This window comes from Microchirus variegatus (assembly GCF_963457635.1).
Source record: "Microchirus variegatus genome assembly, chromosome: 3".
Lineage (NCBI taxonomy): Eukaryota > Metazoa > Chordata > Actinopteri > Pleuronectiformes > Soleidae > Microchirus > Microchirus variegatus.
The window spans coordinates 4,450,981-4,523,069 of NC_139804.1; positions in this window are offsets into that span (position 1 = coordinate 4,450,981).

Sequence of the window (72,089 nt, forward strand, 5' to 3'; positions counted from 1 at the left end):
AACAGATTTCCTGAGATGACTTAACCCTACAAAATCCTACAATTGTAAACTTTTAAAGTGGGCACAATGTACGATTGCAATAACCTTTTTGATGGTACATCGATTTACAATAGTGTGACTGGCAGCTCTGTCAAAGCATGGGCTGGTCTGAGTCGCCTGCATTGGCGCACGTAAATTACCACAAATACCACAAAAAGAACTTGCAAAACTCTATTTTAAAGTGTCTTTTTTTGCCTGCATGGCATTTTAAACTGTTCGAGCTGTTGTCAGGTGGTGATTTTCTGCCTGTAGCAAACATTGATTACTTTAGAAAAGTGTCACAAAGGGAGCAAATGCAAAACCTGATATTTACTGATGTTTCAGTTACTTAAAGGTCACATAGAGTGGTCCTGTTGCACATATATGTTAGTTATGGAGGTCTACTTACATACATTAACTTGTTTTTATGGTAAAAAAAAATCTGTGTTTTCTGACGCTCTCCTAAGCTGCGATATTTCAGACTCAACTCTCACACCCCAGAAGACAGAGTGTGTTGTGATTGGCCAGCCAGAGTAGAGCCTTCCTAACTGTGTTGTGATTGGCCAGTACCCGGAAGTGACATATTCAGCACACCTGCTCTCAGAAGCGCAGCTCCCCCCTCTGGAACGGTGGATGCACTGCTACTCGTTATCAAAACATTGTTTTAAACAGTGTTTAAAAATAGCTTCTTCACGACTCCCCGCCGCAGTCCCTGAAGAAGACACTGTCGCTGGTGAAACACCTCCACAACGGACGTTATTCTTCTTCTGCGGTTCAATGTACGCAACCGGATGTACCCGGACAAGTGACCGGAGCAGGACGATCTGCTGTTCAGGAGAACCGCTGTTTACGTAACCAGACCGGGTTTTTTTTTTAGAGATCTCGCTGAACCCCGAAATTACAATAAAACACAGCGTTCTCAGCAGTGGCTGAACTGTTTGTTTTGAACCTTCAGGGCTTCTTAAACAAGGTAATGACGCAGATACACACTAAAAAACAGCGTTAACTGGAACGTCCGGTCTAGGTCCGCTTTAAAGTATCTGTTTTGCCTGCATGGCATTTTAAACTGTTAGAGCTGTTGTTACTTTAGAAAAGTGTCACAAAAAGGCGCAAAAACCTTGAAAAGAAAACCTTTTTTTCTCCTTTTAACTTCGAAAGGGAGCAAATGCAAAACCTGATATTTACTGATGTTTCAGTTACTTAAAGGCCATCACATTTTGTCACTCGCTAATTATCGACGGGAATTTGAGAAGGTCAACACTGAAACCGAAAGAATTTGAAATTTAATCGATAAAAACTGACCGTAAGTGTGCTATAGTCTGAGATCAGGATGACAGGTCATGCAGGAGATGGTGGCAACTCAACAAAGGAGATACTCGTACAGCTATGAACAACGATGGGTAAAGGTTGTAAGACAGTAGACAGAGTTATCAAATAAAAAAAAAGACTTGTATGAAATATGGCAGTGCAGACAGTAAATTAGTCTGGGAAAATGCACAGCCACATAGTCTTTAAAGAGCAGAAATCATTTGAGTAATGTTTAAAATATAATCAAGGCATGCGAGGGATACTTTATCTACTTGATCCTAACACAAAGCCAGGAAAATCTTATAAAACTGAGCTATTTCTTCTCACATTAGCTCAATAAATCCCGGGTTATTGATATGGGCCGGAAGAAAAAAGGAAACAGAAAAGATCTTAGGTTGATGAAGATCTCAGGAGGGAGAGAGAAAATAAATAAGACACAAACATGGAGACAAAGACCCTCTCGAGATCATCAATAACCCCCCCGACAGTGACCGCGGCTGCGTCGTCCGAATACTTTTTCAGCCCGATCGTACACTGTAAAAAAGAAACCTGTTGTTTTTACAGTAAAAAACTGGCAGCTGTGGTTGCTAGAATTCTACCGTAATAAATATGTTAGAACCTTTTCTTACATTACGGTAAAAGGATAGAACTACTGCTGATGTTACGGTAAAGGTTGTTGATTTTTTTCAATATTCTACCATATAAATAACTTTTTTTTTAATTGAAAGTAACAATGTTTTTCCCATTTATTTAACGTGAAAATATTGTATAAGTAAAGCATTTCTCCATGAAATAATGTGTAATGTGAAATAAACAGCCTGTATTAACATAAAATACCACTTTATTCATAAAAAAAAACAAAAAAAACACACTTATTTTTAACAGTAAAAAAGTGGCAGCTATGGTTGCCAGAATTTTACCATGATACGGTAAAATTGTTTCTTCTATCACGGTAAAGGTTGGAGAATTTTTCCATATTCTACCATATAAATAACTATGCCTTGCCATATATTTAACGTAAAAGTACTGTATAAGTAAAGGTTTTGCGTAATTAACACAATGGTTAATAAGTTTAACAGTAATAAAAATTTATTTTTTTCAAAAAAAAAAACCTGCAAAAGATACAGTTTTGGCTCTTAAAAATATTACGGGATATTTCCATAATTACTACAGTGCAAGATTATCTAACAGTAGATAAATGTAATTTTTACAGGAAAAAATATGCAAAAATAACTGTTTTGGGAAATACATATATTTACGGTACTTCACTGTTACAAAAACTGTATTATAGTCTTTCTAAGTTTACGATCTTTTTCTGTCATGGTTTGACAGTTTTTAACTGTAAAATCTACGGACATTTTTTTACAGTGTAGGATATATCATCTCCAGGCGGCAACATCTGCTTGACATGCCCCCGCCACCTCCTTTTTCGTAGTCGATTAATATTGATTCTGCATTTGAGCGAGCATGTGTGTGTCTCCTCAGGTGGAACCAAATTACTCTGGAAACACCCCAGGAGGGTTCTTGCTTGTGGCTGAACGCGGAAAACCATTAGCTTACTGGACTGGGGAAAATAAAACTAAATTAAAGCAAATATACAATAATTTTAAGATATATATATATATATATATATATGTGCTGGAGCTGGAAACAAGCCTGTAGTAATGTTAAACATCAGATTGCTGTTTATGTTGGATTAGGACTTGCTGCTGCAAACATGTGCAGAACCTATGAAAATGATGAAAGCATCTGCAGACGTAGATATGTGCGCATCTGTTAGTCTCTTATCCGGTGCTTCTTAAGCTTCTTACTTGCTGAGCCTGTGCACGGAAACATCGCCTTTGAATCTCTTCCCCCCCCCCCCGTCTCTCCGTCTTCTGCCTGTCCTGTGTAGTTATTTGTAACCTTTACATGCAGAGACAGGTGGGGCTGATTTATCACCAACTGAATTAGTTATCAAGCCAACAAGTTGCAATCAGCACGACGTCTCGCTGTGTGAACACCGCGGGAGACGTCTGCTATATTTCCCACAAAATATTGTGTATTTTTTTTTCTTTCATTATGGTCACTTTTTGACACAATCAAAAAACGACATGCATTGAGGAGTACGCAGTTACGAACGCACCTCTTTAAACGCGATGCATTTTAACATAAACAGATTTGTTTTCTAGGAGCAACAGTTCCTCTTTCACTTTGGTAAAGATGTTCCTTATTGGCGTAAAACACTGTTGTTATAGATATCGGCCAAACACTGTTCAATGGACACAGTTAATGTATCATATTGATCACTCATAAGGATTATGCTGTTTTCCCATTGTCTGAAACACAATTATTTAGGAGTTGTACCCCTCTGTAACGCTAAAAACAGTTATTTCATTCGGACAACAATTGGCTGATGTACGCGTAACTATAAATGAAATGCTTACAGAGTCGTCAAAAAACAACAGAGAAAGTGCATTTTCAAAGAAAGTGCCGTACATCTACATGCACAGTTTAAACGAGCAAAGTCTGACTAAGACAGAAAATCGGACAACGCGGAGAATGGCAGTTTATATGTCGTCTTTTCCTCCAGAGTCATACATTGAGAACATTTTGGTGCATTGCGTGTGCAGAAAGCCAAGTCCAACTCCAGTCTGATTAAGTGTATGTACATGTGCAGGAGTAGTCGGACTATGAATCACATTATCCAGGTATGTTAAGACAAGCTCGATTTATGTCGAACTAACTTGATAAAACTGGATTATTGTCTTAATCTGACTTTTAACATGCATGTGCACACACTAAATGCCTTGAGCCTCGAGGTCAGGGTCGATAGGAGGCGGTCGCAGTGTCTCCAAATGCAGCCAGCTGTTGCTAGCTTTTCCACACTTACAGACACAAGCTTTACTGAAGCTCAGCTGTAATGAGAAGGACTCGATCGCACGTTCACGAAGCCTTAACCTGCTCTAATCAGCTAACATTATCCTTCTATCCGTTCACCACAAGTCTTAATCAACCAAACATGTTGTTACTGTCAAAATGATAATCCATTCTTCTCCCTCCTGCAACTTCAGCTGCACCTTGATCTTCCTGCACTCTTCCCATCAGAGCCCCGGGGGCCGAGCCCAGCAGAGTCATAATCATCTCAAAGATCCTCAGCATGTCTCCATCACATCAACCACCAACGGTGTCTGGACCCTTGGGGCTTCCCATGGCCCCCATACCTCTCTAATCACATCGACATTACATCGGGGGCAGCATCAAGTATGGCATTAAAAGCACATTAGTTCTTTCTGCAGCAATAAACTTTTGCAATACAGAAAATTGAAATACAGTTATTTGCCTGGGTGCCGTGTAATGACTAATATTTCATTTGTGTCGATGCAGACTGAGATTTGGGTTCAAAATGATCGGGTTTAACTGTAAAACAACCCCATGTTTCTATTGTGCTGCTGGTGCTTTAAAAGTGGTGTATACAAGATTGGGAGTATGTATCCTACAGTGTCATTTCTCACACCACCCAAAGTTTCTCACACCACCCCAATTTATACTCCTGCGTAAAGTGCTCACAAATATTTTTTAAGTTTCCGTCGCTCCGTCAAGGGACAACGGAGGCGGCAAGAGCTGCGATTGGTCCTCAGGACAGGCCGAGATAACGATGCTCTGCGCCGGCTCACAGTGCGCACCGAGCGTTCACAGAGGCGGAGCTGATCACCGCCGACAACGTTGCTGCCAAACTATAAGTATGACATATATCTTGATACACAAACCACATGTTTAGACTCTAAATGGCCAATTTGTCGCCTCAAATTATTCTAAAACTGCGTTCCGTGACACAGAAAAGTGAGAAACGGCCACTGTTTCAACATCAACAGACTTTCTCTCCATTGGATGCCATTGCTCACTGTAGCCAAAAGTACAACAACCTTGCGCAGTGACCCCTACTGATCGGGCGGGAAATTGCAGCGCCTATCCGTCCACAGTCTCCGTGGTTACGCAGTCGGATAACGCATTACGCAGTCGGAGAAGTATAATGTGGCCTTAACTCTGTTTGTCTTTAACGCAACAGGAAATGATCATGAAGGTAGCGTTTAAAAAAAAAAACCATGGAGGAGCCTAAATGTGACACCGGTCAAATAAAATAAGTGCCTCCTCTGTCACATGGATGTAGTCTGGGCATGACTAGTCTGACACAGAGCAGAAAAAGCCATTTGAAATTAACGCCGCAGACTGATTCTCATCACGCCAACCTCTTTTGCCACCTACACAAGCATTCTAGAGAGTCTTCAGGTGAGCGAGAGGCCTGTGAGTGTGACTGAGTGCTCAAAACAAAGCCCTGACTCGGGGACTTTTGTCCATAGCAAACAATGTGGAAAATAAATGTCACTCGTTGGGTGTATACCTTTGTCCTGGTCGAAGAAGAAACTCAAGACTTCTGCGTCGATTGGTCTTCTTGATCGTCAAACGTTCAAACGTTGCACTATCCTCCACTTCATTAATGAAATTGGAGGAAGTGGTCATTGGCAGGCATCTCTATCTCCTCTCCCCAAGGTGCACGATTCAACGGACTTAAGGTGAACAAAAAAAGCACAGTCCGTCGACTGCGCTCATCCCTTTGATCTCATTATCTCCCAGCATGCGAGCGCGTTCAAAAGACATGGCCCTAACTCACAGGAGTGAGAAAAGTCGAGTCATGCGGTTGTCATTTTTGGGTACGACGTGGCCTTTATGGAGCTATAAAAAGTTCACTCGTTATGCTAAAGCCTTCCACAACTTTCTTGATTTATAATAAATGCTGAGCACCGTGTAAAAAATGCATTCAAATGACCCTCTTGCAACATATCATCATAGCCTTGACAGGTATGTGAGTTTGGGCCAATTCCAATTCCAATCTTAACCCTAAATCTTAACTGGCCCTCAAAACCAAGTGTTGAGGGTTATTTTGTCACTTAGAAATGGGACACCCCTTAAATGCTGATACGTCTTCAGACTGTGGGGGGCAGAATAACGCGAAAGCTGCGTCCAGTCTGTCAACTCCAAAAAAGAAGAAGAAGAAGAACACATTTACGTCACGATTATTTATTACGATCCGTTTGTCAGTTATTAGGTTGTCAGTTAGTTATAAGATGATACTCATACAAATACCACAACCACGGACATATTGAAAAGTAAACGATAGCAAGCGATCGCTTGTCCGCACCGGCCGGCTATTGACAAAAGATCGTAAAATAAAAATAAATGTTACGCAACACTGACGTCAGTAATCCATAATATGGGCCTAAACTAAGATAATACAATGGTTTTCATCATTTTTATATCTCTATTAAAGGGACAATATGTAGTATTTATGGGTTTATATGACCCAAAATCCACTTTTGTATACATATTATGTGCTCCTGCATTGTCTAGTCGCTGTATAATATTCTTTGTTTCATTTTCGTAGTGTTTCAAAAAGTCATTTAAAATAACATGGTCGCGGGCCGCGGTTGCATAGCCACTGTTAGTAGCGAGACGCCATGTTTCTACCGGAGCCTGTAAGGACAAACGCGAGAGAACAAATCAAGCGTCTCTTTACTTGTAGCGGAAGTCCCGCCTCCACTCTCTCCGCTTCGTCTGCTACGGCCGTGGTAGCTCGCCCTCTCCCTCGCCTCACGAACCTCATCTGCTGACACGGAGAAAGACGACGAGGACGACATTTGACCAGCTGCGGATACCGTAGCGCTCAGGGAAGGGAGGGGGTGAGCAGAGCAGCAGGTCTTTGTTGTAAATTTCAGCCTCTACTCTAGATGGCACTATAAACTACTTATTTCCCCTTTAACAAAGAAAATACTTAATTTGTAGCGTACTCGTTTCCCTGCTTTCGACGCCATCTTTGTTTTGTCAAAACACGCAATGCATTCTGGGTAGCCCTTGCTCCCAAGGGTGGTCTCGTAAAATCTCAATATTGAGGGCGATGCAGCCCTTAAACTCGCCCCTCAACTTAATTTTTCTGGGAATCGGGACAGCACTTGCACTAGAGGGAGCGCACATTTTTGAGATTAAGCAAGGAATTGGAATTCACCCTAAGACTTCAACGTTGCAATGTAACTACAGTCCTTGACGCATACTTATCGTGCACATAGTTTCCACAACTTAACTGAACAGTAACTTTGACACAGCGTGTAGCAAAGGCGCTCAGCTCAAATTCACGAGAAAATTCCATGGTTTTTCTTTTTAAAAAAAAAACTTAAATCACATCTACAAAATCTGGAAATAAGGAGAACAACAAACGATTTCCTCCGCTGCCAAAAGTTTCCCCTCAAATTGCTTCCTGTCAGTGTCATCATTAGTTGCTGCGGCTTCTGTCTGACAACAGAGGAGGTCAATTGACTAATCGGATCCGTGATTACGGCTGTAATGCAGGCAGCGCCACGAGTGAATCATCAGCCAGGTCGCATGATCGTCGCAATTTTAAAAATGGACCGTCATCACACGTGCATTAATGCCGAGCCATGCATACGAAATGGGACAACTCGAAGAAACCATTCCAATTCTGTTCATTTCAAGTGGCTGATTGTCGGAGAGAAATCGTCATCGGAAAACAGTACACTAGAGATAAATCAGACACACTTTCTCATTTGTAGTTAATGCAATCAAAAGCCTCTCACAGAACAGACTCTCGAATCAACATTGGGGCGCGAGGAAGGGAATCGCATGCGTCTTGCTTAAAGTCTTGCCAAGGCAACGATGATGATGGTGTGCTGAGACAGGCAGAAAGAGAGAGAGAGAGAGAAGGAGACCGCGAGGAGAGCCTCAAAACTCTGAGTGGTTATTTCAGCAGAACTCGACAGGATGATAATGAGCTCTCTTTGATCGGAGGAACATTGTGCTATATGATGATAATCTGTGTGTGTGTGTGTGTGTGTGTGTGTGTGTGTGTGTGTGTGTGTGTGTGTGTGTGTGTGCCAGCAACAGTGCCTGATGAATATTCAAGAAAGGTTGTCTGTGGTAATGTCCCCGAGGAGCAGCTGGCTTGTTGGTACACACACACACACACACACACACATGGGAGACTCACCAACGTAACCTAGTCACAATCACATGATTGTCTAAAATAGCGTCGACGCTGCAGATCATTAGAGGCCTTTTTTTTTTTTTTGAAGGTAACTCTGGTTACGTGACGGGGGGGGGGGGGGGGGGGGGGGAGAGAAAGGAGGAAGACATAATGGTGCGGCCTTGTAGAATCTCTTGGTGATTACAAAAATAATTGTCTGATTTGCTTCGCATGGCTGAATGTGGAAATGCTAATTGTGCGCTAATTGCATTGTAAAGTGCATGAATTAATCATTTGAACATCAACAATAACAACTTAAGAATATATATATATATATATATATATATATATATATATATATGAGAAGTTGCAGAATTGTTTGGTTTTGCTAATTTAAAAAAAATAGTATGTGTTTAAATGTGCGCGTTTATTTACTTCGCCGCCTTCGTAAACTGTTCTACCCCACCATCAACCCAACCCCCCTCTAGTTTTGTATCTCCCCCTCAGGGAGGAGGGAAAAGAACATTCTACAGTAGATTTATCTTCGGAATGCAGCTTCCTCGTCTTTTTTCGGGGGGGGGAGGCAACAATTAATCCCACATTTATACAGAAAGAAATATTTAAAATTAAGCTGCATCGATGTAAGGGACTGTGGTCTGGGAGAAGCGTTTGGCATCGCACAGCTGCCCAAGCCCCGATTGTTGTGTCACATGCAGTTGTTCCGACTCGAGCTGGCAGCGTAACAAAGGAATGCAGTGGCTTTGTTTTTTAAAACCGCTGCACAGACACTGTCTACAGAGGGGTCAGCGTACATCCTGAAACTCATTTTATTATTTCCACTCCAACCTTATCTCACAGCTGCAAATATGGCACGCTTTGTTCATTGGTGACATTTGGTTTCGGAGCTTTTGTCTCACAACTCTCTTTTTTTCTCGCACAACTCGTGCAAACCGGCGTTCTCAAATGATGTCGCGTATTAAACGTGTTTTTACCAGATTACACACAGTCAGATTTCATACAATACTGACAGAGTTTACAAGTATTTGAGGTGAATTCTTTAACCCCTTAGGGATCACGCGGCATGAATCTTGATTGCTTAGAAATCCAATCCTGTGGCTATGAAAATCTGAAAGATATAAACTTTTGCCCACTCAGTAGCTAAAAGGGAGTATGCTAATGTTAGCTAACTTAACCTGAAATGTTAGCATACATACAACAATTAATACAATGTAAATTCAACACAAAATTACTCAACAGGTTAACGTTAAGTTCAACTGAAAGATATTAACATTTGTCCACTCAGTAGCTAAAGGGGAGCATGCTAATGTTAGCTAACTTAACCTAAAACCTATGAAAATCTGGTAGTTCAACTGAAATTTTTGTCCACTCAGTAGCTAAAGGGGTGTACGCTAATGTTAGCTAACTGAAAATGTTAGCATACATCCTCGCAACAAGTGACTAGCAGTAGGCAAAAACAATGAATACAATGTCAATTAAACAGAAAATGACTCAGCAGGTTAACATTAAGTTCAACTAAAAGATATAAACTTTTGTCCACTCAGTAGCTAAAGGGGAGTATGCTAATGTTAGCTAACTTTACCTAAAACATTAGCATCAAGCCAAAATAATTAATGCAATGTAAATTCAACGCAAAATTACTCAACAGGGTAACGTTAAGTTCAACTGAAAGATATACACTTGTGTCCACTCAGTAGCTAAAGGGGAGTATACTAATGTTAGCTAACTTGACCTGAAACTTTAGCATACTTGCTTGCAACAAGTCACTCGCATCAGGCAAAAAACAATTAATACAATGTAAATTCAACACAAAATGACAACAGGTTAACGTTAAGTTCAACTGAAAGATATAAACTTTTGTCCACTCAGTAGGTAAAGGGTATGCTAATGGTAGCTAACTTTACCTAAAATATTAGCATCAAGCCAAAACAATTAATGCAATGTAAATTCAACGCAAAATTACTTAACAAGGTAACGTTAAGTTCAACTGAAAGATATAAACTTGTGTCCACTCAGTAGCTAAAGGGGAGTATACTAATTTTAGCTAACTTTACCTGAAACTTTAGCATACTTGCTTGCAACAAGTCACTCGCATCAGGCAAAAAACAATTGATACAATGTAAATTCAACACAAAATGACAACAGGTTAACGTTAAGTTCAACTGAAAGATATAAACTTTTGTCCACTCAGTAGGTAAAGGGTATGCTAATGGTAGCTAACTTTACCTAAAATATTAGCATCAAGCCAAAACAATTAATGCAATGTAAATTCAACGCAAAATTACTTAACAAGGTAACGTTAAGTTCAACTGAAAGATATAAACTTGTGTCCACTCAGTAGCTAAAGGGGAGTATACTAATGTTAGCTAACTTTACCTGAAACGTTAGCATACTTGCTTGCAACAAGTCACTCGCATCAGGCAAAAAACAATTTATACAATGTAAATTCAACACAAAAGGAGTCAACAGGTTAACGTTAAGTTCAACTGAAAGATATTAACTTTTGTCCATTCAGTAGCTAAAGGGGCATATGCTAATGTTAGCTAACTTAACCTAAAACCGTATCATACATGCTTGCAACAAGTGACTAGCATCAGGCAAAAACAATGAATACAATGTAAATTCAACACAAAATTTATCAAAAGGGTAACGTTAACTTTGGAAAAAGACAATTTATATTTTCATTTTGTTCATAAAAACGAGACAAGTGAACTTTGAACTGTGACATATTTACAATTTTCACAAATTGAATACAATTTTGAGTAGTGTGATTGTCTAAGTTGTGCTGGGAAAAAAAAGGATATAAGACACTCTATAGTCCACATTCGTATACCCTCTGTATATATTGTATATTTAAACATAGTAATGGGAAAGAAAAGCAGCCAAAATGCTCTGTGTTCTAAGGGTGAAGGGTTTCGCGGTGGCTTTTTTACACTGAGGAATACATGATTATTATTTTTTTACAAGGTTTTATATTTGAACCTTACCACAGGTTCCTCACTGTTCCTAAACCTGACCACAGTCATAACTAGGAAACATTATTTCTGCCAAAAAAACAAAAGCACATGTGCAGAAATATAAGTAATAATGTAATATGGTTGGAGAAAATATGTGCCTTACAAAACGTAATTGTGAATGCGAGTTACTTGGTGCTCTCTCTAATTGTGTGTGTGGGTGTGTGTCCTACCAAAAGTCTTTCCAAAGTGCTAACTCCACTCGACCACGACATCCATCTCCACTTATAATGTGCATTTAATCAGAATTAAATTGGCGGGTGGACGGATGTGGTTTGAGCGGTGTGATAATGACAGTTTGACTCCTCGTGGCTTTGATATGTGGGTGACAGCCGTCTGTAAGGCCTAATGGAGCCGTTCCACCAGCATCTGTTTAAGAATGCTTCATTGAGTTTACAATTAGTAAAGGCCATGGTTCACTGCCAGTGCGGGCCGCGTTGCGATGGCCACTGAGAGTGGGCTGAAATCGGAGAGAGGCTTTAACGCACTCGAATCACGGAGTGGAAAAGGAGAGCGGGGATATTCATTTGCTGAATACGAGATCGGCGTGTATTATATCTGCATGTATGCGAGCCTGGCACAGAAAGAATATTCTCATAATATGCTCATAATAAAATATGCTTAGGTTAACCAGTTTGTATCAGCATCTATGAAACATATTAAAGCGGACCTAGACCGGAAGTTCCTATTAACGCTGGTTTTTTTTGGTGTGTATCTGCGTCATTACCTTGTTTATGAAGCCCTGAAGTTTCGAAAACAAACAGTTCAGCCACTGCTGAGAAGCCGACCGTCCTGCTCCGGGCACTAGTCCGGGCACATCCGGTTGCGTACATTGAACCGCAGAAGAAGAATAACGTCCGTTGTGGAGGTGTTTCACGAGCGACAGTGTCTTCTGACTCTGGGTCCGACTACGGGTCAAAGTCATAAAAGGGACTGCGGCGAGGAGTCGAGAAGAAGCTATTTTTAAACACTGTTTTAAAACAATGTTTTGATAATGAGTAGCAGTGCATCCACCGTTCCAGAGGGGGGAGCTGAGCTTCTGAGAGCTTGTGTGCTGAATAGTACTGGCCAATTACAAGCCTCTGTCTTCTGGGGGTGAGAGTTCACTCTAAAACATCGCGGCTGACGAACAACGTCAGAAAAGAGGATTTCAATCGGCTCGTTTACAGCAACTAGGAGGTTTTTGACCATAAAAACAAGTTAATGTATGTAAGTAGACCTCCATAACTAACATATATGTGCAACAGGACCACTCTATGTGACCTTTAACCTTGTGTAGGAGTGATAATTGGTGTCATAGATGTATGGTTCAAGTTAAAGCCTTTAAAGGTGATTTAATAATAATAATAATAATAATGCATTATATTTAAGGCGCCTTTCAAGACACTCAAGGTCGCTGGTAAGTAGTTTATAGTGACATCTAGAGGAGAAGCTTAAATTTACAACAACAAACTGCTCCTCTGCTCACCCCCTCCCTTCCCAGAGCGCTACGGTATCCTCAGCCGGTCAAATCGCACCTCGGCGTCTTTCTCCGTGGTGCGGGCGTACGGTCAGGTACTGGTGTTCCTTTATCCGCTGTAAAATACTGCTGTGATCCTCCATTCTAAACGCGTAAAAAGATCCGCTCGGGACTTCCGCTACAAGTAAAGCGATTTGCTTGATTTGTTCTCTCTGGTTTGTCCTTACAGGTCTCCCGTAGAAACATGGCGTCTCGCTGCTAACAGTGGCTATGCAACAGCGGCCCGCGACCATGTTATTTTACATGACTTTTTAAAAAACACTACGAAAATGAAACAAAAACTATTATACAGCGACTAAACAATGCAGGAGAACATAATATGTATAAAAAAGTGGAATTTGGGTTATATAAACCCATAAATACTACACGGTGTCCCTTTAAATCAATTTGAATCAACTGACTTGCAATCCAAGCCCATGAGTAGTCTTGTGTTTCATGTTTTATTTTGAAATAATTACCGGTGCGTCTCGTTTCAGCGTCTGCTTCCTGTGTAATTGCCCCGCTCTGATGTGTTCCACCTGTTTATCGTTAGCCCTCCACCTGTGTATTTAACCTGTTTTCTCTGTGTCTGTTGCAAGTTGTAAGCATCCTTGCCCTCAGTTACTTGTAGTCTTTTGACCTCTTTTGTTGCCTTGTGCTTTTTGAGAATCCTCGTTTTGTTCAAGACCGGTAAAAGCTCTTTTTCCTCTTTGCGCTGAGTCGTGCTTTCGAGTCCACGTCCAGTGTTTGTTCGGCCTGATAACACGGACATTTTTATCTGATTCAAGTCCTTTTTCGACTTCAGGTCTGCTCACTCCCGAGTAAGCTTTGTCGCTGTATTGACTCGACAGCTGCAAGTATGAACGTTTTACCTTGTGCTGGCACATAGTGTTTGGACCGTGGGAGTGAACACCTGGAGGAACGGTAGAAAAACACAACAACTACTGTCCATAATTAGAAGCTTTACATTGCACATTATGAGTGACTTGGACTGATCTTGTCTCTGTTGTTATAGATTTCGCGGAATTCCCGGCATGTCCGATGCTCTCCAGATCCCCTCGAACCGCAATGGAAATAACAGATTTAGGTAATGGACGGGTGAGTGGACACGTTACACTTGAAGTCATTGTGTGCAGACGGGTGCTTTTTTTTTTTTTATTCTCATTTGTCTTGTATAACCACAACCTGAGACCAGCTATAAACTTCTTACATTTGGCAGAGCTCACGTTGCCTCTGTGATTTTTGGAAGGCATGGTACAATTATTCCTTTTTATTCCCCCAGCAGGGGATATAATGATTAATATGCTCGTCCATTTTGTCTGTAATTATTTCGTTTTCAGAGCAGAACTAAGGAAATTATTGATGAAAATGCCAAGAAACGGGTGGTGAAGTGTGGCTTTTTGACATTTTTCTTTGGAAACGTTTGGCCAAAGATTGAATCAAGCTTTTTTCTAGAAAGTTAAGAGGCCGTGAAGTTGTGTCTTTTGTTTGAAAGTAAACCTTTTTTTTTTTTTAACTTTCTTTTAATCTATCAATCGAAATGTTGTTTTATTGGCCCCTGTTGTAGAGAGTGAACATGTTAATGAATGTATTAATGGAGATGAGTCACACGGCACTGTTGCGCATGTGTTTTTATTGAATCGAACAACCAGAAAGGTTGAGAGTAAGGTGAGAGTAGCATTCCGTGCTCGCCTGGCGGCACAGGGATTGTGCATTTCCACGTCCTGCCACATCCATAGAGGTCATCCATGATCTTTAAAGGATCTAATTCACACACACACACAAACCTTCCTCGCTCTGAATCACAACAAGTGACCCTGAGAGTGGAAGGTGCTACCACCCCCCCCCCCCCCCCCCCCCCCATCACCGAACCAGTCATGTGAAACAAGGCCTCTTCCATGGCAAAAGCTGAGAGCGAGCGCTTCATCTCTCACCTCAAAATCATTATTACCTGATTAAGTGTGATTAAGAGAAGATCATTAGCAGCTGCATGTCCTGTCAGTAATGATTACTGTGATGGGTGCATTATACCCCATGAGCTCATCTGCCGCCTTTAGCCTCTTTAATGATCGGGGGAAAGCATTGTTGTTTAGCAGCGCTCTCGGATGTGAGGTTGACTCGCGACTGTTTTGCGCAGAAAGTCAGAATGAGGTGAACATCCCGCAAGTGCGTCGTAATGAACCAAGTGTGTTCGACACCGTCGATGTCATTGGACGCAATTTCAACTCGGCTTGGTCTGCAATGTTTACTTGTGTTTCACTTGTTCAATCAACTGTTCGTAATGTCTTTTTTTTTTTTTCATTATCCAGTAGCTCAATCGTGTTTGTTTGAGTGGTGCAAAATAACAATTGGGTTGATAGACTGTACACCTATATCTGCCTATAAGGTTATTTATTTATTTATTTATTTATTTATTTATTTATGTAAGGAATTTCCTTCGGGATCAATAAAGTATGTATCTATCTATCTATCTATCTATCTATCTATCTATCTATCTATCTATCTATCTATCTATCTATCTATCTATCTATCTATCTATCGATCTAGTTGGGTGACTCGCTAGCTAAGTAGTTATCTATCTATCTATCTATCTATCTATCTATCTATCTATCTATCTATGTAGGTATTTGACTCGCTTCCTTGCTAAGTAGTTATCTATCTATCTATCTATCTATCTATCTATCTATCTATCTATCTATCTATCTATCTATCTATCTATCTAGTTGGTTGACTTGCTAGCAAAGTAGTTATCTATCTATCTATGTAGCTATGTGACTCGCTAGCTAGCTAAGTAGTTATCTATCTATCTAGCTAGTTGACTAGCTAGCTATCAATCTATCTATCAATCGATCTAGCTATGTAGCTAGTTGACTTGCTAGCTAGCTAAGTAGTTATATATCTGTCTACCCATCTATATATCTAGCTGGTTGACTAGTTAGTTAGTTATCTATCTATGTAGTTAGTTGACTCGCTAGCTAGCTAAATATTTATCTATCTATGTAGCTAGTTCACTCGCCCGCTAAGTAGTCATCTATCTATCTATCTATCTATCTATCTATCTATCTATCTATCTATCTATCTATCTATCTATCTATCTAGTTGGTTGACTTGCTAGCAAAGTAGTTATCTATCTATCTATCTATCTATGTAGCTATGTGACTCGCTAGCTAGCTAAGTAGTTATCTATCTATCTAGCTAGTTGACTAGCTAGCTATCAATCTATCTATCAATCGATCTAGCTATGTAGCTAGTTGACTTGCTAGCTAGCTAAGTAGTTATATATCTGTCTACCCATCTATATATCTAGCTGGTTGACTAGTTAGTTAGTTATCTATCTATGTAGTTAGTTGACTCGCTAGCTAGCTAAATATTTATCTATCTATGTAGCTAGTTCACTCGCCCGCTAAGTAGTCATCTATCTATCTATCTATCTATCTATCTATCTATCTATCTATCTATCTATCTATCTATCTATCTATCTATCTATCTATCTATGTAGTTGGTTGACTTGCTAGCTAAGTAGTTATCTATCTATCTATCTATGTAGCTATGTGACTCGCTAGCTAGCTAAGTAGTTATCTATCTATCTAGCTAGTTGACTAGCTAGCTATCAATCTATCTATCAATCGATCTAGCTATGTAGCTAGTTGACTTGCTAGCTAGCTAAGTAGTTATATATCTGTCTACCCGTCTATATATCTAGCTGGTTGACTAGTTAGTTAGTTATCTATCTATCTATGTAGTTAGTTGACTCGCTAGCTAGCTAAATATTTATCTATCTATGTAGCTAGTTCACTCGCCCGCTAAGTAGTTATCTATCTATTAATCTATCTATCTATCTATCTATCTATCGATCTATCGATCTATCTATCTATCTATCTATCTATCTATCTATCTATCTATCTATCTATCTATCTATCTATCTATCTATCTATCTATGTAGCTAGTTGACTCGCTAGCTAGCTAAGTAGTTATCTATATAGCTAGCTAGGTAGTTCTCTATCTGGTTGACTATCTATTTATGTAGCGAGTTGATTCGTTAGCTGAGTAGATATCTATCCATCTATCTATCTATCTATCTATCTATCTATCTATCTATCTATCTATCTATCTATCTATCTATCTATCTATCTATCTATTTTGACCAAATAGCTTGAGATGTGTCTTGATGCTAACTGGCTGGTTGACTGGTTTGTTGGTTGGTTGAAGAGAAGAAGAGGAAAAAAAAGCATTCACCTCCACAGCGCAATTGTCTTTTCTGATTTAGACACCAATGCAAGAGATGGGTGGAGACAGTTGTTATTGCACATAGGCCCGACATTGGTTGACAGAGTGATATCATTGATGTGATTTTCAAATTATAGTGTGCTGTCGACTATGACAACCAGACGTGACTTAGGGGAGGGAGCTATGATTGAATCGTCAAAAGGTTAGCGAGGAACTGTCATATTTGGCCGGAGTAGATTTGGAACCAATTAGGAGAACTTCAGTTTTAAGCAAAAGCCTCATATACCAAGTCAAAGTTAATGTAGAGAGAAATGGGAATAGTGTAATGATTGTGTTCAAATGGTCTGGAAAGAAAGATATTTTCCATGGTTTTATTTCTCAAAAAATCTGCTGAAAAGGTTTATCTGACTCTCCTAAGAATATATATTTTTTTACCTCCACTGGCTTGCTCAGCAAAAGTTACATATGACTTCTATTGCTGAGGTCCGTGAATTTGCAAAGCCTAATCAATCTCTCTGTGTAATCACTGAAACGGGACCTGGAGTCTCACGGTTAACTCTTCAACTTCCTAAATTTGTTTTCTAATTTGTTTTCATAGTATGTCATTTGAATTGCAGAGGAGGAGGAGGAGGACGTGTAAATAAATTGTGAAAGTGCCTCAAGAGTATGAATATGAATACGAAGCACTCTAAATAACTGGTATTCATTTTCATCAGTAAGAAATGCATCTCTGTAACGATAAAAACGGATGTCATGTTAGCTACTATTAGCATTTTGAACATGTTAAAGTTGAGTCTGGGGTCTTCATGTACACCCAGTAACAACATCAGTCACTGTATTGACCTGGTGTAGCGTAGTGTAAATGTTCAGGGAGAGAACAACACCACTGCATCTCCTCTACGATCTAATTGGAAATTGGTTTTTACAAAGTAATTCTTGCAATGTATTGACGCACTTAGAAGTCACTTAATGACCAGGCTCCATATCTTAAATAACTACTGTAGTTTTACCTTTATCATCACAACAGGTCACACAAATGCAGGCTCACATGCAGTTCTCAGGCAGAGCCTTGAGTTGCCAGGCTGTGGACACCCTCTCGGTATTTAGCCTCAAAATGGCCCCTTATTTTAACCAATAAGGGGCCAGAACATGTCCTGTAATTTCATTCCGGAATAACTGTCAATATCTGGCAGTTATTTACAATTTACTGAATTTCAAAAAATAGTGAATTAACAATTTAAAATGAAGTAAAACAAGATGTGTGCTGAGGTTGTACACGAAGACCAGATTTTGTGTGTTACATTTGAAATTTGAACCGTATAAAACTTATTTAAAATAACATTTGTTTGAGTCTTGTGAGTTAAAGGTGCATTATGTAATAAATCTAAAGCAACTGGACATAAAAACCTCCTAATATGTCACAGAGACTCAGGAATAATGTTCATATAACAAACTGAACTCACCAACAACAACAGTAAAGACAAAATATTTGCATTAAAAAAAATATTTTGCAGACTGCAAATCATGTTTATGTTTTGAAATCATGTTTTGGGATGTGGCGCCACCTACCGCCGTCTACCAATCATTGCAGTCAGTAGAGTCTCAGCTGCCGAGTAACCACGGGTTGCCAGTTACGTCAGAAAACGAAACCCTTAAAAGACCTCGGTATTTTGAATTTGAATGTAGTAACCGTTTTTGGCCACATTCTTACATATGGCACCTTTAATGTTCAAAAACAGACCAAAAAATGGAAAACTACGTACAGGCGTTTTTGAACTCTCTTCTCTCGCTGATTTCAGAAACCGCTGGAATTTTTCTTATAGCACAAACCGTCGCATAAATTGCATGAATGCAAAGTGCACTTGCGAAAAAAAACGTGTCATCTGCGATACGCTCGGTGTTAAAGGGTTAAAGTTAGACTTATAATAATGATTTGGCACTTTACAGATAAAAACTGAATTAATGCGTAATCATTAACATCCTCTTCTCAAACAAACATGCTGCACATGCTGAATATTATTTTCATGTTATCTGGTCATCATGTTACACTGCGTCTGTGTTGACGCGTGTAAAAAACCATGCAGACCGGAATGCCAGTAAATTCCGCCTCTAGAGGTGAAAATCATTACAAAGTTCATTGAAATGTCGTCAGAGGGAAAAATCAATTCCCAATGCTGATTCTGTTGATTCCCCTTCACCACCAGCACCACCTCCACCTCCACCTCCACCACCTCCTCTTTGCTGATACGAATAGCCGCGAACAGAGCGGCAGACAAATCATGCCCTCGAGACAAGGCTGTGCTTAGCAAGCAGCAAAAAGCACGAGGAGCTGTGCACACACAATCCGTCCAAAAGATTATACTGAGCGCGCACCTTCACGGGCCAGAGTGTTCCCCGCATTTTTATTTCGCCATGTGTAAAATTAATGTTCTGGAGACGGTTAATGCAACATGTCGCGGCAGGAAATGCCAGGTGTAAACTCAAAAACTGCATTTTAACGGTGTACTTAATATTACACGCACACACACACACGTTTTTAATAACCGTAATAATCAATTTTACGTGCAAGTTTTTCCACGTTTTCACATCTCGGCCAGGGTCAATGGAAGCATGAAACGTTGTTTTTGCCGTCACTGTGCACAGAGATAAAAGGCTGAAAGACTGAAAAAGTGCACTTTCCCAGTTGCTACAGATAAACAGCGCCGACACGACCAATCATAGCGATCAGAGAGGAGGATGCAGGGCATCGGATAAAGATCCCTCCGTCGAGGAATTGCATGGAAAGCTTCCAAACAGACAGAAAGATTGCTTTCCAATTCCTCCCATCAGACAAATTGAGCCCAGTGGCCAATTATTCCCATTGCCAATTAACCTTGCATCCAGCCCCCCCACCCACCCACCCCTCTTCACCTCCTGCACGATTCAGCCTGCCAAATTTGCTGGTGCCTGTCATCTCGACAGCACTGATGAAAACAGACAGGGAAACTCTGCAGTTTCGCTCATACGCTGAACTAAATATCGCTGTAGAATCCAAGCCGGGGACACGGAGAGACAAGAGCGCCCAAAAATCATGTTGTTCTTACATTTAAAAAAAAAAAAAAAGAAGAAGAATTTAATTAAATGTCGTCTTTCATCTTGTTTTGTTCTTTTAATTAAAGCGGACCTAGACCGGAAGTTCCAATCCAGATCGTCCTGCTCCGGGCACTAGTCCGGGTACGTCCGGTTGCGTACATTGAACCGCAGAAGAAGAATAACGTCCGTTGTGGAGGTGTTTCACGAGCGACAGTGTCTTCTGACTCTGGGTCAAAGTCATAAAAGGGTCTGCGGCGGGGAGTCGTGAAGAAGCTATTTTTAAACACTGTTAAAACAATGTTTTGATAATGAGTGGCAGTGCATCCACCGTTCCAGAGGGGGGAGCTGCGCTTCTGAGAGCGGGTGTGCTGAATATACTGGCCAATCACAAGACTCTGTCTTCTGGGTGAGAGAGTTGAGTCTCAAATCTCGCGGCTGGGCAACACCGTCAGTTTTTTTGGTGTGTATCTGTGCCATTACCTCGTTTTATGAAGCCCTAAAGTTCCAAAACAAACAGTTTATCCAATGCTGAGAACGCTGGGTTTTATTGTATTCTCTAACCACTATTACGTCACCTCCAGGTACCTGGCCAATCACAAGACAGTTGACAAAGCTCTCGTTGGCTGGCCAATCACAACACAGTTCTGTTTCTGCGGGTGAGATTTCAGTCTGAAACAGCGCGGCTGAGGAGAGCTTCAGTGAGGAGAGATTTGGATCGGCTCGTTTACAGCAACTAGGAGTTTTTTGACCATAAAAACGAGTTAATGTATGTAAGTAGACCTCCATAACTAACATATATGTGCAACAGGACCACTCTATGTGAGCTTTAAAGTAACATCGTTGGTTCACGAATTAAAAAAACAACTGATTTTAACTGAAGGTAACATACTGCATATTTGCATCGACTCTGAGGCAAACAAGGGCCCAACGTTTCCATTGTTCCTCTCGTTTGTCTCGATGAATTTCCATCATTGTTGTTGCTCATTCCGCGGCGCTTTGCCTTCTTGCTTCGCTTACTCATATAATCATATGCATAATTGTATCGCACTGATGCATTTAGCCTTAATTCATGCACGTACGTACAACCAACAAGGCGCAAACTATCAACCCAGCCTGGAGGAAGGAAAAAAAAATAATACATTTCTTTAAGCAGTAAATTAGTTTTGTAGGAAACATAATTGCTGCTGGATTATACATTTAACCCAGTCATAAATACTCAGTCTGAAAAAGCTTGTGTTTTCATTTCCTGCCAAAAATCCTCTCTCGGAGTAGAACACCCACTCAGAGTGACAACAGACTCATTTAAATGTTTTTAATGCATGATGTTTTTTGTCCTATTCTTAAACACAATATGTCAAGAACAGCTTGAGGGAGAACGTTGACAATGATGAACTGAAGAAACCTTTGTGAATGCACTGAGCGGATCCTTTCAAATTATTCCACAAGTCCATGGTCAATGTGGCCTCAAAAAACCGTGTTCTTGTCCTTTTAAATGTTAAATTTATACAATTTATCACAACGTTTAACCAAAGGGAAAATGCACATTTATGTAGTGTTTCCGTCCACTGCTGTGATTGGGAGTTGGTTCAGATAAGCAGTAGGTGGTGTCTGTGATGAAAAAGCGCGTTGTTGCTTCTTCCCCGTTCATGATTGTTGTAATAATTGCTTCCTCGACAGTCCGCGCGTTCCTCTCATCTGACATTTCCGTTCATTTTTTTTCAGCGCAGTCAAATGTGGAAAAGTGGAGTGACTTTTTTCCGTCACGTCTGTTCTAAATGTCATCGTTCAATTCTCTGAATCTGTTTCCATAGCATTCCTGCTCGTTTACCTCAAATCATACACCACTTTTTCCGAAAAGCCTTGTCATGTTATGTTAAAATAGTGAATGATACCATAACTATCCTCAAAACTCACATAGAGTGGTCCTATCGCACATATATGTGAGTTACGGAGGTCTACTTACATACATTAACTTGTTTTTATGGTGAAAAAACCTCCGAGTTGCTGCAAACAAGCCGATCCAAATCTCTCCTCACTGAAGCTCTCCTCAGCCGCGCTGTTTCAGACTGAAATCTCAACCGCAGAAGACAGAACTGTGTTGTGATTGGCCAGCCAACGAGAGCTTTGTCAACTGTCTTGTGATTGGCCAGGTACCTGGAGGTGAATTAATTGGTACATCAGCTCTCAGAAGCACAGCTCCCCCTTCTGGAACGGTGGATGCAGTGCTACTCATTATCAAAACATTGTTTTAACAGTGTTTAAAAATAACTTCTTCCCGACTCCCCGCCTTTGACCCGGAGTCGGACGCAGAGTCAGAAGACACTGTCGCTCGTGAAACAACCTCCACAACGGACGTTATTCTTCTTCTGCGGTTCAATGTACGCAACCGGATGTGCCCGGACTAGTGCCCGGAGCAGGAGGATCCGCTGTTCAGGAGACGGGATCCTTACGTCACGATTCCAGGCTTTTTCAGAGCGCTTGCAGAGCCCGAGAATACAATAAAACCCAGCTTTCTCAGCATTTGATAAACTGTTTGTTTCGGAACTTTAGGGCTTCATAAAATGAGGTAATGGCGCAGATACACACCAAAAAAACAGCTTTAATTGGAACTCTCGGTCTATGGGAGCTTTAAATACTCACATGGATCAGTTAAGGTTTGTGAAAGATCATGAAACCCTGTATCGTATACCGAACATTCCCCCAACCTCAGCCACAGGAACTACCGATGAGACGGTGAATCTCCCTGGTGTTCTCTTCGCATGTCCAGCACAACAGCGAGCGACTCCATTACTGCTGAAACATTAGCACTCGACGAGTGTTTTGTCCCCAATGAGTGTCTTAATTAAATTTAGCAATAAGAACACTTCAGAGATTAAAAAAATGATTTCTTCTGTTCTGTGCGAGATTCAAAACAAGGAGCGTCTTGTCTTTTTGTGTTTTTCTCCCGACACGTTTTCTGCAGCACAAACGGCTAATTCAGAGTTCTTAAGTGTTGCACAGGTCGTACTCGACATCTTAAAATCTCACCTCTGTGTGTGTGTGTGTGTGTGTTTGCCTGTGCACGTCTGACGTTAGTGCATATTTTGATTAAAAACAATCTTTATTTGTGAGGACATTTTGAGGACTTTGGTTGCTGGTCCTCACACGTTTAAAGGGCTTTCTGAGGACTGAGACTTGGTTTTAGGATTAAGGCTAGCATTGGGTCAAGGCTAAGGTTAGGGTGTAGTGTTTAGCCGTAATGGTTGAGGTCAGTGTAAAGTGTCCTCACTAAATTCTCTCTCTCTGTGTGTGTTTGAGAAGTCTTTACACCGTTTCTTACCTCCTCCATCTACAGGGATACCAGGGACTTGGTGTTATTATTATTATTATTATTAGTGTGGCTCAGCATGGACAACCTCCTCCTGTCTCTTTCAGATACAGCACATGCATTCAGCTAATGCTCACTTATAATAAATGAGTAGGCAGAGCTGTGGCAGACCAGCAGCATGTATCGCCGCTGATGGACACATTAGCAGCACTGGGAATAGAAAGGGTAAATAAGGAGAAATGCTGCAAAATGCTGCTGAAGCAAAGAAAGGAAGAGATTACATTTCATTTTATATTACATATATGTATGTGTAGATAAAGTTATTCAATTGTTAATCAGCTAATGAGCAACCAATTCCAATTCCTATCTTAACCCTCAAGCTCAACCCTTAATCTTAACTGGCCCTCAAAACCAAGTGTTGAGGGTTATTTTGTCACTTAGAAATGGGACACCCTTTAAATGCAGATACGTCTTCAGACTGTAGGGGGCAGAATAACGCGAAAGTTGCGTCCAGTCTGTCAACTCCAAAAAAGAAGAAGAAGAAGAACGCGTTTACGTCACGATTATTTATTACGATCCGTTTGTCAGTCAAGTTATTAGGTTGTCAGTTAGTTATAAGATGATACTCATACAAATACCACAACCACGGACATATTCAGCTGACAGTTACCACACACCACGGCTTATTGAAAAGTAAACCATAGCAAACGATCGCTTGTCCGCACCGGCCGGCTATTGACAAAAGATCGTAAACTAAAAAATAAATGTTACACAACAATGACGTCAGTAATCCATAATATGGGCCTAAACTAAGATAATACAATGGTTTTCATCATTTTTATATCTCTATTAACAAAGAATATACTTAATTTGTAGCGTACTCGCTTCGCTGCTTTCGACGCCATCTTTCTTATGTGAAAACACGCAATGCATTCTGGGTAGCCCTTGCTCCCAAGGGTGGTCTCGGAAAATCTCAATATTGAGGGCGATACAGCCCTTAAATTGTGCAACAAATGGACAAAATGTAAAGCCTCATGTGTGAGATGATGCATGCAGGAAGCAGAGAAATACCTTCACAGCACCCGGCCGCTAGCACAGTTCATCAGTTCGGTGCATTTATCAGATGACCTTTTTTACTCCACTGCTCGCTAACAGGAGTTGTGCATTTTTTCTTTTTTTTTTTGTCAAAGCCTTGTGCACACGGATTGCATACGGATCAGATAAGTGGGTGCAGTCGACAAGCCGGAAAAACACGCATTCAATAACGTTCTTTGAATTTACCTCGGAAACCAGCGTTCATTCCTTTAACGACGTTAGGCCTTTTTTTTTTTTTCTTCTCCACTTGCGACGGCGGCTGCGACTTAACGTGATCAGTGGATTTCATTTAACGTGATCTAATGCGGCTCCGTGAATCGGATTTGTCCGAGCACTGAGCGCTTGCAACTTATCACTGCGAAAGCGCTCAAGAACGTGGAAACGCCGGTGAACGTTTGAAATCGTTTATTTTTCCAAAGAGCCATTGTTGTGAATCGGTACGGAAGGAAAAATATATACGATGAGACGACATAGAGCTGTCGTCACGAGCGGATAATTGGACGGGACGACCGAGCACAATAACAGGAGCCCAAGGGATCCGCGACGTTGACTTTATTGTGATCATGTTCACAGAGACGCAAAACCAAGGACAAGCACGCACGATGCCAAAGACGCAATCCATTCGCAGAGATCCAAAAACCCTTATGAAGAAACATAAAATGACTAATGACCACAGAGAACAAGCGATGAAGGACAACAAAAAGATAAGACTTCTTCTTCTTCCTCTTCTTCTTGCGGCGTCTCCCTTCAGGGGTCTCTCCAGAGAGGATCATCATGCCTCCATCTCGTCCTGTCCCTGGTGTCCTCAAACAAAACACACAAAAAAAAAATTATAAGACATGAATCCTCTAAAAAGCAGATGCAAGGGACCACGCAGAGACGCCGAAACTACAAAGACTAAAAAAGGACCGCGGAGAGGTTTTTTTCGAGAGACGCGACAAAAGGGAAACCACAGAGAGGCAACACGAGCAAAAGGAGTCGCAAAAAAAAAATACCCACAGAGAGTCGGGACTCAACCGGACAGAGACAGAGACAAAAAACGGCATTTCAAAACAGTGGTTGTCTGTAAAACCAATGCATGCTGCAATGTAACGGTTGTGTAAGGAGATAAATAAGTGGTGAGGCCACTTGAAAAGAAAAATGGCATTAATTACTACTATGGGCTAAAGAAATGCACCTTTTTTTTGTCATTGTTGTTGTTTATCTTATGGCATTAGATCATTGGTTCTCAAAGTGCGGCCCGGGGGCCAATGGCGGCCCGCAGAAACATTTCTGGTGGCCCGCAATGAATTACAGTTGATAGTTTTAATCCAGGAGCTACTAAGCTTGTTAAATGTTTATTGGACATTACTGGATACAGACCAATAAGTGTAAACAAAAATACTGGATATTTATCTGGTTTCTATATGGTGAATTTTAGTGTATTATTGGGTTATAAGCTGGTAATAAGCAGGTAGCTACAGCCCCCAATTACTAGCTATTTACCCAGTAAATATATGGTAACAGAAATGTGTTACTTGGTATTAACCTGTAATTAGAAGGTAAGAACAATGGCCAAAATACTGGGTAATTACCCAGTAAATTATAAAGCGTTATTATATTAATGCTTAAATGACATTATATTAACGCTTATATTACTTAACGCTAAACTATAGAACTGCAAACTGGTCATTAAAATGATTAAAAATTGTATTTCTTTCTGGTTTTTTTTCCTTTGGCGGCCCTCAATCCAATGTTGGGTTCCTAAATTGGCCCTCAGGTATCAAAACTTTGAGAACCCCTGCATTAGATGAAGGAAACGATGAAGGGGGGTTTTTAGTTACTGTTGTCTTTTAGTGTGGAACAAAACTTCCTGCTGATGTAAGATCCATTCCACTACGTTCTCCATATTAAAGAGTCAACTTTGCCTATTCTCCCAGACTGCGACTGTGACTGAGCATGTGCTAAAATATGGAATTAGGTTTGTGCCAATATTTTTCCAAACGATAAGATGAGAAAACAGTAATGGGCTCTAAAAAAACATTAGATAGGTTAAATATATAACAAGCGAGAGAGAGAGAGAGAGAGAGGGCATGAGCTACAGTTACTATGGCTGTAGCTTTCTGTTTTGCTTCCCTGTCTGGGAGTAAATTACCCGCACTGGCATAATCCGTCTCCAACATCACGTCTGCTTTACCTCATCTCTGCAAACCCCTCACTTTTCTGCTCGTTTGGTTGACACGGTATTGAGAGAATGATAATGTAATGCCATTTCCTACCCTTAGCTGCGATAAACTGGCTACACTGATACCAGTGGTATTTTTCCTTCATCTCTGATGACACATCACGGCCACTTTGTGACTCGGCGTAATACGCGCTCAATCAAAAACAAATCTACCGTTTCATCAGCGTAAAATCTCACCTGAGATTTCTGTGGAATCACCTTCTGTCTTGGGTTATTTTTCTCCCAAGGATTCTTCACAGTTTTTATGCCGTTATAACTATTTCATCGCGGTTTCATCACCTCAGTGAAACAAACGGTAATCTCTTCCAGTTTCGGCCGGACAAAGTTGAGAAGTGCACGCGCGGCTGGCTCATGCAAATCGCGCAAATGTTATCGCCACCGCTTCTCCGAAGACACATCCTTTCCTATCCCATCGTATTGTGACGGACGTAATTGCTTGTTACCCCACGAAAATGATGATGTCACGGTGCGCCGTACAATGCCCGGAGACTGCCGCCGAGCAAAACCGCTCTTTCTTTTTTCCCGTTCCGATCTGCTTTGTAGGTGCTTGAAGTCTCGGGGAAAATCACGCCGAAGCTTGCCAAACGTTTCTCCCCTTCCTGTTGGCAAGAACATTGCAGAATCATTGCCATGGAAGGAAAAGCGTATTTCACACCCATATGCACCTACACATCAAGTGGGATAGATTAGAGACAAGAGGCTTAGGGCATGAAAGGCACAAATAAGATTTCTTGGAGCATTCCCACAGTGTAGCCTGCTCGCAGTTCCCAGGTCCCTTTATTTCCAGGTGCATGCATGTGTGTGTGTGTGTGTGTGTGTGTGCCTGCTGTGCTTTTGTGCTAGCTGAATATAAAATGCACAAACACTGCAGGCTCTCTGACAAATGGGGGGAAAAAGCCCAGCGTAGACAATGCTTGCGGAGAGCTTTGCTTCAGTTTAAACATGTTGGAACAAATGCTAGCGTTTACAGAAGGTCAGTGCGACAAAGGAGAACATGTTCCTCAACTTACAAAAAAAACAAAACTGGTATCACAATAAACAACAGCGGGGAAAAAAATCCACATTAATTGGTTACTGTGCAGCTTTGTGACTATCAGATGTGTCGTTTAAGCAGACAAAAGGAGCGGTTTAGGTGCATGTGCAGATACTCTTGAGTGAATGGGTAAACGAGGAAAGGCTGATAAAGGGCAGCGAGGACGATTTTTATATCGCTGCAGCATTTTAGGAGGAGTTATGCTAACTATGGCTCCTGTGCATCATTGAGCTAAATTTAAGACATGTCCAAAAAAAAAAATTCCTATCAGAAGACAAACAGCGGCTGCCGAGCGTACGCTGCTTCTAGTGTTGTGTCGGTCATGAGTGATTCGTTCGAAAGAAAGAATCATTTGAGTGAACTAACTGACTCGGATCACTGGAACTGCCGCGTTGTGTGAATCACTCCTGAAGTCGTTCGCCGACGCCGCCACTCACTCGTGAATCTTCGGCAAACGACGCCAGCCAACGTGCGCCGAGCGGGGAGGGAGCGACTAGTAAGAAGAACTGTGTCTGCCGTGCTGCTGTGATTCGTTTGCGCTGTCAGTACACTGACTCAGTCATGATTCGCGAACTGAGACAGAGCTGAACTGCGTCTGTGGACGTGAATCCCGCGAACAAACCGACACACGGAGAACCGGTGAACTGTGGCTGTGGACGTGAATCCCGCGAACGAACCGACACACGGAGAACCGGTGAACTGTGGCTGTGGACGTGAATCTCGCGAACGAACTGACACACGGAGAACTGGTGAACTGTGGCTGTGGACGTGAATCCCGCGAACGAACTGACACACGGAGAACTGGTGAACTGTGGCTGTGGACGTGAATCCCGCGAACGAACTGACACACGGAGAACTGGTGAACTGTGGCTGTGGACATGAATCCCGCGAACGAACTGACACACAGAGAACTGGTGAACTGTGGCTGTGGACGTGAATCTCGCGAACGAACTGACACACGGAGAACTGGTGAACTGTGGCTGTGGACGTGAATCCCGCGAACGAACTGACACACAGAGAACTGGTGAACTGTGGCTGTGGACGTGAATCCCGCGAACGAACCGACACACGGAGAACTGGTGAACTGTGGCTGTGGACGTGAATCTCACGAACGAACCGACACACGGAGAACTGGTGAACTGTGGCTGTGGAGGTGAATCTCGCAAACGAACCGACACACGGAGAACTGGTGAACTGTGGCTGTGGACGTGAATCTCGCGAACGAACTGACACACGGAGAACTGGTGAACTGTGGCTGTGGACGTGAATCTCGCGAACGAACTGACACACGGAGAACTGGTGAACTGTGGCTGTGGACGTGAATCTCGCGAACGAACTGACACACGGAGAACTGGTGAACTGTGGCTGTGGACGTGAATCCCGCGAACGAACTGACACACGGAGAACTGGTGAACTGTGGCTGTGGACGTGAATCCCGCGAACGAACTGACACACGGAGAACTGGTGAATTGTGGCTGTGGACGTGAATCCCGCGAACGAACTGACACACAGTGAACTGGTGAACTGTGGCTGTGGACGTGAATCCCGCGAACGAAGTGACACACAGAGAACTGGTGAACTGTGGCTGTGGACGGGAATCTCGCGAACGAACTGACACACGGAGAACTTGTGAACTGTGGCTGTGGACGTGAATCTCGTTCGCGCTGTCACTCACTCAATGACCGTACTGCACTCAGGGGAGGACGTGAGTCACGTAGCAGCGCACTGGGCTCCTGCTAAGCACTGAACGATTCGGTGAACGAATCACTTTAATGAACTGATTCAGGTGATTCAGTACTCTCAAATGAACCGCCGATCCCATCACTAGCTGCTTCTGGTAGGTCGTGTTGTCGTTGAGATTTCCCGGAGACGCTAGTGAAGTGCTGGGAGCAGATTTCGGATACAAGAGAAACGGTTATCGCCACCATCCATCTCGCACAGACACATCCACCGCAAACCTATGAAAGTACATCGTACCATTGTACCGAGACAAATTTGTACAAACGGGGGACAACGTAGCCTATTATGGCATACTTTTGCCCTTATAGCATATTCTAATTGGTCACATTTGTAGCATTTGCAGCAGTACGATTCTGGTTTGGACATTTCTTCAGACACGACAAATGCTCCATTCATACGGGATCAATGTAAACACGGTCGGTGTCAGTGCTCTGTCGGCATTAGGCGTAAAAAAAAAAAAAAAATGTCCTTTTTAACTTGGCTTCGAACAGTGAACCATTTCCCAAATTAGAGGTGAAATATTCAAAATAATTACAATGTGTTGCACAACGCGTGACTCGCAGCCCTTCAATGTGAGTCGAAATGATTGGTTCCAGACTCTTCAGAGTTCAGAATCCATCATTAACCTTTTGATTTCAACGAGTCAGACCTTATCATGTTCTCGAGGTAAGTTCCCCGCAGAGCCCTCACAGCTTCTGATATCATTTATTTTTTAATAATGATTAAATTAATTTTAATTAGACCTAATGCTGGCTGTATTAAAGACAACAGGTTAGTATTAAGTCTTAAGAATGCTTCAAGTCCAAACTGGGAGTCCTTGTGGAGAACTTACCGTCTTATCTGCGTCAGAGAGGGACACGTTTTCATTTGAACATGTAATGAAATGAAAAGATATACATATCTAACATAGGTCTGCCGATGATGTGTAAAGTGTCACTGACGGAACGAGACATTTCATAAATACGCACTTCTGAGGAAGCTGTTCTTCGTAAAATGATTTGTCTTTGACAGCATTTGTCAGTCGGAGCGAGGAGCCGCGAAAAAGGAAAACATTAAACTTGACACGAATCATTATCACATTTATCATCTTGTAAATTAAAGCGTCGCTGTTTCATAACATAAAATACCGTTAATATGTGATTTAATGAAACACGTCGGTTTTAGGAGCATAAACTGAGCAAATTATGCTAATTTCTTACTTCAGGGTGAACTGTGTCATTAGTGCTGCATCAGTTTGCTGTGAATTGGTTGTCTGTTTTCTTTCAGCTGTGCAAAAAAAAGCATGCAATTCTGATTCTGCAGTAAATACTAGTTTTCCATGGTTTGACAGCATGGCCTGACACTGAAAAGGTTACACTCTGTTATTTTTTTTTTTTACTTTATCTCTAAAAGCAGCAGAAAGTCAAGTTTGAAATGTGAAACAAAACTTTGCTCATTGGATCGTATTCTGTGACCAAATCAACAAAATTTTTTACCAATCTTAGGTGTCAAGTGACATCTGATACCAATTTACAGACCAATAGATACTAGTATATAGTAAAACGAATAGCAAAGATGACTGTAAACACCAAAGAATGAGAATTATTCCTATATAGAGCTGCAACTAACAATTATTTTCATAATCGATTAATCGTTAAGTCCATAAAATGTCCGAAAATGTAAAAATAAACATTGATCGGTGTTTGTAAAACCTGGAAATGACGATGTTCTCGAATGTCTTCTTTGTCCACAAACCAAAATGATTCAATTTTAATGATTTCTTAGTTATTAGGAGCAAAGAAACAAAGAAAATATTCACATTTAAAGGTGCATTATGTAATAAATCTAAAGCAACTTGGCCATAAAATCCTCCTAATATGTCACAGAGACTCAGGAATAATGTTCATATAACAAACTGAAACTCAACAACAACAACAGTACAGACAATATTTGCATTAAAAAAAAAAAATTTGCAGACTGCAAATCATGTTTTATGTTTTGAAAATCATGTTTTGGCATGTGGCGCCACCTACCGCCGTCTACCAATCATTGCAGTCAGTAGAGTCTCAGCTGCCGAGCAACCACGGGTTGCCAGTTACGTCAGAAAACGAAACCTAAAAGACCTCGGTATTGTGAATTTGAATGTAGTAACCGTTTTTGGCCACATTCTTACATATGGCACCTTTAAGAAGCTAAAACAATGAAAAATTCTTGTTTTAATCACGAAAAAAGCTTCAAACCGATTATCCATGATCGTTTCAGCTCTAATTACAACACCTGAAGCCTGGGAGCTTCCTGCGTTCAGAGTCAGATTGCTAACACTGATCAGACCCGCTGACTTCTTTGAAGAGTGCTGAAGTCAGTGTTTCTTGCTCCTGAAACTAATTAACTTCTCTGTCTGCTTCAGTGTGAACCCCTCTGGTGAATTGTGCGTCCCTGTTCGCTAATACTGGACCATTGGACCACTGGTCAACACGCAAGCCGCTCCACCCACCTATGCCCCCTGAACTCATCACTGCTCTGTCATTGTTGCTGCACCTGGGTCCAGTTCCGGGCATTTACAACACACACACTTGGACTTCAAGGTACAACAGTGAAACCCCCAGATACTCATTGATAACACTGGGTTACAAAAAAAAAATTAAGTTGTCTATGTCTTTTCAATGTGTTTATTGCAAGAAATATATAATAATTTTGCATCATATGACGTGAAAATTCCCGTACATGTAATCAAAAACGTTAAAGCAAAAAATACTTACGGAAAGTTGACCTGATTGAGCAAAACCAATGAGATTTTTGGATTCAGCAAAATTATCCTTAAAGGTACAATATGTAGTATTTATGGGTTTATATAACCCAAATCCACTTTTTTATACATATTATGTGCTCCTGCATTGTCTAGTTGCTGTATATTAGTTTTTGTTTCATTTTCGTAGTGTTTCAAAAAGTCATGTTAAATAACATGACTGCGGACCGTGGTTGCATAGCCACTGTTAGCAGCGAGACGCCATGTTTCTACCGGAGCCTGTAAGGACAAACGCGAGAGAACAAAACAAGCGTCTCTTTACTTGTAGCGGAAGTCCCGCCTCCTCTCGCTCTCCGCTTCGTGTGCTACGGCCGCGGTAGCTCGCCCTCTCCCTCGCCTCACGAACCTCATCTGCTGACACGGAGGAAGACGACGAGGACGACATTTGACCGGCTGAGGATACCCTAGCGCTCAGGGAAGGGAGGGGGTGAGCAGAGCAGCAGGTCTTTGTTGTAAATTTCAGCCTCTCCTCTAGATGGCACTATAAACTACTTATTTCCCCTTTAATCAGCTAAAAAAAAACTTATAGCCAATACATTTGGTGTTGACCAGTGTAATTTATTAACACGTCGTCGGTCATTTATTTTCACTTCACTGAACAAGAGTTCAAGCCCAAACAGAATCTGAAGCTTCTGACGCACCTGCGTATGGAGCAAAATCTAAAGAATCATGAGTTTGTTTGTTTTTTTTTCTTTGCGTTCACTCAGAGAGAGATGAATAAACAAATAAGTGGAGCTCAGAGGACTGGCCCCGGCCTCATCCCTTCAGCTCGGGGGCCTTCAAAGGCTCTGTGGGTGCAATAAATCATTATACTCAGCATCAGTGATGATCAAAGGCTTGAATTGCAGGTTGCTCTCGCTCTCTCTCTCTGTCTCTCTTTGTCTCTCCCGCCCCCTCCTGATCTAAAAACACCGCCGGACCACATTAATCCGCCCGCCACATGCTTGTTTTTTCGGGGAAAATAATCACAGCGCACACAGTGTACTACTTAAACCGTCTTAGTGATCACCCCTGTTATTTGCACAGCTTTGGCAGAACAGGCCTCATACACTGTACAGTATTAGCTCAGCATGCAGTCTCAGTGAGAACCCAGTATTTCAGTGTGATAATTACATATAAACCATGCAGGAAATGTAAGGTAGGATGCCTTTAACTACCTTGAGAAGTTGGGCATCGGCCCGCCTGTTTTATAAGACTTAGATGTTTTTGAGGCCACATTATACTTCTCTGACTGCGCAATGCGGAATTGCGCTGCAATTTCCCGCCCGATCAGTAGGGGTTGCTGCGCAAGGTTGTTTTGCTTCTGGCTACAGTGAGCAATGGCGTCCAAGAGAGAGCGAAAGAGTGTTGTTGTTGAAACAGTGGCCGTTTCTCACTTTTCTGTGTCACGGAACGCAGTTTTAAGATAATTTGAAGCGAGAAATTGGCCATTTAGAGTCTAAATATGCGCTGTGTGTGATACGACGTATTTATAGTTTGGCAGCGATGTTGTCGGCGGTGATCAGCTCCGCCTCTGTGGACGCTCGGTGCGCACTGTGAGCCGGCACAGAGCAGCGTTAGCTCGGCCTGTCCTGAGGACCAATCGCAGCTCTGTTGTCCCTTGACGGAGTGATGGACACTTAAAAAATATTTCGTGCAGTCGGAGACGATGCAGAGGCTCCACAACAGGCTCTGCGTTGACGCAGAGGACTCTGCGTAACCTATGCAGAGCACTTTGCGCAGGAGTATAAATTGGGCTTTAGCGATGGCTTTCTTGCTGCAACTCGACCGTTCGAAACCTGCAACTCCAAGTCTTCTCTTCACAGTTGAAACTGAACTTGCTCACGACGACCACGATTAAGCCGTGCTCGACTCTGTTGTCCTGTGAGCCGCCCTATCACGCAAGCTGTTGTCTCTCAGAAACGCGTCTTCTGACTCTGTTGTGGCTTTGGGTCTGGCAGACCTCTTCCTGTCAGAGTTTCTCCCAGTTTCTGAGTGCCTTTTGACGGTGAAGGAAACTGACTGTACTCACTGACACCTTGACTTTCTTATTTTCGATTTTGGGTAACCTTACCTCTTTTTCTAACCTCTAGCAGTTCGCTTTGTACCTTTGTACCATTCCAAGCTATTCATTGGACTTGAATGGCTTGAATTTCAATAAAAAAGTTAAACGTTGGGGTAGTGTATATATGAAAATCTGCCATTTATCAGCCTTTCAGCATTTAGTCATTCCCTCAAAAGTAACTGCACCTGCCCCTACACTGCTCCTTCTGTTAAGCTTGCTTGGATGTGCAGTGTTTGTCAAGTCGCAAAAACACTCAGAAAAGTCCTGCTACTTCATTTAAACGTCAGACAGAGAGAGCGAGCAGGACTTTAGCTATACCAACTTCTAAACTGCAAACAAAACGATGAAAATGTCCACTCTCTGTTTGTTGAACTGGTGCAAACAGCAACGCTCGCAGACTTTGGTCCCCAATAATGCAAATAGGCCAGAATGTGTGTGTGGCAGTGCATTGGGACGCCGACTCATACACACTTTACGGGGAAAGGTTGTGACCTAAAAAAAAAAGGGACGTTTAATAGCAGCGTGTTTGCATTTATATTCCATACAAACACTGACAAAGAGCAATCTTTGCAGTCTTCGGTCCCCACTTTAGTGAACAAGCCAGAAAGGGTGTGAGTGTATCTTCAGCTCGAGACGCTTGTGTTTGCTATAGTTATAAAGTGAAACCTTTCATGTTATTTTTGTGATACAGATTCAGTTCAGCATCTCCTCAGAGTTGTATTTTGGCAAAAAAAAAAAAAACACGACTCAAACGTGAGGAAAGTGCGCTTATTTTTCAGGATACATCCCAGTTGTAGAATAATGCATGTGGTGGTGCCGTATATAAGGGCAAGGGTTCATTTTCCCTGTGTGGGGTTTTCAATAGCTTTCAGTCCAACGATGGAGCTCTGAGCCACAGAGGAATATTCTTTGGATTCGGAGTAACCTTGTACATTGTTGTGTTTAATGGATGTAACCTTTACCTGATCAAGGCCAGAGCAGTTCTGCATTGTCCTTGTAATGATGTACAGGAGAATTGTCCACATCCAGAGTGTGGTGGTGGTGGTGGGAAGAAGACTCACATGTGTTTGTTCGCAAAGCCTAATACAAAGCCCCCTTTTATACTCACGGGTGTAGGAAAACTGCACATATCATAGAAATCAGCATATTTCTTTATAGTTTTTACGGCGTTGTTGTTCTCTCCTCTGTTTACCCATCATTTCCAGGAAGCATCGTCTGGGCACTGAAGGCTTAAATTGCATTAGCCCAAGGTTAATTGTGGAGGAGATATAGGGTAAAATGAATCAGCTTGTATCACTCTGCACTGCATTATGTTAAAAAAAAAAAAGAATAACTTTGAATCATTAAATAGTACTTATTCCAAAGGAATTCCCACTGTGGCATTTTCTTTTCTTGCAGAAGAAGGAAAATATTGTTTTTATTATTATTTGCCGTTTTGTAGACAAACCCCATAGCCACGCTGGCATTTTTGGGTATTTTGTAACAGCACGTTCTGTGTAAGACCTGATAGAACTTCAATGAGTTCAATGTTTCTTTAAAACAATGAAAATGTGTAGCATTATTATCATATTATCATTTTTTATGTTCTCCCTCTATTGGAAAATGGCTAAAACTAAATTAAACGATAAACAGATAGGTGACCATTAAACAAAAGAAGCAGATTCTGATTTGTTCAGCATTTCTTCAGAGAAATAAATGAGACTCGGGGTCGATTCTGGATTTTTCCTGACGCAGAGCTTCAGGAAAGAATGTTGAAGACAAAATAAGTCGATCTCAGCTATTATATTGTTTATTAAATGTATACATTTCAAGCTCAATTCTGCAAAGAAAAGAAAAATCACTGCGAACCCTCAGGTACCGGATGGATTGTGGTCAAGTCACTGAATGGAAAAATGCCAAACAAGAGTTCCAAGAAACCTAAAATAATGATCTCTACTAAAAAAGTAAGACTGATGTTATGGCTCAATTATACTCCGAATACTGAGAGCTGTATAAATACATGAAATGTTATGTTTATGTGGAATAATTTATCTGAACTGAGTGAGCTCACCTTGTTCCACCTTGGTCAGATTTAAGAAGTGTGAAGCAGAATAGTCATGTCCATTATATCTAATTTCCCATAAGTTACTGGGCTGGACCAGTAAAATAAAAACATAATAACCTATAAACAGCAAGGACTCCAAATTGTTCCCTTTGTTTTACATTTTATGAAGTATCTTTTGAATTTTTAAACAAATTATGAGCAAGTTTCCACGTGTACCTTCCTCTGAACTGTCTCCTGTCAGAGTTGACGGGTCGATCACGACTATTTACTGACTATTGTCTTAAAGAAACTAAGTTCAATCAGAAGACGTAACGAAACATTCATAATAAATGATGAGCAACCGGAAATGTATTGACTGAGCTAATGCCTTCACCGTTCATCATTACAACTTAGAGATGACTGTGGATCTACAAAGGCACAAACATTTAGACGTGTATCTGAAACTGAAAAATATAGTATATATAGTATAATTTGATGGTCAAAGTAGTACACTCTTAGAAATAAGGGTTCCAAAAGTAGGGTCCTTCTACAAAGGCTGAGGTTCTACCTGGAACCATTTGCTTCTGGAAAAACCCTTTCCCGGAGAAAGGGTTTTCCAAGGGTTCTTGGTGACACTAATGGTTCCCAGTAAGAACCATTTTGATCCAGAGAACCCTTTAAAACCCTTTTCCTGGGTTTTAAAAGGGTTCTTGGTGGAACCCTCCAAAAGGGTTATAGAGGGTATAAGAAAGGTTCTACCTTGAGCCATAAAAGGTTCTCCTATGAGGACAAGCCAAAATTAAGCTTGTCCTCATAGGAGAACCTTATTTAATAACCTTATAGGGTTCTACTTAGCAATTTTATTTCTAAGAGTGTATAGTATAATTTCTGCTGCTGCTTAAACATGTCATCACTGACTCTAATTGTGTAGGTAGAAACTTAATATTATTTATTACCCCATTTTTCCTTTCACCCCAACCTCTCTAGGCAGATTGGCCGCACATCTTTAATTCTGGTTCTGTCAGAGTTTTCTTCTTCTGTTCAAAGGGAGTTTTTTTCTCTCCACTGATGCCTAGCGCTTTGCTCATTGTGTGAATTGTTGGGTTTGGGCTCTGGATCATGTCGTATACAGTGCCTTGAGATGACGTATGTTGTGATTTGGAATTGAATTGAATTGATAAAATGGGAAATGTTCACAAATTCAGCCAGAACCGGAACCACCAGAGGGTCCAATCTAGCCCGCAGGCCCTACGTTTGACACCCCTGCCATAGGGGGAACCCTACATCATTGGTAAAAGTTTGGGGAGAAGGTCACTGAGAAATAAATATAAATAAAGACTCCAGCAAATCTGAAGTCAAATCAGCGTGTTGATGAGATGTGACTGTCCATCATGGCGTTATCTGTCAAATGACTAGATTGGAATAAAACGTTTTGATAGGGTGTGTATATAGAAAGAGACCAGGTGTACAAGGCCTGGGAAGATGTTAACACGAGTCAATTAAGCGTGCCTCCCACCTGTGATGGAGAGCAGATTCATTTCTATTTAACAACAGAGGAAATTAAAGTTCATTGGGTAATATTGTTGTGCGCAGCAGCCAGATGGGACAGCTGTCAAAAATAGCATCAGGGGAAGGCAACGAGAATCGGCGCGGGGAAATGAGTCTATCACTGTGTGACAGTTTCACAGGACATTGTAGAATGGAGCATCCCTCGTGGCCGAATGATAATCAGTCTGTTTGATTACTTTTGTTTAACCTTTCATTAACCTTTGTTTAAGAAAACAGACCCATTTCGGGGCGAAATTATCCGCGTCCTCTGCAGAATTGAGCTTTGCTGCAGGTTTAAAATCTGAAATTATCCACCAAACTGATGAATAACAAACTTAAATGTGAGGGTGTGATACACATAGTACACTCTTAGAAATAAAAGTGCTAAGTAGAACCATATATGGTTCTTTGGCTTGTTCTCATAGGAGAAACCTTTTTGGCTCCAGGTAGAACCTTTCCACCTAGGACCCTTTTGAAGGGTTCCACCAATAACTCCTTTAAAACCCTTTATTTAGGAAAGGGGTTTTAAAGGGTTCTCTGGATCAAAATGATTCTTACTAGAACCATTCGTGTTTCCAAGAACCCTTGAAACCCTTTCTTCAGGAAAGGGTTTTTCAGAAGCAAATGGTTCCTGGTAGAACCACAGCCCTTGTAGAAGGATCCTTTTGGAACCCTTATTTCTCAGAGTGTATTGTTGTTTTTTGGAAGTTTGATAATATTCTTCAAAAGTATTAGTATCAATGTCATTTTTATTCAGGATTTTTTCGCTGAAAGAACATAGTTTGAGTATCTTTGCCTGTTCGGGTTTGCCGTAAAACTGCACCCTTATATATATATTTATTATATGAGACTCTTGTTGCAAACAAAATTGTCCCTCAGGGAGAGCAAATATGTTTTAATCCAATACCTTGTAGGTGGTAAAAGATTTTTTTTTTTTTTTAATATCAAATCGTATCTGACATATTTCGCGGATTGCTTTTTTTTCTTTGAGCTGAAATAAATCTTTACAAAAATATTTTTTTTAAAACTGCCTCAGTCAAAAGGCAGGTGTGGACTGCATGTCCACCTGTACATGCACAAAACTGGAGCTACTGTACAATGCTGGCTGTCAGTCTTTGACACATGCTTTACTATCCATTTTATAGGACCATCATTTCATAATCTATGAAATGAAAAGACCAAAAAATTTTCCATCATTATAAATCAAACGAGAAGCACGATAATTTGCTCATACACTTGCATATACACATAGGAGAACCCTTTTTGGCTCCAGGTAGAACCTTTTTTTCCACCTGGAACCCTTTTGGAGGGTTCCACCAAGAACCCTTTTAAAACCTTTTATTCAGGAAATGGGTTTTAAAGGGTTCTCTGGATCAAAATGGTTCTTACTGGAACCATTAGTGTTACAAAGAACCCTTGAAAAACCCTTTCTTCGGGAACATAAGACCTTATTTCTAAGAGTGTACAAAGTGATTTCCTTTTGCAGCAAGGGAAGTCGCCACCTTATGGCCATTCAGGAGAATACTGCAGGAACCCAAGCCTGTTTTCTACAGTGGGTACAGTGGGTCACACACCATGACGTGAAAATACACTAAATCCTGAATGTTACAGTTTACATTATAGGGTCAATGGTTGATGAACTCCAGTCACAGACTGTTGCCAGTGCTGGTTTCAGGGTAAATCTATGATGGTGTTTGGGGACCTAAAAATAACGCCATCATGCTTAGTGTCAGTTTTGTTTTTTCGCGAATCATCATTAGAGCTGATTTGCTTTCCCCTGCATAATGAGCCGCAGTCGTCGCCCTGGAGAGACGGTGGAAGAAAAAAAAAGCAGTGTTGCTGTGGCTTTCGCTCCTCTTTCCCGCTGCGAACAAACCTCAGCAATTAAGAAAGACGAGATACATAATGTACAAAATACATTTATGATGGGTTATCGTGAGAGCGGCGGAAAAAAAAAAAAACGTCTGTGTTTGCTTCCCACAGAGAGAACAATAGAATGAGACTGAGTAACCATTAATGTGTGAAGAAGATAAATAAATAAACCCCCCCCCCCCATTTTCTTTTGATCTCAGCGAAGGGGAGCTTTGGGTGATCTGTGCTGAATTCAAAGCAAGGCAAAAACATTTTTTTTTAAAGTCAGCTTACTTACTGTAACTTCCTCAAAATGAATATTTGTGTGATTGCTCGAGAGTCGCCATCCCACGGAAATCAAAGCTAATATTCATGTTACAATAGTCTTTGCTTTAATTCTAATTTATATTCAGTAGATTAAAGCCCCTAATCAAACCTTTTCATTCCCACAATGCACCTATGCTCCAGCCTCAAGGCCTCAGTCATTTATGTGCCACTTTACATAAACACCATAATATCGCCGCTGAAGCGTGAAGTCGGTTGAAAGAAAAGCTCCAGCCGAACGTCGTGATTCCTGTAGAAATGACTCTCGCCAGAGAAAGAAAATGTTGCATTTAAGAAAAATAACTCAATCTAAAATAATCACCGTACTGGACCACGTTTCAAAAAAAGTTTTTCCCTTCGCTTTAGATAAGTGTAATCGCATATTTACCACGGAGTATCTCCCCATCACAGGCTCGCGTGTTTAGTCTGAAGTGAAAGAATGTTGCCGCGGATATGAGACGTCAAGCTGCTGAGACTAATGTTTCAGAAAACGTTCAAATCGACTTCATGACTTTGTTTTAAAAATGTCGTATCGCGGATCGAATGAGCGGCGGATGTTGTGTAAAACAGTCGTCATCTTTTCTTTACCTCTGATTCGATGTAAGCTCCATGTCTGCGCTCCGCTGGTCTGTTCCAATCTCCCGTCTCCCACAGAGCTTTGTATACGCTTGAACTGTCAGATTTTGCGACATGATGATTTTATGGTAAATTGCCAATGAAACCGACGTGGCACTGACAATACAAGTAAACAAGGGTAATGAAAAATGTTTTGTTGTCTGTATCTATGTACTTGTCCTCTGCTCCTTTTCCAAAAAACATCAGGCAACCAGTGCCAGAAATCATGTAATTCCTGTTTATTTCTTTACTGTTCCCTTTTTTTGTTTGTTTCCTTTCAGGCATTTTAATGACAACAGAGCAACACGTGCATTAAACCACTAAAAGACAACTTTGATTAACCTTTGAAATAAATACGTATATTCCACGGATTTAGAGAGTGCTTGAAGAACTTTGGGCTAATGCGCGTAAAGCAGTCAAGAATCGATGACATTTCAATGAATTTTTGAAATTCAGGAAATGATCCATTTGCCCTGATGCACTTTGACAGTGAACTGACTTTCTTCAAAAAAACAAAAAGTATCTCAAATGACTTGAAATTTACCATCATGATAGTCGACATCGCCCTGAACAAGAATCCATTGAAAATATTTGCAAACCTCTTAAGGAATAGTTTTAGTGATTTCTTGAAATTGAGGAAATTATCCATTTGCCCTGATTCACTTTGACAGTGAACTGACTTTCTTCACAAAAACGAAAAGTATCTCAAATTACTTTAAATTTACCATCATGATAGTCGGCATCGCCGTGAACAAGGATCCGTTGAAAATATTTGCAAACCTCTTAAGGAATAATTTTAATGAATTTTTGAAATTCAGGAAATTATCAATTAGCCTTGATGCACTTTGACAGTGAGCTGACTTTAGTCTCAAAAACAAGTATCTCGGAATGACTTGAAATTTCCCATCATAATATTCGGCATATGTTCATAATACTGTTAATATATGTAATATTTGTATGTTCGTAGTACTGCTTTTAACATGCAATTTGTTCAGCATGTAATGGTTTTTTTTACAGGAAAACTTCTAACAGTGTACCATTAGAACACTGGAAATGGGCTGCTTGAGCTGGTCTGTTTGTTTGGGATGCTGTAGAAATGAGTTAGTTCAAGATGGCGGCCCTTTATAAAGCAAGGCACTTTTAAGTCTATAACCAAATATGTTGTTTTAATGTAGTTAAAAAACATATTTATGGATATATTCAATAAGATATATTCTAAATTTCTTTTTTTTTTTACTTAGCCAAGAGCTAACAAACTAAATTCCGTTACGTGTAATGTATACGGGAATAGCTATGATCGCCCTAATTTCCTCAAAATGCCCAAAAATTGCCAAAAAGCAATTTAAAAATCATCACATTGATTTGCACGTTTGTATACCTGTAAATAAGTAACGCAAAATTGGTTTTGAAAATAACTTGTCGACAAAACAATTTCAGTTCGGTTTATATAAGCACTTGTGCTAACGTAATCTTTAGTAGTATAAGGGATGGCAGGATTGTCATTATAGCGGCCAGCGATAGTCTGCTGTTGAGGGAAATTTATTTGGGATGGCAGTGTGGCCATAGTGGGAAATGAGACAGTCTAGGTGGATCTGACAGGTGGTGAAAAAGTGGCCTGAGAAATCACAACAATCTCTGAGCATTGGTGGTTTTGAGAGACAAAGCCATGACATTTGATTGCAATCAGGAAGAACAATGTCGGGTGTAATAACCGGTTAGGTGTTTGCTGTTCCTCACAGTTTCTAGCGAGATACCCCTGACACCGACAGTACATCCACCACAGAGCTTGATTAGGAGTGTCCGCGGTGACGGGCAGAGGGGTGGAGGAACATCATTTCATCCTAACTGCATCCTACAAGCGGCAATGACTCATGACTGTTGTGCTGTCCCGCTTGCAAAAAAAAAAAGAAATAAGGGGGAAAACTTGCCGAGATTGATGGTTGTTGTGTTGCAGGTTGGTCGTAATAGCAGGCTATCTCAGTGCCTGTCCGCATTCTATTCAAACAGATACCTCCCTCAGGTCTCCAGATAAAAATCCCATCATGGCCAAAGGTGGGGACGAATGAAAACAAAGCTCAGGCTTCAGTAGGCCCCCGTGTCTGCTCCGCTGGGGTCTATGTAACATAAATTCAGCTTTAACTATAGCACATTTCTAATCATCTGCATGTCGTGCTCGAGTCCATTATGTCGTGCATGGTTTGACTGATTTTGATGATAATGGCTTATATATCACGTCTCTTGCATTCATCCCGCCATAATTAATGTGTGTAATTAAGATTTCTATTACAACAGAGCAGCTGTTGTTAGCTTCATGCTGATAATGGACTTAGATCGGACTGAGATAAATTTTATTTGTTGATTGGGTTAGGGAGGGGCTCGGTTTAGTTCTTAACTTTGAGCTGCTTGTTTTATGTTACAATGAGCAGCCAAACACCAAATGGCCGTTGTTGTAATTTTCAAGTGTTTGAAATGAGATGAGATGACGTGGATGGAATATAATAATGCTGTGTGCTGAAGAAAAGAAAGGGGAAAAAAAAAAAAGGAAAGATGAAATGCATCAGTGATGCAACTCATGCTGTGACTGCTGGACCGGGCTTTGGTTGCTGGATTTTAAGCTGTTTGACAGAAGTGGAAATTAAAAATGAGTTGTGAGAGGTATCAGAAAGTGACAGCGTGATGACTTCACTGGCTTCTGTCACCGTAAAAAACTAGCGAGTCTGAGCCTGAGACGCCACGAATCACTCGAAAACCCTTTAACCAGGTGACAAATCTGGTGATTGCTTTTCCTAAACTGGCGTCAGAAAGGTTAAACCAAGCCCACTCGAACTCAGGCAATATATAATAACGGATATTAGCGAGCAGTAAATAAATAAGTTAAATCCAGTGCTCTTTACGGGTGTAATGGTATGAGAATTTCTGCCATGTGGTACAGGACATCAGGTTGAGTTCACGTGGAGATCCAAATGGGTTGATGGTTAACAAGGTTACGTTTGGATAATCGCAATTCCAGCAGAATCTAAAACATCCACTACAGAATAGAAAAAGTACTTTTTTTTTGCGTTTTTAAAGAACACATTTTGCCAAAGATTTGTAAGATGCCATTAACAACCCTTTACGACAAAGATACTGTACGTCATTTAACCTTTATACTTTAAATCTTATGTATTTGATAGGACAGCGTACTAGGAACATGCATGAAGAAGAAGAAAAAAATTGCGTTGACGAGAATAACCTAGACATGTCGAGTTTAAAGTCTACACATTTATTCTCGACACTCCGGGAATAAAGTTGGAATATATTATTGGGGGCCGTGTAGGCCGCAAGTCCTTTTTTACCTCTCACATAGACAATTTTACATCTCACATAGACAATTTTACCTCTCACATTCACTATTTTTGGCTCTCACATACACAATTTTGCCTCTCACATACACAATTTTACCTCTCACATACAATGTTTTACCTTTCACATGCACTCTTTTACTCACTAAAGTAAAAGAGAGTATGTGCAAAGCAAATGAGTGTATGTGAGAGGTCAATAAATATATGTGAGAGGTAAAATTGTATGTGCGAAGTAAAAGAGTGTATGTGAGAGGTAAAATTGTGTATGTGAGAGCCAATAATAGTGAATGTGGGAGGCAAAATTGTGTATGTGCGAGGTAAAATTGTGTATGTGTGAGGTAAAAAAGCAATTATGGCCTACAAGGCCCCCCATGATATATCGCTGATCAGAACAGGTACTGGATGTCCAGATTTACGACTGTAATGTCACTAAATGTATATGTTATTACGATATTTTACTGTTTCCAGTCTCTCGCATATGTATTTGTGTGTACAACTTCCACTTTGTGACATCATATCGCCTCCTATTTGGTGCCATGTTCTAAGACGACTGTGCCTCGGATGTAATTGTCTCTCTGGAGCTCAATAAGAGTTATTTGACAATCCAAATGTGTGCTCTTTCTCAAGCCTTGTCAATGAGTTTTGTCTTGTTGATGGAAAAACACACTCCAAAATGTGTCACATTGCAAATATATTTTCTCTCAGAATCTGAGCCATTTGCACCCTGAAATAAATGGGAAAGTTGTGTTGAGCTGTCACATGCCGTCAGTCCGACTGTCACGGGATTTGGTATGCAAATACAAAGATAAATATGAAAGTGTCTGTGTGGGGCAAATCATAAAGTGTTTGCTGTTACTGTCACACTCTCCCAGATCACAGCATGCATACAGCGATTTTTCTTAGGGAAGTGACATGTCAATGACATGCAAATCTGTACGCAATTACTATTATGCAGACTTCAAGGGGGCAGTGGGAGTCATAAATCTCCAAGGATGGAGACACATTGAAGGGGAACAGTTGGCTGATAGTTGATACTGTGCTCAGCAACATTTAAAATTCTTCTATTCAAAATCTATCAAATATAGGGGTAAGAAAAAAAGAGGAAACTGTTTGAGCAGTCAAAAGTCTGAGCTCCTTTCTTCACGAAGAGCGTTGGTTTCACGCGGATTCACGGATTCATACTCTCAATAGATCACAGAGACATAAAGTTAACCTACCTGTACAGTAGAAACAGAGCCAACATGGCATCAATTTGGGCGTTCAGTCGTCACCACCGGTCTCGGATCGTTCTGCAACAGCCTTATTCTTGGCAGTAGTTTTCCCAAAAAACATCTTTTGTTTGCGACCAACACCTGTGGTTGACATCTTTTCTGACATAATGTTGCTGCCACTGTCTCGTTGAATGTTTACCAAGCTAGCATAAGCTATGGCATCGCCACCGTTCAAACGCAACACCGATGTTGACTCTGGTCTCGGATCGTTCTGCAACAGCCTTATTCTTGGCAGTAGTTTTACCAAAAAAACGTCTTTTGTTTGCGACCAACACCTATTGTTGGCACCTTTTCTGCCATAACGTTGCTGCCACTGTCTCGTTGAATGTTTACCAAGCTAGCATAAGCTATGGCATCGCCACCGTTCAAACGCAACACCGATGTTGACTCTGGTCTCGGATCGTTCTGCAACAGCCTTATTCTTGGCAGTAGTTTTCCCAAAAAACATCTTTTGTTTGCGACCAACACCTGTGGTTGACACCTTTTCTGCCACAACGTTGCTGCAACTGTCTCGTGTCTCGTTAAATGTTTACCAAGCTAGCATAAGCTCTGACATCGTCCCGTTCAAACGCAACACCGATGTTGACTCTGGTCTCGGATCGCTCTGCATCAGCCTTATTCTTGGCAGTAGTTTTCCCAAAAAACATCTTTTGTTTGCGACCAACACCTATTGTTGGCACCTTTTCTGCCATAACGTTGCTGCCACTGTCTCGTTGAATGTTTACCAAGCTAGCATAAGCTATGGCATCGCCACCGTTCAAACGCAACACCGATGTTGACTCTGGTCTCGGATCGTTCTGCAACAGCCTTATTCTTGGCAGTAGTTTTCCCAAAAAACATCTTTTGTTTGCGACCAACACCTATTGTTGGCACCTTTTCTGCCATAACGTTGCTGCCACTGTCTCGTTGAATGTTTACCAAGCTAGCATAAGCTATGGCATCGCCACCGTTCAAACGCAACACCGATGTTGACTCTGGTCTCGGATCGCTCTGCATCAGCCTTATTCTTGGCAGTAGTTTTCCCAAAAAACATCTTTTGTTTGCGACCAACACCTATTGTTGGCACCTTTTCTGCCATAACGTTGCTGCCACTGTCTCGTTGAATGTTTACCAAGCTAGCATAAGCTATGGCATCGCCACCGTTCAAACGCAACACCGATGTTGACTCTGGTCTCGGATCGTTCTGCAACAGCCTTATTCTTGGCGGTAGTTTTCCCAAAAAACATCTTTTGTTTGCGACCAACACCGTGGTTGACACCTTTTCCGCAACAGCCTTATTCTTGGCAGTAGTTTTCCCAAAAAAATGTCTTTTGTTTGCGACCAACACCCGTGGTTGACACCTTTTCTGACATAAAGTTGCTGCAACTGTCTCGTTGAATGTTTACCAAGCTTGCATAAGCTCTGGCATCGTCACCGTTCAAACGCAACACCGATGTTGACTCTGGTCTCGGATTGCTCTGTATCAGCCATTTTCTTGGCAGTAGTTTTCTCAAAAAACGTCTTTTGTTTGCGACCAACACCTGTTGTTGGCATCTTTTCTGCCATAACGTTGTTGCAACTGTCTCGTGTCTCGTTGAATGTTTACCAAGCTAGCATAAGCTATGGCATCGCCACCGTTCAAACGCAACACCGATGTTGACTTATCTCTGATCGCTCTGCATCAGGGTTTTTCTAGGCAGTAGTTTTGCCTAAAACTGTAGCTGCAACTGTCTTGTTGAATGTTTACCAAGCTAGCATAAGTTCTGGCATTGATTGGATGGTGTTTTTACAGGCCCGTTCCACAGGTGACTGATAGTGTTCATTTTTGTGACAATTCATTAATAAACTGGTTACTGAAGAACATTTTAAGCAACACAGTATAAAATGTTCCAGAAAATGATCTCCCACCCTACCTTTAAATGCTGTTGTGATTTTACTGAATTCATAGATGTGTATGTATTACCACACATTAACCCCAGTCATTCTGATAATCAGAGATGATAAAAAATCCTCGCCCTCCAGTGAAAACCTACAGGTTCACAATATAAAAGATAATTCCCTTTTCTTAAAACCCAAAACAGTTTGAAGAAATTGTGCTTAGCTGTGCTTTCTGAGAACATTTTTTTAGGCCCAGTGGAGTGATAACGATATAATAAACTAATCCCGATGCTCAAGATATAAAATATTATCTTTCTTTTTAATTCTTTTTCTTCTCTTATGGGATGCCACTTACCAAACATCAAAGTAAATTAAGAAGCAGAAGGTACAAAAGTCCGCTCTGCGCAGATAATTTGATTTTAATTTAACTTGCAATCTGGATAAAATAACATTTCACAAGATGACATCATTAAATTGTTATCACTTGATAGAAGTCACACACAAAAAAATCAATAGCCACGCTCATCCGGAAGACGACAGAATATACATAATTACCAACGTGAAATGCCACTAAAATGCCAAGTCCTAATTAAAAGTGTGATTGGTTTAATCGTGTCGTCCCCTTCACGCCACGCACCTATGAAGTCTTTTCAGTATTTTAATTTCAAAGAGTGGATTGTTCTGCTGAGTTCTTAATGCATACGTTCAAATGAACAACAAACAGTTTTAACGTACATATTTATTTCTCCAACAGTCATCACAAATGTATCTTTGTTTCAACTCGAAACCTTTTTGCAGGCATGCGTTTGTGAATCTAGCGCTGAAAAAGTGCCCGTCGCGACGCTAGAGAGCTCATTAGATGCCGTGTAATGAATGTTTTAGACACCTGTCCGATTAAATATGCATGGAATACATGGCGTTGCATGTCTTGTAAATATGTATTTTCATATCTCTCCGGAGTGGTACATGCATTTTTAAACACAGTTCTAGTAAGATGTATCTGAATCTCAGCCCCAGATCCAAATGTCGTATATACACTATGTATACTATGTTTTTTTTATGTAAAAGCTCCCATAGAGTGGTCCTATCGCACATCTGTGTGAGTTATGGAGGTCGACTTACATACATTAACTTGTTTTTATGGTCAAAAACCTCCAAGTTGCTGCGAACGAGCCGATAGAAATCTCTCCTCGATGAAGCTCTCGTCAGCCGTGGTGTTTCAGACTGAAATCTCACCCCCAGAAGACAGAACTGTGTTGTGATTGGCCAGCCAACGAGAGTTTCCTCAACTGTCTTGTGATTGGCCAGGTACCCGGAATTGACGTCATTAGCGTGTCAGCTCTCAGAAGCGCAGCTCCCCCTCTGGACCGGTGGTGTTGTGGAAATGCTCTGCTGCCGGTGAAGCATGAAATAGAGAACTTCTGCTGGCCGACAAGGTTTTATTTTTCTTGCAAGAAAAAGGTCAAGCTTCACAGGAGTGATCCTAGCTGGAGAAAGACCCAGAGCAAAGTGAGCCCTCGACATTTATACCTGAGCAACTCCCCTTTCGCATTCCTCCAATAGACAAAGGAGTCTGCCTTTCCAGGCCATGTTTTCACTCCTCTTTGTCTACTGTAGGTATCGGGGAGCCGACTCTCTGCGGATGTTGTAGGAAGGTGCAAGTTCAGGCTAGACATCCTAATTACACAATATTCAATACACAATACACACAAGGACCAGGTATTCTGTGTCAGGGAAAGGCTAGCTCTGAGACAAATCCATTGAATTTGCCATTACGGCGGATGCACTGCTACTCATTATCAAGACATTGTTTTAACAATGTTTAAAAATGGCTTCGTCACGACTCCCCGCCGTAGTCGGACACTGTCGCAAGTGAAACACCTCCACAACAGACGTACTTTTTCTTCTGCGGTTCAATGTACGCAACTGGATAATAATGTATTAAATCGGAGAGTTTTAATAAGCTTGTTAGAGCAATACAAATGTATTGTAGGCTACACCCGTTAGCGCTAACCCAAAGAATTAGACTATATTGAAGCATAATTACAATACATCTAGTCAAAACTATGATGACAACCTTAGCCAAGCAATGTCATCAGGGAATGTAATTAAACTTGCCAAGAGGAATGTGGAAATGTATGCAGTATAATAAAAGAACAATTGTATGAGGACGATGTACCTTAAATGTCAAGCTAACGAGATGGGAAATCATGAAACAGTGCAACTTAATCCTCAGTTTCATAAACAGCTTATTAGTTTCCTTATTACGTTCACTTTTATGTCAAAAAATAATCAACAACATAAAATACATGTTGCTCAGATTTTCATTTTGTACATGGCATCCCCGTCTTATCTCAACTCCACTCACTGCTGTCAGCTCTCAAATGAAGGCCAACTTCAAAACAACCCCAAAATAAATCATTGACGAATATATATATATATATATATATATATATATAGATATTTATTTCATAACCGCACAAGACGAACAATGTGCCACTGATGATTAATCACTTTACCCTTCAATTTCCATACATCCCATGTGTCTCTTTTGCATACAGCACACTCCACCTACTGACGACTGTAGGCGCACTTGAACACGCTGTCCTCATACTTGAAATGAATTGCAAAGATAATACTAATAACTGTGTTGGGGGAGGGGGGGGGGGGCATCAGCATTACACAAATTGCTATATTTTTTTCATGCTTATATAACTGTTACAGAGCATAGCGACAGCCTAAAAGCACAGGTAGCACAACTAGAACCATTTTCGAGGCAGCATGAGATGTAGACAAGCCATGATTATAAATGAAGTTATTGTACATAGCTTATATTATTAGTTTTTCATAATGTATATCCAAACTATTCCAAGGTAAATGCATGATGAGGCTGTAGCAACATATAATGAAGCTAGCTGTTCACAACCAACATACTCTTAATGAGTTCCATTATTTTCCCAGCGAAGTTTTAAAAAAAAAAGAACATGTCAGTTTGCAAAGATGATTAATTTCCTGCAAGCACACGTCACTGTGTATAATAGGAATTACATAATTGGAGCAGAGAGTTGCTATTATGCACCTATTACATGTTACTTTACCCCTCACTGCTAAAATGGACATGTGGAAATCGAAATGTGTCCTTTTAGGATGTTTTTGCACTCTGTTCTAATGCCGTTTTTTTGAAAACTGTTGCATGTATTATGACATTACAGTGTTCCACAATATATCGCTGCTGCATTAATGCTGGTGTTTGTGTGTGTGTGTATATCCCTCTCTTAATAGAATAACCGGTGATGCTGATATAACATGCTGTGGAGATGGTCTGGCTGTGAGAGACTAATACTCATGGTCTGTGTGCACGACCCAATCTGTGCGGTACAGTTATACTGTGACTGGCTCATTAAATCAGTGCGGTTTAATCTTGGATGACGACATATGACATGCTAAACTATGACTTTTTTGTCAAATTTTCAATGACAAGCTAACCTATGACTTTTTTGTCAAATTTTCAATGACAAGCTAACCTATGACTTTTTTGTCAAATTTTCGATGGCATTCCAAATAATGACTTTTTTGTCAAATTTTCGACGACATGCTAAACTATTACTTTTTTGTCAAATTTTCAACGACATGCTAACCTATGACTTTTTCGTCAAATTGTTGACGACACGCTAACCTATGACTTTTTTTTTTCAAATTTTTGACGGCATGCTAACCTATGACTTTTTTGTCAAATTTTGGACGACATACTAACCTATGACTTTTTTGTCAAATTTTCGATGGCATGCTAAACTGTAATTTTTTTGTCAAATTTTGGACGACTTTCTAACCTATGACCGTTTTGTCAAATTTTCAATGACATGCTAACCTATGATTTTTTTGTCAATTTTCGACGGAATGCTAAACTGTGACTTTTTCGTCAAGTTTTGGACGTCATGCTAACCTATGACTTTTTGTCAAATTTTCGATGGAATGCTAAACTGTGACTCATTTGTCAAATTTTTGACGACATGCTAAACTATGACTCTTCTGTCAAATGTTGGACGACATGCTAACCTATGACCTTTTTGTCCAATTTTGGACGACAGGCAAATTTACTATACTAAAGTATGACTTTTTGTGTGGTCGCCGTGTGCACGGCCCAATCTGTACCATTCCTTACTCACCACATTCGCAAACTGCAGCGTCCAGCGCTGCTGTTATGTCGCTCCCCTTCAATGAAAACCATTATGTAAAGCTTCAGGCTTCAGCTGAGCATTGCATGTCGCCTTCCAGAAAACCAAACTCTATTTACAGGAACACAGAGAAACCTTTAATTTTCAGAGTGTACCTGCTTGTATCAATCTGACACTGCTGTCATTCCTGGCTGGATGTGATTATTCCAGTGACATTTTACACTTTTTAAATGAGGGGAAAATAAATAGTGAGGGAGATGGAGAGGAGTAAGAGTAAGAGTAAAATTGAGACGCGCTTGAATGGAAACTGAATGAGACCTGATACAGTATTCAGGTGACCTTTCTCTAATTGAGTGTTATAAAACTTTTGAATAGGGTTACACGCTGGAGCTGGAGGTGACATTTACATAAGCGCGAGGCAGATTGGTCTTTGGACTTAAAATGAATTGCGCACTGTATTAGTTGAAGGCGGGAAGTTTCTGTATCGCACATAATAATGTGTCGAGGCGGACGTCGCAAACGCTTGTCAGGTATATTTAGAAAAAGACAATGAGCAATGCAATTAAAAGTAGACGCAGGAGATCAAGCTTGCATGTTCTTTTCTCATAAAAAAAATAAATCAGCTGAGTCTCATGTGGGGGATAAAGCGGTAGATGATGGATAGACGGATGGATTGTTAGTGAAATGATAAATAAAATGAAAGTATTGATTTTTATTACTTTTTTTTTTTTTATTATTACTTTCCCCAACTACAAACCTTTGAACACACATTTGCAATAAATCACCTTAGTTGGGGTCTCCACTGTCCAGGGTGTGACGCCACCTATCACCCACCGTAACCCTCCTGTGGAGGATAGAGTGGTAGAAGATAGAAAGATGGATGGAAGTTGGGGTCTCCACACATTTAAAACTGAATAGCAGCTCCTTCTGTTCATAACTGTTTGCTAATGTGTCTCACCTGCTGCATAAGTGAAAAAATATATATATTTCTGCTATTGTTTCAGGCAGTATTTGTGTCCTTGGCCAATCGACAAACGACAAGTGAGCTAAATTAACATCCTTGGTTGTACTGCTCGTTATATCTTTGAATACCGTGACAATGGGAAACTGAATTTTGAAGATTTATGGGTTTTTATTCATGATGGACATTGAACTATTGACATAAATATCCCTCGGAAGTGCAAGTTTAGTATGATTTATATAAATTGGTGGTTCCGTGTCAAAATAGCTACTCGAGGCACAGGTACACAAGTATCACAGAGACATGAGGATGGATCGGGCTGGGATTCAGAAGTAAACTTTTGAAATTATTCTTGAGCTCTGTCACATTGGGCTGGACGAGTCTGCTTCGCACGTTGCTTCAGTAAATAAAAGTGATGGATCTTCTGTCTTTGTTGGCAACATTCTTCATTCCCGGTACGGTATCTGTCATGTTTGAGTCAGGTTTGGATTCTCTCCAGCGCAGACAAGTTGGGACAGAAAAGTGTGATCGTGTAACGACAATCAAACAGCAATCTTGGATGACAAACCACAGTATTACTTTTTTGGCACATTTTGGACGACACACATTTTATTTAATTTTTATTTTTAAATTGTTTTACAAATAAATATATTTTTGGGGTAAAAAAAATCCAAAAAAATAAAAGATGGGGGGGGGGGAATTCCCCCGAAATCTTGGAAAAATTACTTCTTTTTTTTTTTTTTTTTTAAAGTTTGTCGTCAAAAATTGAAAACATGAAAAAAAAAAAAAAAAAAACGGAAAAAAATAATTAAAGGAAAATTCTTTAAAAAGTTTTTTTATATATATATAACATAAAAAACTTTTGGGGGAAAAAAACAATTGGGGAATATTTTTTGAAGAAAAACATTTTTTTTTTATTATTATTCTTTTTCTAAATTTGAAAAACCTTTTGGGGAAAAAAAAATTTGAAAAAACTTTTTGGGGAAAAACATTTTGAAAACACTTTTTGGAAAAAAAATGAAAAAACTTTTTGGGGGAAAAAATGAAAAAACTTTTTGGGAAAAAACTTTTTTTGAAGAAAAAAAAATGAAAATATAACACTTTATAATCTTTGGGTTTTGGGGAAAAGTTTAAAGTCTATTCAAGTCAAAAGGCTCAAGTCCAAGTGAAGTCACTGATGTTAAAGTCAAATTCGAGTTGCAAGTCTCTTTACATTTTGTCAATTCGAGTCTCAAGTCTTCAAATTCAGGACTCGAGTGCGACTGTATTCCAAGTCATGTGACTCCAGTCCACACCTCTGGTTTATAGTAATATAATGTCATTTTTAAAAGCAACAGCCCATGAAGATCTGTATTCATTATAATAATCCTGCATGTGCTACATGATCTGTACCAGAAAACAAAACTGGGATTCATTGAAAATGAAAACTTAACCAAAATGAATGCATAGTGCGTCATCCCTCTTGAATCGCCGTTTATTTAATTTTAGGGAGAGCGCAGCTGTTTCAGCAGGAGGCCATCATCACTGTCACCAGATTCATCTTTGGCTTGTTGATATTTGCAAACATGACTGAAACTGAAAGCATTAACTTTAGGATGTAATCATAACCCTCGGTAAAAAAATAACAAGCTTAATTTAAATCGGAGTGCAGAGGAAGATGTTTTAATTCCTTATTTGTTTATTATTCTTTATCGCCCTTGTCGGCAGCGGCAAACCTTTCACTGTGGTCTTTTCATTCAAGACAGCCTTGTAAGTGTGCGCGCGGTGACATTTTGGGGACGATTTTGACATAAAACCTCTTCCTGTTACTGTGCCAGCGTGTGTGTGTGTGTGTGTGTGTACAGTATGTTCTGGGACTAAAATGGATCAATAAGGCATATATACACTACGCTGGCTTCCCGTGACCCTCCGCCGCGGAGTGTGTTGCCTCAGCGCTCCCAGCTGACTAAAATGAACGTCTTCTCTGATGAAAGCTTAGCATCAAACAGGTTTTTTTTTTTTTTTTTTTTTAGATATTTCGAGGGGAGGGAGCGAAAGCATCATTTGCTTCAAAGGACACTGATAGAAACCCATCATTCACACCGTTCCCAGGAAAGATTACTTGTCAAGGTTTCTCAGTGAGAAGTAAATTAAAGTATTCAGGCACAATCATTATTTTTGAGTCATTTTCACATCAGCAAAGTTTGTAAGCAAAATGTGTGTGAAACGCATTGAACGTGCTAAAAGTGGCATACTGAAAACAAAAGTGAATCTGCTGCCTTACAGTAAAAACACGAGTTCACTCAACTTGATGATACACAGAAGGTTCATTGAGTTGTTTGATAATAATTTGCTAACTTTAAAGGGGGCATCCATCCATCCATTATCTACCACCAGAAGGTGGCAGGGGGTGCTGTGCCTATCTCAGCAGACATTGGGCAATAGGCGGGGTACACCCTGGACAGTTAGCCAGTCCATCCCAGGGCCACATGTAGAGACAAACAACCATTCTCTCACACCTACGGTCAATTTAGAGTGATCAATTCACCAAATTCCCATATTGCATGTTTTTGGACTGTGGGAGGAAGCCGGAGAACCCGGAGAAAACCCACGCACACACGGGGAGAACATGCAAACTCCTTGCAGAAAGGCTCTTGTTCCGAAGCTGTTCCAAACGAGGCTCGAACCCAGGAACCCGGGTCTTCTTGCTGCAAAGGCAAGAGTGCTAACCACTACACTAACCGTGGGCCATTAAAGGGGTCATATTATGCAAAAAACCTACTTTTTAATCATTTAAATCCTTATATTTAGGACTCTGGAGGTCCTATGAGTAGGGAAAGTGTGAAAAAAGATGACTCATTCATGTTTTTGTGGTCCTCCTCAGTCTAAGTACGGGAGATAAAAGACGCCATGTTGACTTCCGCGACGTCACAATGCGCTAAATTCCTGGAATTGTTGTGAGCTCCGCTTTGTCCGTAAAACACGCGAGAGTGCTGGCGAGGGCAACGGTATCCGAAAAAAACGGAAGTCCGAGAATCCCGCGAAAAAGTTCTATTCTTGGCTCCACAGTGCGGCGCAGAGTTCTACACAAACTTCCAGCCTCAGAGGATTTATCTGTCCAGTGGATACACGTTATTTTTCACGGCAATATGCCGGCTGGAGCCTACAAATGATAAATTTTTCAAATGCTAACTGCTGTTAGCTCCCAGTAGCCTCTGTGGCTGATGTCATTTCCTGTCCCTTAAGTTTCGTTTTACTTTTTTTTTTTAAGGTGGACCTAAAGAGATACTACTAAACCGAGCGTTCTGAACAGGGCTGTTTTGTTCAGGGTGATTGAACTGCTGTGGTGCTTCATCCTTATGGTATATGGTATAGGGAATAGGGAAATAGGTTAAGTTGGGGAAATAGGGTATAATATGACCCCTTTAAACTTTAAATTTCAAGTCAAGTTGAGTCCTTAATATAGGTTTTTTTTACTTCACCTATAAGAGCAGAATACTCGTCAGGAAGGGGAAACCATTTTTGACCATTTTGTAACAGAGAGAAACAACCGTTCACTCTCACAGTCGCACTGTAAGGTCCGTTTAAAGTGTTCAATTAACCTAATCCACATGTAGCCTCTAATATCAACACTTCCGTTCCCGTTTTTATTCCAACTTCAAAAGAAAACCTTATTTTGTAAGAAAAGAAACGAGAACCCATAAGAAATGATTTCAAATGATATCGTTGTGACATGTTCTCGCTGCATGTTTCCCTCTCTATTTTTTAAAGCGAGGACAACAATCAACTACAACTTCATTCCCCATTACAAACTTGGCATCAGCTAAAGCTAGAAAAAGAGCACTGTCGCTATATCGAAGGTCAAAATGAAGTACGAGACAAAGCACGCACAACAACCAGGTGTTTCCATGACGACACTGCTGCGGTGATTCAGACTCTGTTTCTATTTAATGTTGCATTTGACCCCGGGAGTGAAAAAAACAGCACATAAAAACTGTGGGTTTTTATGTTTTGTTTTTTTAAATAGAGGTAAAACTTCATAATGAATTTAGAATTTTGACTTTTTATCTCATAATTTTGACTTTTTATCTCATAACTTTGCCTTTTTGTCATAATTTCGACTATTTATCTCCTAATTATTACTTTTTATCTCATTATTTTCGACTTTTTGTTTCATAATTATGACTTTATCTCATAATTTTGTCTTTTTATCTCATAATTTCAATTTATTATCTCATAATTTCAACTTTTTGTTTCTTAACTATGACTTTATCTCATAATTTTGTCTTTATCTCATAATTTCAATTTATTATCTCATAATTTCAACTTTTGTTTCATAATTGTGACTTTTTAGCTCATAATTTTGACATTTTATCTCATAATTTTGACCTATAATCTCATAATTTTGCCTTTTTGTCATAATTTCGACTATTTATCTCCTAATTTCTGTTTATTATCTCATAATTTTGACGTACTTATTGTTTTTCTGGTAGAAATTGGCATTTATACCTATGTGATCAACTGCTCGACAAAAAGATTTTTAAAATATATCTTTATATATATATTTTTTTTTTTTTTTATTGCTAGCAAATGTTATCCTTAGATAGAAATCATATATAAATGCAGTTTCTAGAAGGCCCGGTGTTTCTGCCAGACAAATGACTCGGCGATCTAATTAACCCTTAAAGTTATGGTGGATTGATTTTCCTTTAATTGTCATATTGATTATTCTGCATTTAAAGGCGAGCACAAACCTTATTAACATGGTTCTGGATGTAAAACATCTGAATGGATGTCTTGAAGGCGTGCCGGTCTCAGACATACGACGAGCTCTTCCATGATGAAGGGGGGGGGGGGGGGGGGAGGAAAATGATGGATGACATTTGTCAGATGCAGCCGGTTTGTTTTGTCTGAGCTGCTGTTTGTTTGGTCAGTGACTCACAGAGAGAGGAGAAGCCAGCAGGAGGCGACACACAGCAGGAGCAGCTGTGCGTCGGGAAAAAGTGGAGCACGTCGACACAAACGACAAACAAAGACGTGTTTACGCCGCCCCCAAAACGATGCAGAGTGGCAACGGGGCAAAAAGTCAAATACCACATGCGTCGCATCAATCAAAAATGCGTTGTTTCAACCAAGAAAAGGCAGTTTGTTTGAAATTGGTGCAGTCAGGGGCGCAGCTTGTGAACAGGCAAGGCAGGCAACCGCTTGGGGCCCCGAGCCGATAGGGGGCCCCCCGACACTTCAGTTTTTACGGAAATGTGCAGTGACCAGCCGCCTCTCCGTCCTCCTTAAGAAACAATGAGCGATTTTGCAATGACATCTCAGTAGGAAACCCCCCCCAAAGGGGCCCCACCTCACTTTAACCTGTGTGAAGTTATCGTTCTGCAAGTTGGAAAATGAAGAGGATTATTTACAGTGTAATGCATATCTTTTTACTCAGTTTATATATGTTTTTTCAGTTATTTACAGTATTTTATTGTTCTATTTATTTATTTTGTTTTAAAATGTGGGTTCTTTACAGTGTAATGTATTTTTTTTTTAAACTAAGTTTATGTAGTTTTTAAAAGCTATTTACAGTATTGTATTGTTCTTTACATTTATATTGTCACATACTTTTTAAGTATTATTATTATTTTTAAGTTATTTCATTAAATTCGAAAAAAAAAAAATTGAACTCATGCATTTTTTGTTGGTGAATTTTGACTTTTTATCTCATAATTTCGACTTTTTATCTCATGATTATTACCTTTTATGTCATAATTTTGACTTTTTGTTACATAATTATGACTTTATCTCATAATTTCGACTTTTTTTTCACAATTATGACTCTATCTAATCTTTTTGACTTTTTTTCTCATAATTTTGACTTTTTATCTCATAATTTTGACTTTTTATCTCATAATTATTATAATGAACACTGGTTGGAAGGAAGGGCCCCCTGGGATTTTTTGCTTAGGGCCCCTACAGACTCTGTAGAGTCCAGTCTTTGGAAAATGGTGAAGAAAGAAAAAAGAAATGTGATTTGTCGTTCCTCAAAGCTGTGATATAATCGGATCGGTGCTGTGATACAGACTTAGTTTCACTGAGTGACAGGCAGACGAGCAGCCGCTGCAGATCCACAGCTCGCAAAGCTGATTGTATCTAAAAGACTGCTGCTGCTGCTGCTGCTGCTGCTGCTGCTGCTGCTGCTGCTGCTGCTGCTGCTGCTGCTGCTGCTGCTGCTGCTGCTGCTGCTGCTGCTGCTGCTGCTGCTGCTGCTGCTGCTGCTGCTGCTGATCTGTCACGGTCAGCTCTGGAAAAAAAAAAAAGAAGAAGAAGAAGCTGTCTCTCCTCCTGTAGATCACTACACCGGTGTCATCTCTCGTTCCCCTGGAAGTAGATGACTGCAAAACTTTTTAGACACCTGCGGTGGTCGACCGTCTGAGGAAAGCGACACCGCAGCGGAGGCTTTATTAGCTTCCTGCTGATCTCATTTACAAAGTGATTGGTTTTTGTGCGATGCCTTCGTGAGCCCTGCTGAGCTTTGAGCACTGAGCGACTCCCGCTTCTTCGCACGACGACGGCGACGTCCTCATGCGAGTTCACCGCAAAAACTCAACCTGTAACAAGGGCCTCTGCATCTTAAAAGCGGCGCTCAAAGATTCGGCGAAAGAATTTGAAGAGACATATTATGCTAAATCAACTTTTTAATAATTTGAATACTTAGATTTGGGACTCTGGAGGCCCTATGAGTCAGCAAAGTGTGAAAAAAGCCTCACTCATGTTTTTGTGGTCCTCCTCAGTCTAAGTACAGGAGATAAAACACGCAATGTTGACTTTCGCGCTCATTGCTACGTCAAAATGAGACATTCCTGGAATCGCTGTCTCACGGAGCTCCACTTTGTTCCTAAAAAACTCTAGAGTGCAGGCGAGGGCAATAGTGTCCGGAAGAGCGGAAGTCCGCAAAGTGTTCTTTTCTTAGCTGCACAGTGCAGCACAGAGTTCTACACAAACTTCCAGCCTCAGAGGATTTACGTGTCCAGTGGATGCTAAATATATATATGACGGCAATGTGCCATCTAGAGTCGGCAAATGATGGCTTTTTCCAAACGCTAACTGCTGTTAGCTGCCGTTAGCCTCATTGACGCTGACGTAGTTCCCTGTGTCTCATTTGCATATTTAAAGAGACAGGCGCTCAAAAGCGAGCGTTCCGAACAGGGCTGTTTTGTTCAGGGTGATTGAACTGCTGTGGTGCTTCATCCTTAAGGTGTTTTGACCAAAGCATGTCATTAGGACACCAGGGAACTTTAAAAAAGTGCAGAGGTTTTCATGCCATATAGGTCATGGATTGGAGAATTGAAAAGTGGTGGTTTGACAAATCTCTCTCTCCTTTTATACTGGAGATTGATGCTCTGTTGAAACAAAGAACATGTAGTGTTGGGTTAGTGTTAATGAAAATAATGAGTTATAGAGAATGCTAAAATCATGGAGTCTTCATTGACAATTGGTCGACTGTAAAAACCACAAAGTTGACCCACTTGTTGGGTTTTCTCCGGGTTTAAAAAAAAATCAAGCAAAAGTTAATTGAACAATTTAAATCGAAAATATGTCGGACCTCTGATGCTTCGTCTTTCACCCTATGTCAGATTCCAGTAGCCCAACAACCCTAGACGATGAATGAATGAATGAAGAATCATTAATTTATACCAGTGGAGTTCTTGGGGGGGGGGGGGGGGGGACTATAACACTGTCACTTTTTTTTTCAATGTATCTGTTCAAATTTGAACCCTAAATAAACCCATTCAAGGTCAAACTATACAGACTAGAAGCACATCACACCGTCTAAGGGGGGGAAGTCCATCAGATAAATAGGAACTAAGTGTTAACATGGCGAACACAACCAAACTAAACTGTCCTTCTAAGAGGACGAGCGGGACAATAAAGCAACTTTTTTTAAAACAGGGAAGAGTCAAATATTAAAGGGATAACATGGGACATAACATTCATTCAAACATATAAGAGTAAGGACAGAAATTATTCCACTTACTGTGACCTTTGGAGTAGATTTTATTCTTTTGGGGGCTATTTTATTGAAGCTGCTAAAGAGAGTTTGCTATTTTGTTGACAATCCGAAACCACTGTGTTCATTTGTATTGTTGTTTCCTTGATTTATGGGTATTTTGTGTCTCTTTCTCCCTTATCAATTTTCTTTCTTTTTTTTTAAACATCGCAGCAGAGGCAGCAGCACCACTCGACTGCTTCATCTGGACGGTGGGTCTTATCTGTGACCTTTTCTCCAGGCTTGCGCTCTGAGATTCTATTTGCCTCGTGAAAGACGAGACAAGTGGGCAGTTTGAATTTGAACTGAAATTGCCTTGATATTGTCTCAGCCTCTGGACGGGTTACGCACTCAGAGAATGGACTCTTGGATTCGCTTTTATCCTTTTTCTCTTGGGCTTTTTTTTTAAGCAATTTTTCATTTTGCCTTCACTGCTGCTGCTGCTGCGACTTTTTATTTTTATTTTACTTATCGTTGACGTCGCTTTATACCAAAGTCATTTTGCCATTGACTTTTTATCTCATAAATTTGGCTTTTTGTTTCATAATTATCACTTTTTATCTCATAATTTCGACTTTTTATCTCATAATTTCGACTTTTTATCTCATAATATTGACTTTTTGTCTCATAATTCCGATTGTTTTTATCTCATAATTACAGATTTTTATCTTATCAAAATAATAGACTGGCAGGCAACACATGTATTCAGAGAAAAATTATAAAGATAGAAAGATAGATAGATACATAGATAGATAGATAGATAGATATATGTGAGTACATATATATATATATATATACACACACACACACATATATACATATACAGTATAATATAATGAATATACACAACACTTCTGGCAAATATATATGTATATAGATATAGGTATATATCTATATCTATTTAGATATTTATACATAATGCATATATAATATGTATAATAATTCAATCAGTATAATATATATATATATATATGTCGTGTTTATTTATATATGTGTATATATGTATAAACACACACATAAACATACATATATATGTATATAGATAGAGGTATATATCTATATATATATATATACATATATACATAATGCATATATTATATGTATTATAATAATAATTGATTCAGTATGATAAAAATATATATGTATACTTGTCATGTTTATTTATATGTGTGTAAAGTCATTTTGCCATTGACTTTTTATCTCATAATTTTGGCTTTTTGTCTCATAATTATTACTTTTTATCTCATAATATTGACTTTTTGTCTCATAATTCCGATTTTTTTTAATCTCATAATTACAGATTTTTATCTTATCAAAATAATAGACTGGCAGGCAAAACATGTATTCAGAGAAAAATGATAAAGATAGTAAGATAGATAGATACATAGATAGATAGATATATGCGAGTACATATATACATATATATATATATATATATATACACACACACACATATACATATACAGTATAATATAATGAATATACACAACACTTCTGGCAAATATATATGTATATAGATATAGGTATATATCTATATATATCTATATCTATTTAGATATTTATACATAATGCATATATAATATGTATAATAATTCAATCAGTATAATATATATATATATATATATGTCGTGTTTATTTATATATGTGTATATATGTATAAACACACACATATACATACATATATATGTATATAGATAGAGGTATATATATATATATATATATATATACATATATACATAATGCATATATTATATGTATTATAATAATAATTGATTCAGTATGATAAAAATATATATGTATACTTGTCATGTTTATTTATATGTGTGTAAAGTCATTTTGCCATTGACTTTTTATCTCATAATTATTACTTTTTATCTCATAATATTGACTTTTTGTCTCATAATTACAGATTTTTATCTTATCAGAATAATAGACTGGCAGGCAACACATGTATTCAGAGAAAAATGATGATGATGATGATAATGATGCCATTCATTTCCTCTAACCTCAGAAATACGGTACGCATTTGTGCATTTGCTCATCACGGCTGTTTTTGTGCGTCGTGAAACGGGAAAAACAGAGAGGAAACATTTGCATGAAAGGCAGAGGGATAGAAAGTAGAAAGGACGGCGCGGAGTAAACAGCAGATGAAAGCTCGATGGAAGATGGAGGGATTTTCTGGAAGTGATTGGCTGTCTTTGTGGTCTCGGGTTTTTTATAATCCCACCCTGTGATGCTCTAATCTCCCGCCCTTTTCTTTTGTACTGCGTAAATACCCTCATTACACGGGGCAAAGCTGACAACTCGGTATAAAAAATCCAGAAAGAAGAGCCACGAGAATCCCTTTTATTAAATACTCCCCCCTTCCTATATAGGCCCTGCCTATCCTGTCAGGCCAGCAGCACCCACGCGATTACCATTAAAGATAATCTCGCTGCAGCATGTGGGACCTAAAAGCCAGTCGAGGAACTCGTGAAACCGCCACAGCTAGAAAATAAAAGTGGCTGTGGATGTGTCGAGGTGGTTAAAGGGGGCTATAATTAACTGGTGATTTGCTGTGTTGTGTAATTTCCATTGTTTTAGTCAGTCGTTCCTTTTTCCCTTCTTGGACGATCTCTTCATAATAAACCATTTCCCGATCAGAATGAAGCAGGAGCGCGAGCAGCTTCGTGGGATGAAGGTCGGACGACCTTGCTCAAAGGAAGGACTGGCTGTTCTCCTTTGCATAATGTGCATAATCTCTCGGCCTCTCGGCGCACGTAGCGCGGATTGTGAGCGTTAAAGCATCAACACCTGTGGCCAAAAATGCAGATGAGAGAGCGTTAGAGTCAAAGCACTTGCACGGTTATTGATTTTTTTTCCCTCTCTTTTCGTTCATATTAGACGTCTGAGCCGCTGTACATTGGTTTAAGATAAGAAGCATACATACATATATATATATATTTATATATATAGAGAGAGCGACAGAGATAGAGATAGATAAAGATAAAGATAGAAAGAAAGATAGATAGATACATAGATAGATAGATAAATATATGCGAGTACATATATATATATATATATATATATACACACACACACATATATATATATACATATACAGTATAATATAATGCATATACACAACACTTCTGGCAAATATATATGTATATAGATATAGGTATATATCTATATATATCTATATCTATATATATAGATATATATACATAATGCATATATAATATGTATAATAATTCAATCAGTATAATAAATATATATATATATGTATGTATAAACACACACATATACATACATATATGTATATAGATAGAGGTATATATCTATATATATATATAGATATATACATATATATACATAATGCATATATAATATGTATTATAATAATAATTGATTCAGTATGATAAATATATATATATATGTATATTTGTCGTGTGTATAAATGTGTGTGTATATATGTATATACACACACATATATACATACATATATATACATATACAGTATAATATAATACATATACACAACACTTCTGGAATATATATATAGGTATATATCTATATATATATATCTATATATATACATAATGCATATATAATATGTATTATAATAATTTATTCAGTATAATAAATATATATATATATATATATATATATATATATATGTCGTGTTTATTTATGCATTAAAACATCTCAGACACTATAATTAAAATGTGAACAAAAGCACTTATCGTCATCAAAATGCCAAATTAAAAAAATAAATATATATATATATATGTATACATATATATCACTGTTAAACTTTCAAATCTTGACATTGGTGTTGGATTAAAAAATCCAATCTCACAGGCTTAATTTCCACATACGAATTCCAGTTATGTGCTTCTCGGCTGAAGGGTGCGATGAATAGTGCGATGCCTGTATGCTAAAGATAACGCCATGGCCTGAAAACAGTTAGCTTAGCATTTAGCCTGGAAACAAGAGAGGAAATTGCTTGTTAATCGCTTAATTACCATTTATCTCCCATGTTTCATCTGTAAAGCAAAGTGTAAAAACACCAATTTGCGGTTTCACGGGAGGTTTGTGTGCGAGACTGTTTCACATCAGGGTTGTTACAGACAACCAGTGGGGGAACGTCAGACAGAGGTTTTCTCTTTAAATCCTCATTGTTTGTTCATTATATTCTTACTTGACGCGGTTCCAACAACAACACTGGTCAGATTGTAACCTGTCAGGAATATTTCTGCCTCTGTAAAATGTGTTCTGCTGAGTGAAAAATAACAAGTCTGTGTAATGAACGTACGTCAGGAGTAGAAAGTATAGAGATAATTGTGTTTAAATGAAAAAAAGATGTCAAAATAAATAATGAATCCGGTACAGAACAGGAACACAGCAGGAGATTGTCTGGATTAGATGTGTTTTTAACTTTGAACGACAATGAACACTATGTAAACTCATAGTGCTTTCAGACGGACCCGGTTATGGTTCTGGTTCTGATTTTGGCTCCGTTCTGGGGTTTTAAAACATTGGTTCTCTCTGTCAAAACAGCCCATGTTTGAGGAACCAAAGTGGGAGGAAGTTACAGCGCGTTATGCAGGCGGTACACTCTTAGAAATAAAAGTGCTAAGTAGAACCATATACTGTAAGGTTCTTCGGCTTGTCCTCATAAGAGAACCCTTTTTGGCCTTTTGGGGGGTTCCACCAAGAACCCTATAAAACCCTTCTCTGGCTCAAAATGGTTCTTACTGGAACCATTAGTGTTACCAAGAACCCTTGAAAAACCCTTTCTTTGGGAAAGGTTTTTTCAGAAGCAGAAAAAGAACCTCAGCCCTTGTAGAAGGACCCTTTTGGAACCCTTATTTCTACTTGCTGCTCGTCTTCGAAAAACCCAGAATATGCCACGCCCCCACTGATGAGAACCAACTTCTCAGGTTCCAAAACCAATTTTATTCCAGCTTCACTTGTTGTTTATCTTTAGTCTTATTTATGTACTTAATGTGTACATCGGTGCAAGGTTAAAATAATAGTTTTTTTTTTTTTTATCATTTTATTTTTATTTTGTTTTTATAGCATGTTTGCTATGTGTTTTTTTTTTAATTTTATTAGTTTTAGTGTTAGTTTGATGGGTGTTTTTTTTTTTTTGTTATATGGAATATTTGCCAGGTGCAAGATTCAAAAAGGTCATAAAAACCCAGCAAAAGCTGCACTTTTAAAAGGGGTATTAGACTAAAGACACACATAAACATATAACAACATAGATAATAATACTAAATAACGCTCATAAGATACATCATTGTTCTTGTCAATAAAGATGTTATATTTAGGGACGCACTGATAATTCGGCGGTCGAAACACAAGCGAGTTCACTGTGGAACAGCACATATTAAATGCAGGAACATCTCTCTGCGCTAAAGCGAAACTTGGCTGCAATGGCGTTATTATACTGAATATATGAATTTGTGTATCTGGGTGATTATTTCCCTGTCTTTAAATGTAAAATTGGAAAAAAAAAAACACAATGATAAAAAAATAATAATGTTTATCTAGTGTAGACACCTTAAGGTATAGTTGCCAAAGTCATTTTAAAATAAATATTAGGAATGTATATATATTTTTTATAAATAGTTGGTTGTGCCACCTGACATTTTTTTTGTTGGGAAGTTAAAAAATACTGTTAAATAATGAGTTAAAACCGTTAGAATAGTTATTCAATATATGAGAAATGTTCAAACTCATTGTTCTGGATACTAAAAATACCTTTTTAGAAGCTTTATTTGTCATTTACCCGTGTACGTCCTGAGTCATAATGAGATATCTTAAAATGTGACGGAGAAAACACCGAGTGTGTGCAGCAGATGGTGAGGCCCCCACAGAGCACCTGATCTCCACATCATGGAGATTAAATAGACTGAAGACGGAGAGACAGCCCATTTGTTTTTTCCGGACTTGTTCTGTCTCACGGAGTGCAGGACAGGTTGTCACATTTGATAATTCAGGGCTACGACAAAAACACTCGAAGTGGAGTTAAGGGAACGCTCCTGGGTGTTGGTTAATATTTAAAAAAGGAAACACGTCCCGTTTCATGCCTTCAGTGAGCGTTGGCGTCTTCTTCTTCTTTTCCTTTTTTTTTAAGTGCTTAATGAAGACCACAACTTTTGCCTTAATTTACCTAAGTGCCCTGAGGTGCTTTAACATCACACCTTATTAAAAACAAGTGGATACAAATGAAAGCTGTCAGTGAACGTTTTTGCAAATACTCTTCTACGTTCAGCATGCACAATGTTGTAACTTGAGGGATATGCTAGCATTCATTAAGAAATGTTTATAGTTCTGCAAAAAAAAAAAAGTCTATCTTTGTGTTACTTAAACTGCAGTGAATCCCTAAAGACGAGTGTATTCCATATTCATGCATCGTCTTTGTAACATTTACAGTATCCGCCGGTGACTTTGCCTCTTTGTCTCCTTTCCCGGACAAATTAAATGTAAAGCCGTTTTTACATTCTGTCCTCTATATTCATGATCTGATGAATGTATTCATGGTGAAACTCTCTCCCAGGAGGTTGAAAAGGTTGTGGTAGAGGATGGACGCTCTCGTACCTTACTGCTCGTGCCTTACTGCAGCAGAAATGGAAGGAAAAAAAATGCATGCGGCAAATACTCCAGAGGGGTTTTTAGTGGATTCACACGCACTCATCACGTGACTGTTGTCTTACAGTGTTTATACCAACACGATTGTTTCCGATTCGATGTTGATTTTGAGATATTTGAGCGAGTTATTTAAAGTAGACTTATTATACCCCATTTCTACAAGCTAACCTAGCTCCCTGGTGTCCTAATGAACATGTCTGTGACATGCTTTGGTCAAAATACCTTAAGGATGAAGCACCACAGCAGTTCAATCACCCTGAACAAAACAGTTGTCCCTGTTCGGGACGCTCGCTTTTGAGTGGCTGTCTCTTTAAATATGCAAATGAGACACAGGGAACTACGTCAGCGCCACTGAGGCTAACGGCAGCTAACAGCAGTTAGCATTTGGAAAAGCCATCATTATTCAGGGTCTCTGCAGGTTTCAACAAGTCAAATTTAAGACTTTTTAAGACTTTTTTAAGACCATAATGAATACAATTTAAGACCCATTTCACTTACCCACATTATGCAAGCAAATCGGCTTAGCTGTGGGCTTTTGTTAAGTTTTCTTCCGGTGCTATGCTAAGCGGTAACACACCGAGGCACGCGCACAGCACACTAGCTAGTGGTGCTCGATAAATTCTCACCGGGCAGCACAGGTGGCCTACTTTAGTTCCGTGTTACAGTTATGATATCGCATCCTCAAAAATAGAAACTTTTCAAAGCGAGACTGAGGTTTATGCATGTTTTAAATAAAGGTAACGATAATAGATTTTTAAAGACCTTTCAAAAGACCTTTTAGGAGATTTAAGGAGAAATTTAGACATTTTAAGGCCTTAAATTAAAATTGGATTTAAAGGGACAATATGTAGTATTTATGGGTTTATATTACCCAAAATCCACTTTTGTATACATATTATGTGCTCCTGCATTGTCTAGTCGCTGTATAATATTCTTTGTTTCATTTTCGTAGTGTTTCAAAAAGTCATTAAAAATAACATGGTCGCGGGCCGCGGTTGCATAGCCACTGTTAGCAGCGAGACGCCATGTTTCTACGGGAGCCTGTAAGGACAAACGCGAGAGAACAAATCAAGCGTCTCTTTACTTGTAGCGGAAGTCCCGCCTCCACTCTCTCCACTTCGTCTGCTACAGCCGCGGTAGCTCGCCCTCTCCCTCGCCTCACGAACCTCATCTGCTGACACGGAGAAAGACAACGAGGACGACATTTGACCAGCTGCGGATACCGTAGCGCTCAGGGAAGGGAGGGGGTGAGCAGAACAGCAGGTCTTTGTTGTAAATTTCAGCCTCTCCTCTAGATGTCACTATAAACTACTTACTTCCCCTTTAAGTCTTTTTAAGACCCCGCGGATACCCTGATTATTGCCGTCATATATACAATGTATCCACTGGACACGTAAATCCTCTGAGGCTGGAAGTTTGTGTAGAACTCTGTGCTGCACTGTGGAGCCAAGAATAGAACACTTCACGGACTTCCGCTCTTCCGGATACTATCGCCCTCGCCTGCCCTTTAGCGTTTTTTAGGGACAAAGCATAGCTTCACGAGACGACAATTCCAGGAATGTCTCATTGTGACGTAGCAATGAGTGCGGAAGTCAACGTGGCGTGTTTTATCTCCTGTACCACAAAAACATGACTGAGTCATCTTTTTGTCACACTTTGCCTACTCATAGGGCCTCCAGAGTCCAAAATATAAGTATTAAAATTATTAAAAAGTTAATTTTGCATCATATGTTCCCTTTAATGCATTGCCCCTTTGTAATATTCTACATTTCCCCCCTCCTTGCAACTTCTTAGAGTAAATAAAACGAACAGTGTGGTGTATGTTGGGTAAGTGACGCCACTAATGGAGAATGGTGTGATCGGAACGCTGCATAAAAAAAACTGATCTGTACGGCGTGTTCCGTAAAACTGCATCAACACCACGTGTTAATCCCAGTGTTAATGTTCTGAATATGGCCCTAATTGAAGCAACATGATTACATTAAGATGCTTCCATGTGATGTGCGACGGCTCTACCTCGCCATTCTAATAATCACGTTAACATCAAAGCGTCAGGGTGTGTGTGTGTGTGTGTGTGTGCACGTGCGCGTGCACGCGTACTCGCTGGAACGCTCGCTCCTGTCGAATTGGACATGTTCAAAAAAATGCCAAGCTTTACCTCCCACCATCGAGTTCACCCTCAGGCGAGTTATTACGCAACAGACCGCGGTCGGCAATGTGAGACAGAGTATGAGCACCCCCCCCCCCCCCCCCCCCCACACACACACACACACACACACACCCAGATGTCTAAAGACAGCGAAGAGTAATCATGTGCACTCTAATTTGAGGCTTTGGCAACTGGCAGGCAAAGACAAGACCACTTAAAGACCCTTTCAACCTCTTTCGACGGCGTTCTGTGCTCTTTCCATTACTGTGAACACAGTAACCAGAGGCTGCAGTGACCCTGCACACACCCCTGTGTGTCCAAATGTCTTTTGGTCTGCTCAGACAGAAACTGTAAGAGAGAACTGAAAACACACAACTGTTTCTCAAAAAAAAAAAAAAACCCTGCGCCCACAGCTGAATTTATTTCGGACCTCTGTACTCTGATGTTTTCGGCACCTGGGCGTGCACAAAGGTCCAGTGAGGTAAATTCCGTCATCATCCAGACACAATTGTTGGGCTTACATCAACTGACATGGTAATGTCAGGTTCTTTTAGTGGATTTAAACACTTGGTCTACACTCTTAGAAATAAGGGTTCCAAAAGTGTTCTTCTACAGCGGCTGAGGTTCTACCTGGAAAACCTGAAAAACCCTTAGATCCCTAAGAAAGGGTTTTTTCAAGAGTTCTTGGTAACACTAATGGTGCCAGTAAGAACCATTTTGATCCAGAGAACAATTTAAAGGGGAAATAAGTAGTTTATAGTGCCATCTAGAGAGGCTGAAATTTACAACAAAGAACTGCTGCTCTGCTCACCCCCTCCCTTCCCTGAGCACTACGGTATCCGCAGCTGGTCAAATGTCGTCCTCGTCGCCTTTCTCCGTGTCAGCAGATGAGGTTCGTGAGGCGAGGGAGAGGGCGAGCTACCGCGGCCGTAGAAGACGAGAGAGAGAGGAGGCGGGACTTCCGCTACAAGTAAAGAGACGCTTGTTTTGTTCTCTCGCGTTTGTCCTTACAGGCTCCGGTAGAAACATGGCGTCTTGCTGCTAACAGTGGCTATGCAACCGCAGTCCGCGGTCATGTTATTTTACATGACTTTTTGAAACACTACGAAAATGAAACAAAAACTATTATACAGCGACTAGACAATGCAGGAGCACATAATATGTATAAAAAAGTGGATTTTGGTTCATATAAACCCATAAATACTACACATTGTACCTTTAAAACCCCTTTCATGAATAAGGGGTTTTGAAGGGGTTCTTAGTGGAACCCTCCAAAAGGGTTCCAGGTGGAGCCAAAAAGGTTTCTCCTATGAGGACAAGCCAAAAAACCTTAAGGCCACACTATACTTCTCCAACTGCGTAAAGCGTTATGTAACCATGGAGACCCCTCGAGCCTTCACAGTTCTCCGTCGCGGTGCCGGATTACGCACTGCAATTTCCAGCCCGATCAGTAGGGGTCGCTGCGTAAGGTTGTTGTGCTTTTGGCTACAGTGAGCAATGGCGTCCGAGAGAGAAAGACTGTTGTTGCAGCGGAATAACATTGAAATAGTGTTTCTGTGTCCCGGAACGCATTTTTAAGGTAATTTGAGGTGAGAAATTAGCCATTTAGAGTCTAAACATGTACTTTGTGTGTTAAGATATGACGTATTTATAGTTTGGCAGCGACGTTGTCGGCGGTGATCAGCTCCGCCTCTGTGGACGCTCGGTGCGCACTGTGAGCCGGCACAGAGCAGCGTTAGCTCGGCCTGTCCTGAGGACCAATCGCAGCTCTTGCCGTCTCCGTTGTCCCTTGACGGAGTGACGGACACTTCAAAAATATTTTTCGTGCAGCCGGAGACGACGCAGAGGCTCTCCGGGGACGTAAGCTACGTAGAGCACTTTACGCAGGAGTGTAAATTGGGCTTTATATGGTTCTACTTATCACTTTTATTTCTACGAGTATAGTGTTTCTGCTCGGAAACAGGGTTTACTATTGAACACAACATCCTTAAGTTAAACACAGTGGTTGTGGATTATGTAAATACCACCCCATTCACACAACAAGCCTCTGGTGACCTCTGCTGGTCATATTGGCGAGTGCAAGTGTGGAAGCACAAACAAACAGACAGACAGTCAGCCACATGAAAAACAATACTTCACTCCCACTCTTGGTTGGGTGAAGTGATAAAGGCAGAGTACGCTTCAGCCTACGCTAACATGTCATACTCAGACAAAAATATGGGATGCGTGTCCGGGATTTGTCCGTTAAATATTATGCTTCCAGTAATTGTCAAACTTTCCTTTTATTTTCTTCCCCCCCCATTTTGCATTTGAACAGTTTTGCATTTTTTTCACATTGAACATTGTTGAACATAAAGGGGATAAAGAGCAGATTAATCAACTGAAATGCAGATAATCATGACTTTAAAGGTGCCATATGTAAGAATGTGGCCAAAAAGGGTTACTACACTAAGATTCAAAATACCGAAATACCTTTTAGGTTTCATTTTCTGACGTAACTGGTGGTTGCTCTGCAGCTGAGACTCTACTGACTGCAATGATTGGTAGACGGCGGTAGGTGGCGCCACATGACGCCAAAACATAATTTGCAGTCTGCAAAATATTGTTTTAATGCAAATATTTTGGCTGCACTGTTGTTGTTGGTGAGTTCAGTTTGTTATATGAACATTATTCCTGAGTCTCTGTGACATATTGAGGGGTTTTATGGCCAGTTGCTTTAGATTTATTACATAATGCACCTTGTTGTACTTTATGAATTATGCAAACAAGGTTTAGTATGAACAGACGTCTCAACCGTTTGGTAGAGGCCTGTATCTGAAATATTCTAATTCTGTCTCAGGTATAATTAAGAAAAAAAAAATATATACTTATATTGATTTTCGTTGATTTTTGGTCTTATACCATCCTTGTTTAGGTCCGA